The 72089-nt window shown below is 42.4% G+C and overlaps 2 protein-coding genes across 4 annotated transcripts; one reads left to right on the top strand and one right to left on the bottom strand.

Annotated features, from left to right (window-relative positions):
- Nucleotides 1-16094: 16094 nt before the first annotated feature.
- NAPG (NSF attachment protein gamma) lies at nt 16095-45951 on the bottom strand. Its single transcript, XM_089671016.1, has 12 exons — nt 45801-45951; nt 40630-40697; nt 38655-38739; nt 36469-36486; nt 33066-33096; nt 31176-31285; nt 29541-29607; nt 27946-28016; nt 25985-26063; nt 24488-24567; nt 19932-20061; nt 16095-16873 (listed from the first exon to the last, which is right to left on the bottom strand). Exons 1-12 carry the CDS (start codon nt 45923-45925, stop codon nt 16724-16726), a joined length of 1014 nt encoding a protein of 337 aa, XP_089527142.1. The 5' UTR covers nt 45926-45951; the 3' UTR covers nt 16095-16723.
- An 88-nt stretch (nt 45952-46039) lies between these two features.
- LOC149467890 (uncharacterized) lies at nt 46040-66554 on the top strand. 3 transcript variants are annotated; one of them, XM_089671015.1, is made up of 5 exons: nt 46040-46364; nt 65079-65400; nt 65502-65667; nt 65760-65883; nt 66007-66554. In XM_089671015.1, exons 2-5 carry the CDS (start codon nt 65214-65216, stop codon nt 66502-66504), a joined length of 975 nt encoding a protein of 324 aa, XP_089527141.1. In that variant the 5' UTR covers nt 46040-46364; nt 65079-65213; the 3' UTR covers nt 66505-66554. The 3 variants fall into 3 exon arrangements, with proteins under 3 accessions (XP_089527141.1, XP_089527139.1, XP_089527140.1); XM_089671013.1 differs by having other exon boundaries at nt 46040-46369; nt 65160-65400; XM_089671014.1 differs by having other exon boundaries at nt 46040-46369.
- Nucleotides 66555-72089: the final 5535 nt, after the last annotated feature.

The following is a 72089-nucleotide window of genomic DNA, read 5'->3' as shown; positions in this document are numbered from 1 at the left end:
TCTTCGATTTCTTTTCCTGTATTTTTCTCATTAGATATTTTCCTGGTCTATTCCCCCACTGTTTCCTTTGAAACCCTATGAAAAATCCTCCTCGTTTCTTGTTCCTTAAGATCTTTTAACTCTTCTCTTTTTAGAAATATCTTCTCTTGTAAATCTATATCCATTTTCTTTTTAAGTAACTGTTCTAAATGCAGGGACCACGTGTTCACAGTGTCCCGGGATGATGTCACCGCGATAGCCAGGAGACGGAGGGGAAGACCAGCGTACTGCAGCAAGCAGGGGAGATGTGGCCGGTTACCAGGATGACATGTTTCGCGCACATGCGTTTTTTCAAGCCCTGGAAAACGAGAGGTAATCGGCCATTTTCTGGAACCACACCTCCCCTGCTTGTGGCAGTATGCTGGGCTTCCCCTCCGTCTCCTGACTATCGCGGTGACATCATCCCAGGACACCGTGAACATGTGGTCCCTGCATCTGACAGGTTCAACTCCATTCATCACCACTGTACATCATCCCCGAGCAGACGGGCCGTCCACCTGACCCAGGTACTTCCTCCAAGCCACAGGCTTAAGTGTTTTATGTTCCATTGCTTATTCCAATAAAGGTACTTCCCCTAGTGGGGTTTTTATATAACTACCACCACAGCGCTGTTTTTTCTATGGAACTATGTATTATTGCATTGTTTTATTGATTTTTTTTATGTTCTTGTCATTTTCATTTCAAACCACAAGATAGTGCTAGAGTCTATTGAGTATCTAGTCTATTGATTGGGGCTCTTGTTATATAAATAAAGTTTGGGTATTGATATACTTCTGCTTCATCTCGTTGGTTTATTTTTAGAGATATTTTTATTCTTTTTTTCTCTTTCTTGGCCAAGGTAATCCTTTCTGCTCCACTAATGCCTGTCTGGTCGCATTGCCTCCAGTCCAGAGACGCCTTGCAGTGTGTGACGATTCCAGTATTTGGAGCGCAGGTGGAGGTGCTCTTACTGTTCCTGCACTGTAAATAGCATGGTGACTAGCACTGATCATGTCCCTGACGAAGTCTTCTGACGACGAAACGGAGCTATGATGTGACGTCATTGCACACAAAGATTGCAGCCATCCTATTGGTTGGAAACTTTTTCATTACTGATGATATGCCTGTTATGCTATAAATTATGTGAGTGTATGGAGCTTGGTGATGCCTATTGATCATTTGAGCACTGCTTGACCGCTTATATGCTAGGTGGTCTATAGATTAGGGTAAGAGTCTCTATGTGCTATTGTGAAGGACCTCTTTCTTTTCTTTTTCTTGGCACTATCCTGTGGCATTTTTCACACACCCGAGCTGCCTTCTAATGTATAGCTTTACTGAATACTTTGTAGGGACTAATGTGAAGGATTGATTTCATATATATTTCATATTTGGAAGAAAGTGCTACATTTCTATTTTATTCTGTTCGAATTTTGAAAGACAGCTATATTCTTTCTATTTAATTCAATTCTATTTGAAATTCAAATTTTGGAAGATGACTATATTCTTTTAATTTTATTCTATTCTATATTCAAATTTTGGAAGGCGGCTATATTCTTTCTATTTTATTGTATTCTATTCGAATTTTGAATTTCAGAACACGGCTATATTCTTTCTATTTTATTGTATTCTATTTGAAATTTGAATTTTGGAAGACAACAATATTCTTTCTATTTTATTGTATTCTATTCGACATTTGAATTTCAGAAGACAACTATATTCTTTCTTTGTTATTGTATTCTATTCGAAATTTGAATTTCGGAAGATGGCTATATTTTTTTTCTTTTCTATTTATTTCTATTCGGAATTCAAGTATTGGAAGCTGGCTATATTCTATTTTATTCTATTTTAAATTCAAAAGATGGCTGTATTATTTCTGTTTTTTTTCTTTCTATTCTTTTCTTTTCTATTCTATTCTTTTCTATTTTGTTCTATTCTATTCTGTTTTATTCTAGTCTATTCTTTTATTTTCTGTTCTATTATCTTCTATTATATTCCATTCTATAAAGCAGCCTAAGTAGGAATCATCTTATTTCACTTCTATACCTCACTGTATTTATTGCAATTAGTTTCCATTTCAAATTCAAACTAATTTTTGATATTCGTTTCTCTAAAATTTATTTTGGATTCGTTAAAATGTGTTACTTTTGTGATTCGGACATTTGGATACATCCGAATCCGAATAATGAAAATGTTGTCAGGAAGATGCTCGCCATAGTGCACAGAGGCGCAGGCGCAGATGTGCGAGGGCCGCTCTGCTGCACATAGTCGTGTGCATTTGCATGTGCGCACACACGCAACAGCCCGTTGGTAATGGCGCCAATCAGACTATTTAAACCCAGCAGAATTATTAGCCTGTGCTGTCTGATCTGCAGCTCCCCCTCCTGTATTCCTGTTCCTGTGAGTGATTACCTGTGATTGACCCCAGCTTGTTTCTTGGACTCTGCGTCTGCCTTCTGACTCTGCCTGATCTGCTCCCACCAACACTGACCCTGGCTTGTGACCTGACTATTCTTCTGTTTACCGTTCATGTCTGATCCGCTTATCTGTTACCGACCCGGCTTGTCTGACCCTGCATACAGTCTGCTACCAGCCTGCTTCATTGCCTGCCTGCCTGCTCTGCTGCCAGCCTGCTCTGCCGCCAGCTGGTCCAGCAATCCCACCTCCAAGCGAAGTGCCAGCAATTCCTGCACAGACTACAGGACTGAACAGGCACGTGCTCTTGTGGTCCCTTGAACCGGAGCTGTACGAGAGGCCTTCCTCCTGCTGTCAGGCTCACAAGTAAGGTACGTGACAGTTGTCCAAATTTTGATTTGTAATGAAACGAATTGCACATGTCCATTTACAAATAATATTGATATGAGGCCTTGAGAAGAATAAAGAAAAGGGCAAATTAGCAGTCCAAAAAAAAGGGCCAGGAACTTTGCACTACCTTAAATGGGAGGGGTTGCAGCTTAAAGAACTTGGCCAAATAAAAAATAGCTTCTATGTGTCCTTGAGTAGAAAGAGGATGGAAAGGGCACATTAGAAAGGTCCAACAAAAATGGATGCTATGTGCACTTGGAGGAAAGAGAAAGGAAAGTCCACATTAGCAGCCCTGTAAAAAACAAGTGGCTGCTATGCACCCTTGAGGAGGAGAACTTTTACTGCCAAACCTGTCTCATTGAGGGGCAGCTACCACTGAGCTCTTAGCTGCGGACCACAATGTGGCTGTTTACAGATGTGTTAAAAAGGCCCACACTGCAGAGCGCTTTCTGTTATCTACCAATAGTGTTCTGACACCAACTAACTTCTAAGAAACATAACTTAAGTCTACATTTAGTATATTTTGAAAATAACTTGGGAGATGGGGATGGGAGGGTATTCAGAAAGTGTGGGCTTGTGGTTTTCAAGTGTTTTTTGAACTATACTTTGACATTTTATTAATCTTTTAAGACAATACAGTATGATAATGTATGGTATGGGCTGCTGTGTCCTCATGTCACACAAGGAAAATGCATCACCAGGGAAATTGCATTGTCTTTCTGACTCTGCGGTTCCCACACCTGTGATTGCACTTTTGGACGAGATGCAATGCGGCTGCGGTAACAGGTGCGATTCCTGCACTCGCAACCAACCCGCGGGGCTAATGTGAACCAGGGGTCAAAGCTGAGCCAGTGTTAATATTGTGAATAATTAACCAATGGCTTCTATGCAAGACTTGTCATAAATGACACTCATAGACCTGCCACCAGTTTGATGTTAGAGTGCTATGATAAAAAAAAAGTGGTCTCAACACGTCCATGTCTCAACCATAATCCACTTTATTGGAGTTTGAAAAAATAATGAAACCGTACCCATGAAACTTAAAATACATAAAGGCTCATTTGTTTCCCCGGGGACATCTTGGCGTGTGACAGCAGCATGGTGGTCACAAGAGAAGCAATGGTACTATATGGGTGGCCAAACCAGGAAGGACAATTGCTGTACCACCATAGAATGTTGGCTCCAGGATCTGGGTGTTGGGGAGAGAGAAAGCTCAGATGCACTGGCCGGAAGCAATGTTACCATGTTAAGTGACATGCCCCCAGACCTACAGAGGATCGCCAGGAACAAGTAGCGATGTTTATGGCCAAGACAACATGTTTTCCATTCCATTAAGAAAAAAAGAAGATTGGAATCCTTTTGAGAACTTATTAGACACACGAGGAGATGGGAAGCATGGGATCACTAAAATATATAAAATTCTCACAGGATTAAACACGGTTATAAGGCCATTATTTATAGAGAAATGGGAAGGGATTTAGAAGTAATAATTGATGAGGGAAAACAAAAGAAAATTTATAGTTTAATTCAGGGGAGTGTAAATATGAAGGAAGTGGAAATGAATTATAAGTGTTTAGTAAAATGGTATATTACACCGAATGTAGCACACAGAATAAGTGGAGACAACTCACCTTTATGTTGGCGATGTGGAGAGAGAGGTACAATGATACACTTATGGTGGAAGTGTCATAAAATTAAAAATACTGGGAGGATAAAGTGAGTATAATTCAGGAAATAACAGAGGTAAATATTCCTAAGGACCCTGAGACTTGCCTTCTTTTGGGTACCGAGTTCTCGGTTAAAAAATATAAAAAACTGGATTATTGTATTATGTGAATGTAGCGAAGGGACTGATACCAAAGTTTTGGAGGAAACAACAGGCACCAAAAATAAAGGATTGGGTAGAAAGAGTGGAGAAGATATATAGAGTTGAGGAACTTTGCCATATGGAGGAAGATAAAATTGAGGTCTTTCGTACAAGATGGGAAAAGTGGGTACAATTTAAAAAGTCAGATGCATACCCAGATTATGTGAAATAGGGAAAGGAAGTGAAAGGGGATAAATAGAGTACAGTATAATATCAGTATTAATCAAGGAACAGGATTTTTAGAATGAAGTTAAAAGTGCATAATCAAAGGGTAGTAGGGAGGGGGGAAATAGGAAAGGGGTGGGGTAAAAAGTCACCAAGATTAAGGACATTTGTGGGAAATGGTATGATAGATAGGTGGAATGTAATTTGTCTGTTTTATTGGCTTTTGTATATTTAAAATGGTGTAGTGAAAAATTAATAAAACATTTAAATAATAATAAAAAAAAAAGACAACATGTTTTTAGGTGTGGCCTCTTTTTCAAGTCCCCATGAAAAAATGGCCAGAGCACCCGTCCATGGCCAACCTTATAGTACCATTGCTTCTCATGTCACCACTATGCTGCTGTCGCACACTATCTATGTATTTTAATTATCATGGATATGGTTTCATTGTTTTTCCAAACTCCAATAAAGTGAATTATGGTTGAGGCATGAACATGTTGAAATCACTTTATCAGAGCACTCTAACTTCACATTGGTGGCAGATCTGTGATGCTCGTTCAGCTTTAAAAGGTAAAAAAGTACTCATTGGACACAGTTTACAATTTGTCCCTAAGAAATCAATACATTTTGGTGATTGGGTCAAAAGTGAAAAAAGTTCATAAGCTATACTGTAACTAGCATTAACACATCAATTTTTAATTTTACTAGTTTACTAATAATTTTACATCATTTTTTTAACAGTCAAAGCTGTCAAGAAAAAGTTGCAGTTACATGGTTTGAACAAACCATATTATACTGGTAGGGGCACATACCCCCAATGGTTAGCTTTTACTCAAATGGCTTAAACCTTTTTTAAGATTACTTTCAGTATGTCCCTTGTCAATAAATTTGCTGTGGCTGATGGCTCCCAGTCCTGCTTCACCATCTCCCAATCTGAGTGCTGTTGTAGAGAGATGCCAAACTCATGTACTTACACTAGTTGCATTTAAAGTGTTACTAAACACACAACAGTAAAATCAGTCTGTATATGCAGTAATGCTTGCTTGTTATACTCACTGTGGAACCTAATGGGTTAATCATCTGCATTGTGTAAAAATGCTGTTTGATCCTGTCTTCTATGATCCTCCTCTTCTTCCAGTGCTCCCCCTTTTATCTCCTGATCAGACATATGGTGTGGAGTCACTTTGCACATGCTCACGTTGGTGTGTATTGCTAGAGAGGTTTTTTTTTTTCCTGGAAGAGTGCATGTGATCAGCACAGGACCAATCAGCACTGCCCACACAGAGATCAGGGGTCCTGAATCCTCCTAAAGAAAGCTCCTCCTACAAGCTTTAATATGTGTTCTGCTGGACACTGATAGAAGTCACAAGACTGCTCTAACTGCTGATGTGAAAAAGTAATTAGCAGTTTATATTTACTACAATAATTGCATTTCCATGTTCTGTATACTGTTGGAGACCAGATATAGTGAATGCAGGGTCCTGGGTTTAGTAACACTTTAAGAATAAAATACATTGAATTAGTTATTAATGAACACGGATCTGCATTAATGTGTGTATTGTATGTGTGCATGGAGATCATCTTTAAAGACTGAATAATCTTTTGACGCAGTCAGTGATTGAAAGCCCGCTAGTTCAAACTAGTTAAATGGAAGTAACTTTAAAGATGAAATTACTCACACCTTTTCCTAAACTCAGTATTATTAGCCTATTACTGATATGGAAGAGGAGCCCGCTCAGGACCCTTGATTACATATAAAAGGAACAAAAATCCTAGAATAATTTATCTGGAACATTTAAATCAATGAAAGTGGAGTGTTTAAAACAACTTTAGATTGTAAGCTCCATGAGCAGGGCCCTCCTATTCCTTCTGTACTTAAATGTATTGTAATTGTACTGTCTCCCTTAATATTGTAAAGTGCTGCGCAAACTATATAAATCTTGTATAATAATAATAATAATAATTGGTGTGTAAACTTCTCATTGCTGTTAATAGTCTATTAATATTAGGCAACATGTATAGGTGATCATTTGTTTTATCCTATTCATTTCTAAAATGGATCAATGCTAATTTCTCCTAATCTACCTACTCAAGTTGAGGGGACCAGCTAGCTTCTTAAGCCTAGTACATAGGATCAGAAAATCGTACAAAAAATACCACTTTTAAAGCAATTGTATAATAATCTGATTGTTAGTACACAGCTTTTATCTGAAATTATTCAAAGGGACAAGCACGAAATTTTTTTGCGCACCAGATCATTCGATTTTTGTTTAATCAATACAGTTGTCGTCTGAAAGTACAATAAAAATACATTACATGACTTTAGAATTTTTATTCTGTTGTACAAGAATTGTAATACCTTTAGTAACAAGACTAGCATGCAAAAAAAAAAAAGGAAGTTTATTCGTCTGATATTCTGATTGTGTGTATGGGGCCTTAAAGACAGTAAGATGGATATAACTACAAGTTGCTTATCACTAGATCCAGCTGATTGCAGAATAATGAGACAATCACATCTATTGGCACCTATCAACCTGGCAGATATTCTCCAGCCAACTGATTTTCCTGACCCATTGCTATTGTTCTCCCAACCTAGGCTGACTGTCATTGCTAGGCTACAGTCTATAAACATGGATACTTGACTGATATCAGCACGTCTCTTTCTATAGCAATCACTCAATGGTCACTTCTTCCAGCTGCCTTCTCAAATATATAGGTACTGATTTCCTAAGGGTATTATTTACTGTAAGGTGGGAAAAAGTGAATGATAAGAAAAGCAGGGCCTGTAGGGACCAATCTGGTTTCACTTCCTATTCTCAGAAAAAGTAATTTAATCGGTCACTTATTAATTTTTCACTTTTTCCAGGTTTCTAATCACACTGATTATTTTAGCTCTTCATATTGCGTAGCTACTAGTGAGTGTTTTTAATTTTTTCCATCTATTAGTCCAAACAGAAGAAATAGTATCCATTATGAACATTCAACATTAAAATGTTTAACAGTACAGTATTTATTCTGGGGTTACCAGAACATATGCTATGAGACAAAGATTGAAAAGTAGCTCCCTCTACTGTCCTCTTATAGAATTGGACATTTTTGTAAACGCCAACACAGTGCATTTGGATACTTGTCAAAATATTGTACAATTCTCAAAAAAATTACAGGAACACTTTTTAATCAGCATATAGCATCAAGCCAACTAAACTCCTGGGATATTAATCTGGTCAGTTAAGTAGCAGAGGGTGTTGTTAATCAGTTTCAGCTGCTTTGCTATTAATTAAATTAACAACAGCTGCCCTATATGGGCAAAAATGATACAATCCTCAAAAGAGGAATGGTGTTATAGGTGGAGGCAACTGACATTGTTTTCCCTACTCATCTTTTCTTAATAGTTTTCACTAGTTTTTCATTTGGCTAGGGTCAGTGTAACTACTGGCAGCATGAGGCGATACCTGGACCCTACAGAGGTTGCACAGGCAGTCCAACTCCTCCAGGATGACACATTAATACATGCCGTTGCCAGAAGGTTTGCTGTGTCTTCCAGCACAGTCTCAAGAGCATGGAGAAGATTCCAGGAGACAGGCAGTTACACTAGGAGAGCTGGACAGGGCCATAGAAGGTCCTTAACCCATCAGCAGGACCAGTATCTGCTCCATTTTGCAAGGAGGAACAGGATGAGCACCGCCAGAGCCCTACAAAATGACCTCCAGCAGCCCACTGGTGTGAATGTCTCTGACCAATCAGAAACAGACTTCATGAGGGTGGCCTTAGGGCCCGACGTCCTCTAGTGGGCCCTGTGCTCACTGCCCAGGCATCATAGAGCTCAATTAGCATCTGCCATCGAACACTAGAATTGGCAGGTCCACCACTGGCACCCTGTACTTTTCACATATGAGAGCAGGTTCACCCTGAGCACATGTGACAGACATGAAAGGGTCTGGAGAAGCCGTGGAGAACGTTATGCTGCCTTTAACATCATTCAGCATGACCGTTTTGGTGGTGGGTCAGTGATGGTCTGGAGAGACATATCAATGGAGGGACGCACAGACCTCTACAGGCTAGACAATGGCACCCTGACTGCCATTAGTTATGGGGATGAAATCCTTGGAGCCATTGTCAGACCCTACACTGGTGCAGTGGGTCCTGGCCTCATGTGGTGAGAGTATGCAGGCAATTCCTGGAGGATGAAGGAATTGATACCATTGAATGGCCCCCACGCTCGCCTGACCTAAATCCAATATAACACCTCTGGGATATCATGCTTCGGTCCATCCGACGCCACCAGGTTGCACCTCAGACTGTCCAGGAGCTCAGTGATGCCCTGATCCAGATCTGGGAGGAAATACCCCAGGACACCATCCCTTGTCTCATTAGGAGCATGCTCCGACATTGTCAGGCATGCATACAAGCACATGGGGGCCATACAAACTACTGAGTAACAATTTTCAGTTGCTGCAATGAAATTTCTGCAAAATGGACTAGCCTGCAGCATAATTTTTTCACTTTGATTTTCAGGGTGTCTTTGAATTCAGTCCTCTGTAGGTTGATAATTTTCATTTCCATCAAATGATAGGGCATCCTTATGTTCCTAACACATTCCCCAGTCCATATCATTATACAGTAGATATCCAGCATGATATTTTTCCTCATTGAGATTTGATATGTTTTCAAAATGTCCCTTCAATTTTTTTTGAGCAGTGTATGATATATAAATGTATTCTGTTGCAGCGTAACAATTCTTACATGTGGTGGCTGCATTTGTTTTCTTTTTTAGGCCTTCTTCACACCATGTGCAGAGACGTGAGTTTTTCTGCATGCGTTCTGCAAGGACACAAAGAAAATAAGTTGTTCTCTATGTGCGCGTTCACACCACAGCACATGGAGAACAATTGTTCTTTGTGCCCTTGCAGAACGCATGCAGATTTCTTCTGTGCAGTAATCTGCAACGTGTATAAACCTCACTGCAACACACATGAAAGCTGATTTCAACTCATGTCTTTGCAAGTTAAATCTGTGCGTTTTTGTGCACATATGGTGTGAATGAGGTCTTAGGCTTTTTCTTCTCTATTTTCACCTGGTGTTCTGGCTAGTAAAGGCTCATTCACACCATGGTGCAGACAAGTCAGTTTTTCTGCACACATTCTGAAAGGGCACAATGAAATCAATTGTTCTCTATATGCCCTGTTCACAACACAACACTGGCATCACGTGCAGTTTTTTTGCCCTTTAATATGCAACGTGTATAAAAGTAATTGAAGTGCGCATGAAAACTGATGTCTCTGCAAGTGAAATCTGTGCGTCAGTTACCATCAGCTTTTCTGCATGTATGGTGTGAACGAGACCTAAGTGTGTAGCACCCGCTAGGTGGTGCTAGTTTAAGGTAATAATTATATAAATAGTGAAGCGCTAATAATAAATAATTGACCAATCACCATATATTCTTACATAAATAATAACACACAGTGCTCTGATCTCCAATACAAGAAAAAATTATAAATATTAAAAAAATGAATAATAAAGCACTAATCAGTAATAAGTGACAAATCAATATATAATAATACTATACACACAGTGCTCTGATCCCAATATGGATCCAATAAAGTGCAAAACTGGTGAAACACATAGGAATCCCCTGTGGTCACACTAAGTGAATACAAATCCCCCCTTTGTCCTTATACCAAGAACTAAATGTGATAGATCAATCGTGGTCCCTTATAGCAAAAAGGGAAAACACATATACATTGCATGTGTCACATGCCACGTGACTTCATCAGGGTATACCAGGTATACCCTGATGAAGTCACGTGGCACTTGACTCAACGCATTGGTACGCAACTTCCGGTGACGTGGTGATGCATTTCCAGGCGTGGAGGCCATATTGGTACACCCAACCCATGCAGTACACCCATAGTATGAGGTGGAAAGGTGCATTTTGAAGGGATTTAAACGTGAGTGTACTATTTTGGCTTTATTTCTACATCAAGTGCATAAAACAATATTGCCCTATGGAGGATATTCTTTTTATATCTCATTAATATGATCCTGAGTGGAAAGAGTGGAGAGAGTGGAGAATGAGCTGTATTGCAGTACTGTTTCCTGAAAGGAGCTGTGAGGAGTAAGTGATACTGTTGAAGGGAGTACATATGACATCTGTTCTTGTGCTGAGAAAGTATCCCTAAGGATCGGTGGGGTGATCCTAAAAAGCGAGTTGGCCCTTGAGGTCACCGTTTGGATGTGAGCGGGCATTTCTGCTGTTTGTGGATTTGACACAAGAGTGATAACCACTTGTTCACTTCATTACCTGCATGATTTTGGTTTTGTGTTTCTTGAAAATCACAAATGTATGTTAATTGGACATTATGATGTTTATTTAAGTATTGTTAATCACAAAGACTTTTTTGAGATTAGTTTATTATTTAAGTAAGGCACCAAACACAATGTATATGTGTTTTCCCTTTTTGCTATAAGGGACCATGATTGATCTATCACATTTAGTCCTTGGTATAAGGACAAAGGGGGGGATTTGTATTCACTTAGTGTGGCCGTAGGGGATTCCTGTGTGTTTCACCAGTTTTGTACTTTATTGGATCCATATTGGGATCAGAGCACTGTGTGTATAGTATTATTATATATTGATTTGTCACCTATTACTGATTAGTGCTTCATTATTATTCATTTTCTATTTTTTTCTTATATTGTATTGGAGTTCAGAGCACTGTGTGTTATTATTTATGTAAGATTATATGGTGATTGGGCAATTATTATTAGCACTTCACTATTTATATAATTATTGGTTTATCACCTATTGGGTAAGGTTGAGTGATAGCAGCTTTAATTAGGTTCACCAATATAAGCGCAGGAGGATTTTTTTCTTTTTTGCTAGTGTAAAGTAAATTTATTTTCGGCTCATGGTAGTGAGTGAGCCTGAATGTCTGTGGATTCAGTGAGGTCTGGCTGGATGACTTAGCAGGTTGGGACTCTATCACCTCCACTTGGTTCTGGAGGTCCATGGAAGCTTCCAGAAGCCAGTAGGTGGAAGGGTGGAGATCTCAATCTGCTTATTCATTGGAGTCTGACCAATCCCAGGCTGAGAGGTCCTAGTAGTGTGGTAGACTGGCTCATAAATAGGAGAGAGCAATGCTAGCAGGGAGTTGGGTGGAACATGGATTGCTGAGAGGCGTTTCTGTGTAGCCTAGGAGGAAGCCCCAGTGGAGGGGGGTTATACTTCCAGACTAGAAGCTGAAAGAGGGAGCACCACTGCCCTGCCATCCACTGGGGAAGGACAGCCTGCAAAGCTTGGAGAGGAACCAGCCCAGTTAAAGGCCTGAAAACAGTTCTATCCACAGCTGCAGGACAAGAAGAGTGTTAGTACCTCTACACCCCCAGGGCCTAAAAGGGAGAGGTCTGCTGCATGCAAATTCTGGCAAGTATTCAGGGGACAATTCAGAGCATACCCATTCTCTTCTCCTGGGATCAGATAATGGAGCCAGGTAGGCTGGTATTCTGTGCACCAAGACCTCCTACACATTGTCACGATGCCAGAAATCCACTCAGGGGAATCCAAGCACCTAGAAGGGGATTACTTAACTAAGGACTGTAATGGTTTTGGGTGGAATGCAGTCAAGTGTCTGTCGTTTTTTTTTATGAAGTGTGCTAGAGCAGGAAACGTCCCCATTCGGCTATTTCTTCAATCTAATTGGACATTCCCTTTACACCATCCAAGTTCTAAACTCCTTAATAAAATCACAAAACCAAGCTCAAGGACTGTTTATAGTCTCCAGTGTGCAAAGTGTGGAAGAAAATGCGTGTTGCCTGGCTGTGCCCAATCAGATCAAGCGGCCCTTACGAGGATAGTGCTACAAGTGAAATTTAACATATCTTCCTTTAACATACCAAACTGTCCTGCAAAAGTGCCAATTAGAAGGTTGAGACGAACCATTTAACACTGCTTACAATTCAATGACCAGCTTTAATTAATTTGTGTTAAACCTTTATCCAAAAAGGAAAAAAAAAACTGTTGCTGTAACTGCTTAAAAAGTGTTAGCTGGAATTTGGTTTTAATTTGTTAGTCAAGTCCATTGAACACTACCCTTTCCACAGATTTACAGTGTAGCTGTCCAGGGGTGACTCCAGTGATCATCCATCCAGAGTTAAGACACCATATAAGAGGAAGTGTATTACTGGCTGGATTACTGGGTGAAAATAAAAGGAAGAAAATACAAAAGCTAAAAAAAAGAAAATGAATGCAGCCACCACAGAATTGGTAAGCTGCAATATATTACATTTTTATTTGTAATACCTCTTAAAAAATGATTAAAAACCACATTTCTATACACAAGTAGTGTGCAGGGCCACAACTAAATATACACCTTCACTGTACCCCATCCATGCTGTACAAAGTCCCGGCCTAGTTCCTCTGGTAGACTAGACTTTAAATACCACAAAAGAGAAACCCGATGTGGGCTCAACCCCCCTCCCCCTAACTTCAAAATTATTTTAGAAGTAAATTAATCCATGCATTTCAAAAATAATTTTGTGGTTCAGGGGGGAGGCTGAACCCACATTCATTTTCTCTTTTGTGATATTTAAGGTCTGCTTTTGTGGAGTGATCCCTCACTTGGCTTATGTTACCAGTTGCAGACCTGGTGGACATATATTTATATGGTAGAGTCCTGAGCTTTTAAAGCACCCCAAAACAAAATAAAACAAAAAAAACTGGAAGATTACATACAAAACAAAAATACTAAGGAAAGGAATGAAGGAGTTAAAAAAAAGTTAGTGTTAACTAAACATTTAACTACAAATGTTAGGATTGATAAAAACTAATAAGGGTTAACTGCAAATTTAATTTTATTGAGCATTTTTTCCCTTTTTTTTTTTAAAACACTAGAATTATGTTTCGGTGCAAAGAATTTTTTTTATTGTCAGAGCTCTGCAACAGGGTTCTCTCGGCAGTTAATCCTGAGGCAGAGCAGGTGGCTGTCATGGACAGGAGTTTGAAGATCACACAGGCCTTGCCCTCACTGTATACTCTGTAGGACTGAGCTGTCAGTTTGACAGCTTGACTCTTCAAAAGACTGCCCTGCCCTGTCTCACAGGCCCCAAAGGTCCTGCAGGACACCTGTTGGATATCCCTGTTACATATACTAGTATACTAATTGATATACAGTATGTAGCCAAATGTCTTTCATTTCTCATTTGTGAAGCTAAATCTACCTAGCATATCAGTATAAAGAATACTTTCAGAAAATGTAATATGCAAAATCCACCACTGACAACATTTAAAAGCTGACAGACCTTTTAGTTCTTCATAAGAAGCATTGGCTGGAGTTGAGCTTTGACTATTTAAAATAAAATAGTTGGCTGGAATTAGGCTTTCACATTTCAGGACTTTTTTTTATATATATCCAAAGGCAGCCACAGCACTATGTTTTAGATAAATGCCCAGGTGCTCACACACAAAAGAAATCCATATAAATCCAAAACTGGTTTAGGAGGCAGTCACAGGTCTCGCAGAGGAAGAAGATCAAAAACAGCAGTGTTTTTATTGTCAACGTTTCGAGGAAGTCTTGAGGAAGATGGGCTGAGCTTCATCTAAACGTTGACAATAAAAACACTGCTGTTTTTTGATCTTGTTCCTCTGCAAGACCCATGAGTTTTGGAGATATACAGTTATGTTCACAATAATAGCAGTCAGACATCACTAACCTGATCAATCACTGTCTTTGGTAGAAATTAGATTTCTACATGGCAAATAATTTACTAGCAGGTGTAGTTGAGTAATAGAAATCCAACAGACCCAACAGTCATGACATGCATGCTGCTGATTCTGTGTAATTGAATCACTAATTGAAAGGGGCATGTTCAAAATTATAGCAGTGTGGAGTTCTATTAGTGAGGTCATTCATTCTTTGAAAAACAGGTGGCAATTATTGCCCTTATTTAAGGAAGGAAGGCAGCAAATGTTATACATGCTGGTTACAGTGCATTTCTCTCTGAAATTCTGAGGAAAATGGGTCGTTCCAGACATTGTTCAGAAGAACAGCGTACCTTGATTAAAAAGTTCATTGGAGAGGGGAAAACATATAAAGAAGTGCAGAAAATGATAGGCTGCTCAGCTAAAACGATCGCAAATGCTTTAAAATGGCAACCAAAACCTGAAAGACATGGAAGAAAGAGAAAAACTACCATTCGAATGGATTGCTGAATAGCCAAAATGGCAATGACTCAGCCAACAATCAGCTCCAGGAAGATCAAAGAAGGTCTAAAGTTACCTGTGAGTACTGTTACAATTAGAAGACGCCTATGTGAAGCCAAGCTATCTGCAAGAAGCCCCCGCAAAGTCCCACTGTTGAAAAAAAGACATATGTTGAAGAGGTTACAATTTGCCAAAGAGCACATTGACTGGCCTAAAGAGAAATGGCGCAACATTTTGTGGGCTGATGAAAGTAAGATTGTTCTTTTTGGGTCTAGTGGCCGGAGACAGTTTGTCAGACGACCCCCAAACACTGAATTCAAGCCACAGTACACTGTGAAGACAGTGAAGCATGGTTGCGCAAGCATCATGATATGGGGATGTGTCTCATACTATGGTGTTGGGCCTATTTATCGCATACCAGGGATCATGGATCAGTTTGAATACATCAGAATACTTGAAGACGTCATGCTGCCTTATGCTGAAGAGGAAATGCCCTTGAAATGGGTGTTCCAACAAGACAATGACCCCAAACACACCTGTAAACGTGCAACATCTTGGTTCCAGACCAACAACATTGACGTTACGAAGTGGCCAGCGCAATCCCCAGATCTTAATTCAATAGAAAACTTGTGGGGTGACATCAAAAATGCAGTTTCTGAGGCAAAACCAAGAAATAGAGAAGAACCGTGGAATGTAGTCCAATCATCCTGGGCTGGAATACCTGTTCACAGGTGCCAGAAGTTGGTTGACTCCATGCAACACAGATGTACAGCAGTTCTCAGAAACAGTGCTTATACAACTAAATATTAACTAAGTGATTCAAAGGAAAGCAAAATCTTCAAACGTTTTGTAATTTATATAGTGAATGTTTGAGTTTGTAAAGAAGAATACACACACTGCTATTTTTTTGAACAGTCTAATATTCACTTTTCTTTAATTTTTTTAGAGGAACAACACAAATTTTATTTATTTTTCTTCATGTTTTGATTTGGAATAGAATGTGTAGTGTTCCCAATGCATTTGTGTGTATGGAAATAAAAGCTATTAGAAGGATTTTGAGCTTTATTCACTTTTTTCAACACACTGCTATTATTTTGAACACAACTGTATAATATATATATATTTAGCTCTGATGGATGGTATAAATTACCAAGTCCACTAATGTTAACATAGAGCCATAATAGTAAAACACAGCAAATATACACACACTTGATAGATTTACAGTATATATTAAGTCATATTCATACATTTATATCAAAAGCAGCTCTGATCACATATTGTGCCATCATTAAATATTTAATAGCCATGTCATAATTATTTCCAGTAATTTACAGAAAACACATTTGTACAAACATCATTCACTGATAGAGAAACTAATAAATGAAAAAGGACAAAATAAGATAAGATAACATGCCACAGTTAAATTTCGTATTCTAGATATAATTGCTAGATGTGCTACACTGGGGCATAATATTGATCCATAGACCTTTTGATAAATATTAGCATCAATGGAGCTCTTATCAGAGAGAATGTGGTAGAAGTGGAAATGAGTTTTTGTTTTGTGCCAGACAAAGCAATTTATGAACATCCACAGAGAGGTACGTCCTCTTTATTCTGAGCAGACTGGGTTCCACAGACATACATGTGCAGTCACAAGCAGACAGAATACACTATTAGCACAGTCCTCCTTCATATTCATCATCTTCCTCTTCAGGTTGCGAACCTCCATGTGCGGGAGCAGAGGCTGCATCCTGTGGGGTCGCCGGAGATTTCTTCTTGGTTCCACCTCCTGGTACGCCCAAGCTCAACGCCAGTTTAGCATACTATGACCAAACAAAATCAAATAAACGAATTTGATGCTTAAAAGTGATATTAAAGGGCAATGTTTAAAAACAAAACAAACAAAAAAAACAACACACAACAAAACATGTCATACTTACCTGTTCTTTGCAGTGGTTCTGCACAGAGCAGCCCCAATCCTCCCCTTCTTGGGTCCCCCGCTGGCACTCCTGGCCCCTCCTTCCTGCCAAATGGTCCAACATCACGCAGCTTGCTATGGGGGCACCCAAACAGCTCCCAAGCCACTGTTCTGCGTGTCCATTAACACACGCACGGAGCCATGGCTTGGCCCACCCCTCCCTCTCTCCTCATTGGCTCTCAGGCTGTGATTGACTGCAGTGGGAGAAAATAGCTCCCGTTGTCTCAGCCAATGAGGAGGGCGAGTCCCCAGAGAGCAGAGGATCTCATGCACTATGCTGGATCATGATGGAGCTCAGGTAAGTATTAGGGGAGGCTGGAGGGGCTGCTTCACACAGACGTTTTTTTTTACGTTCAAGCATAGAATGCATGAAAGCAAAAAAAAAACTTGAGCCTTTACAACCACTTTAATATTAAATATACTACACATGCGGCATGAATATAAACAAATTATGCTATATAAGGTTTCATCATATTAGTATAGCAGAGTCATTTTTTTATAACTAGACAGTAATAGCACCTCCCATCACCTATATACTGCCCAGTGGTAAGGGCATTAAATTCCATATAAGAAACTTCTTTGGAAAGTGCACCATAAATTAATATCATTGTGCCACATCTGGATAAAAGGAACATGTTTCTCTTTATAATACAGAGACTATAGAACTAGAGGTTTCAGGCCATATCATATTTTGATAACGGACTTGACTTAAAGCAAAACTTTCTCACATTTTTGTGTCCACTAACTTAGAGAGACTTTTTCCAAGCACTGCCAGTGCTTCAGCCTTTCTTGCCTAGGGCAGGATGACATCCCCCTTACCTGAAGACTCCTGGGATGCCCACACCATAAATCTCAGAAGGCTTTGGGGCTGTGTAGAATCTAACTGCACATACACAGTGTAGCATCATTAATGGTGGAGAAGGATCTGGGGGTTCTGGTAGATCACAAGCTTAATAATGGCATTCAATGCCAAGCTGCGGTTTCTAAAGCGAGCAAAATACTCTCTTGTATTAAAAGGAGAGAGAGGGAGAATTTTACCCCTGTACAAATCATTAACACCTCATCTGGAATATGTAGTTCAGTTTTGGGCACCAATTCACAAAAAGAACATTGGGGAACTGGAGAAAGTACAGAGAAGGGCAACCAAACTGATAAGAGGCATGGAGGAGTTCAGCTATGAGGAAAGATTAGAGGAACTGAATTTATTATCTCTTGAGAAGAGGAGATTAAGGGGGGGTATGATCAACATGTATAAATACATCAGTGGTTCATATAGTGAACTCGGTGTAGAGTTATTCACCCTGAGGTCATCACAGAGGACAAGGGGGCACTCCTTACGTCTGGGGGAAAACAAATTTAATCTCCAAATATGGAAAGGTTTCTTCACAGTGAGAGCTGTGAAAATGTGGAATAGACTCCCTCAAGAGTTGGTTCTGGCCAGCTCACTAGATTGCTTTAAAAAAGGCCTGGATTCTTTCTTGGATACACAGAATATAACTGGATACTAACATTTATAGGTATAGTTGATCTAGGGAATATTCAATTGCCTCTTGGGGGATCAGGAAGGAATTTGTTTCCCTGCAGGAGCAAATTGGATCATGCTTTGCTGGGTTTTTTTTGCCTTCCTCTGGATCAACTGTGGGTATAGGATTATAACTTTTTTTTTTTAAATGGTTGAACTGGACCGACTTTTGTCTTTTTTCAGCCAGACTAACTATGTAACTATTAAGAGGCTGTGTGCTAAGACCCAGAAAACATGTCACAAAAAGAAGGCAGCGCCGATAGTGCAACAACTTTCAGAGGATGACAGCGGTACAAGAAAGGATTCCCTCACTTTGCAGAGATCTCTTCTGATTTCCTGTGGTCTCAAGACAGGAAGTAAAAAATTTCCCCAGTGAAACACACACACACACACAAAAAAAAAATAAAACACAACTTCAAGAGGTTTACTTACTTTCTTCTGAAGAGTAAAAAAGGGACCTACAGGTGTGTATATTCCAAGATGTAAACTGTGACCACCCACCCACACCCCCCAACTTCCAAATTAGGCTTCAAGGATAAGTTCGCCTTTATTGAAAAATAAATGCACATAATTCTGCAGAATAAAAAAGGCATGTATTATTTTTTTCTGCAGGAGCCTGGAAAGCATTGCTCCCTCAATCAGCAGATCAGGGGTGCGATGTAAGGCTTCTGCAGACAAGCCCAGCCGCTTTCACCCCAAACCTCCATACAAGCTGACTACCTGAAAGCTACAGGGCTTCATTCGGAACTACAATCTGTCTGTTGCAGTGGCAGACAGGACTTTAGAGTTTCTCATTCATAGGAAACTGTAAATGACGAACATGGCTGTGTGGGCAGAACCCTGCACAGCCACGTTCTTTTCAAAAAGTGACAGCAGGTGCAGGGAATAGAACCCTTGACCGCTGTCATGGGGGAAGGGGGAGCAGGGGGAGAGGCGGCAGGAACTGAAACATGTTACATGCTTTACCCTAAATAAATGTTCCAAAAGTGAACTTGCTTTTACACTATTGCATTGCGGCAATGTATGTTATGTGTGGTGAACTGGGGTGCCATTTATTGGCTGCTACACCAATGCGCTATAACAGGGTGATAGGTCACATGCTCCTACATATCTGCAAGTAGCAGGTATTGTAGACAGCTGTGGAGGATGGAGGAGCAGCAGGGACACATAGGTAAGCTTAGTATAAGGAATTCTTGGGGGTTGAAGACCTTTGCAGAGAAACTTTCACTTTGCCCTGCATGGAGCATATCTTGTTATACGACCCTTTATTAGTGCATTAAAGGAAACAATATACAACAGCTCAAAGAGGATAATAAGTCAAACAGCATTTTACAATTACGTACAGTATTGTTTATTTGACCCACTTAATGATTGAACTTACATCATTATCCATGTATTTGAAGAGAGGAGAGTTGCAAACATCAGACACTTGATCTTGATCTTGCTGATCATAACCTTCTAATAGTTGTTCAAGTGCAGTGCAGTCCTCACTTCCACTGAACCCTGGAATACTAAACCAAGACATTGGATGTCAGTAATGATTACTAGAGATGTCACGATTTCAAGCCTGTATAAAAAAATCATTTGCCTCTGGAACCCCAGGTGTTGACCAAAAGGAGCCCAACCTCCAATGCTATTTTGGCAACAAAGCTGCCAACATTTTGAGCTTACTTTGTCATTCCCTCGAGACGTGCACTCATGCCATATACCCAGCGTTGTATATGCAGCAATATCTCTCAGAGTTCTTAATGTAAAGATAGCTTGGCTCCCATTATAAATCATGGGGCAGCTTACATTTTATCCGACAGGGAGGAAGTATTAGAGAGACTTGGTGTTTGTTTGCATGGTACATATCCCAGCTGCAGGAATCTGGATTCCTGTTGCTGGGTTTGACAGCGGTGAGTGGCTAACATCAGCCTCCAAGCCCATACACTGTAATGAAAGGCTGTTGGTGCCCACAGCTATTCGTGGCTGTTCGGAAAGCCAGAAATCACCGCAGCTATCCCCATTATAGCTATTTAATAGAACAGTGCACACCTATTTTACAGCACAGGGTGAGAGGTCTATGAAGGTACAGTGCACTGTTAACAGTAGATTACAATAAGGGTCAGTGGTGTATGAGAGTGTATTATAGTTGGTGCTCTCGCCACTGTCAAGACTCCTCACTGGCCAACTTGCTCTCCCCCCCCCCCCCCCCGCTGCCTCCTCCACTCCTCACCATGTCACCCAGTTGGAGCTTCCCAAAAAAAAAAAAAAAGGGCACAGAAACATACAAACACTGGTCAGCAGCAAAGAAGCTGGTAACAACACAGGAGAGGAACCCCTTCATGTTCCCACCATTTGGAGGCACATGTTTTTTTATTTTTAACAATACCCTGTTAGTACTCTATGGTCCTGCAATTCGCAGAACAGCAAGGCTCAGTTTGGCTCTATATCCTAGTTACTGTAGTGATGTGGGGAATGTCAAAGCTGCCAGGCACCCTGTTGATCCAATGGGGCCCTGGGCCTGGTACAGCAGGACTGTCTGTATCAACACCTGTGAGGATAGCAATATGGAAACATACAAAACATTTCCAGGGACAAGTATATGCATGTATATAGCAAAACATACTAAGTTACAATAGAATATCAAACTACAGCGGGAGAAAAACTGTTTTAACTAGATTAGCCCATTTGTATATTTGTAAGAGTAGAACAGGGATGCTGGATTGAAAGCTCATCTGGGTAATATAAATAATACAATGTGTTCTATAAACTGTTAAGTAATATGCCAGTCTTGTATATATAAAAACACACATGTGAAGAATGACACTGGCATTTTTACAAAAAATAGGGAGTAGTGATAAACAGCAAATTTTATTCCATGCAAGGGAAAAAAAAAAAAAAAAGCTTTAAAAGCAATCTTATTTTTAAAAAGAATTCACTTCATACAAACATCACACTTCTTAACTCTGCAAAAATGCAAGATTGGGCCACATTTACAGCTAATCCAAAACCCTACCCAAAAAAAATGGCACATTTCAACAATCCAGTCTGAAGACTGGAAAACTTTATAAGGCGGTATTACCGACAGGAGACTACACAAGCATTTAGAATCAAGTCTAGACATAGTTGCTGTGGGGTTGAGGGCATTCCTGGGAGATGGTCAGATAAAACACCGATCAGTTGGTAACTATACCAACCTAAATGGTGGAAAAATGGTGTGCAACACAGCATGAGAAAGGTGTGTATAAAATCACTGGAATGGTTGCATCGTGGTTACAGTATTTTGAAAAAATGTTTGTTCTGCATTGCTTTTCGTTTCAAAACTTAAGTGATTGAGGTGTCCAGACATATTTTGCTGACTTAACAAAAAAAAAACAAAAACAAAAACAAAGAAAAAAAAAAAAAAAGTAACAAAATAGAAGTCTGTCCATTACTAGTGGTACACTCCAATGGTTTGGTAAATTGGTTTTATGGCAGACAAGGTCACACAATTGAGTTATTATTGATTTATAAAATAAACAAAACAAAATAATTCAATGAAAAAGCTCTCTGACTGAGTATGTGTTGCATTTCACAATACTTTTAGGACAGAAGCACAAACCTTAGAACAACTTGCAAAATGCTTACACTGCAAAGCCTGCTCCATCAGCTCGCATACAAATAATAGGAAAGTTTTAAACCACTTCTAATTAATCAGATTAATGAAGTGAAGAAAGCTAAATACAATAAATGTCTACACAGCAATGTCTGCATTATACCAAACAGTAGATACATAAAATTTAAAAGTATTGCGCAACAACAAAAAAGTCAGTGTCAAAATTTCTGACAGCCCTACAGAAAACAAGCCCCAGTCTAGCATACAGTGGTAAAAGCACATACGCACATCTGAAAATCTGAGAAATATGTCCAAAGCTCGTTTGGCTATACTTCTTCTTTGGGTCACATAAGTGCACTTAGTTCTGCAGTCCTGTGACCCAGATTCAGTCTACAACATCACAGAGGCTGTCCACGCAGATGCCTAACCGGCAGCTGGCTCAGCATTTCAGCGTGCTGCTGAGTCTGAGCAAACCGCCAGCACCCCCTCCACAGCCCAGCGCTCTAGTGAGCACTGGAGGGATAGAGCAAAGAGCCACTCTCAGCTCACTGAAGACTGAAAACTGAGCGATCATCAGTCATTTGATTGATCAGTTCTCCGTCTTACTATTGGAGGGGGATAGCTGCAGCATGGGATTGATGCTGCAGCCACATAAGTGAGTATGTGTTCTTTCCTAATCCCGCACTTCTCTTTTAAATAAAAGAAAACGATTCAAAGAAATAGACATCAATACTTTCATGTAGACAGGTCTAGGGTTAGGCACTAACATGCATAACAGAGGACTAGCAGTTATTCCATGAGCATGATTCCTTGATCTAGCACTGTATGAACCAATAGCAAAATCAGTACATATTGGTAAAAGACCTCAAAGAGCAAGAGTTTAAAATGTTAGCTGTGTAAATGTATACTTAAAGCTGAAAAATTCATGGTGGAAAGACATTGTGAATGAGCAATATAAATGGTAAATACTGGACATCAGTCTGGAAAGTGTCTCTGTTGTCAAAAGGGTGACATGGTAAAACTTAATTTATGAAAGTTTTAAAGAATGCATAATGTATTACAAAAGGAGAAGGGCATTAGAAGGCAGCATGTGTGTATACACATTTGATCCTATGTTCTCTGATCCTCCCCTTCTTCCAGTGACCCCCTCCCCTCCTGATAAGACATATTGTGTGCAGTCACTCTGCACTTGCACAGTGTGATGTGTATTGCTAGAGAGGTTTTATTTTTTTCTTGGGAGAGTGCATGTGATCAGCACAAGGCCAATCAGTACTGTCCAGACGGAGGTCAGGGGTTCTGCATCCTCCTACAGCAAAATGAAAACTCCTCCTACAAGCTTTAACATGTGCTCTGCTGGACACTGACAGAAGTCACAAGACTGCTCTAACTGCTGATGAGAAAAGGTATTTAGCAGTTTGTATTTACTAAAATAATTGCACTGCCATGTTGTGTGTACTGTGGGAGACCAGATATAGTGAATGCAGGGTCCTGGGTTTAGTAACACTTTAATATCACTTTTCTTTGTAACACTTCATTTATACAAATATATACAATAACAACTTTAAAGGAACACTGTGGGGTTGATTTACTAAAACTGAAAAGTGCAAAATCTGAGGCAGTTCTGCATAGAAACCAATCAGTTTTCAGGCTTTATTGTCAAAGATTTATTGTTCAAGCTGAAGTTAGAAGCCGACTGGCTACCATGCACAGCTGCACTAGCTTTTGCACACTCTAGTTTTAGTAAATCAATCCCTATGAATTTTGAGGTTTTTTTAGTGTATACATTTTAAAATAAATGTAAAGGCTTCTTTCACCACAGAAGCAAATGAACAGCATTTACAGCACAAAAAGAGCCCAAGGGCTCATTCACATGAACAAAATGCTGCGTTTAGATACAAACAGCATATTGCTTTGTGCACATCAAAATGCAGCAATATAGTTATCAACAAGTCCATATACATGGCTGCATCTACATGTGAAAATGTGTGTTGTGTTTAGCCAAAACTAAAAAGCAGGACATTGCTGTTTCCCAGGACGCGCAAATGTGCAGAATTTACACATGCATGCACATAAATACATACACGCATTAGCCAACAGAAGAATTATACGTGTCTAAATGCTTTATGCATCTAAACGTGAGTACTTTAGGTGAATATTTTATGTATGATCTTCTGCTAGCTCTCTCAGCAAGAACCTGCATTCCGTGAAGAAAATACACATATGCCCATGAGAACAAAGCCTAAGGCTTCACCTACTGCCTTCAAAAACAGGAAACAATTATTAATAGGTTCTATTTCTTAATTACTTCAACAAAAAGGAGAATTCTGAATATAAGCAACATCTGTATTAACACCCACCTGTAACTTTCTCTGACACATTTCTCAGCGGCCACGTAATCATTCCTATGTAGATGTACTAGCACTTGGGCAATGGTTTTCTGAACAAAACAGCATAAAATCAGTTAGAAATTAAAGCTCGTTTTGTTTACAGCCTAGCCACATCACATAAAAAAAAACAAAAACTAAATAAGACTATTTTGAAAGGGAAGGAAAACATCTAGACAAAATATAGAACCCACAACACTTAAAGGTCTATGTATAAAACAATCATTGTACGGATGCCTCAACTATTCGGACGGGTACCATGACTGTTTACCATATTATTAGTAATATGACAATCTCATATGATCTTCCGCTCCATCTAGTAACCATAAAACTGTATTGTTTTGTGATCTGAAAAGAAAAAAACGTGGAGTGCTGCTCTGAAGAAGGAAGAAGAGATACATTCGCTTTGGTCTCTAGCAGAAGGGGTATTGTCGCCCAAACAAACTCATCCAAAAGTGTCAAGCATGTAGGTGGAAAGGACACTGCTCTCCCAAATGGCCCAAGTAAGATAAGGACAAGAAGTAGCCTCAGCCATCGTTCCTCTGCAAACCACACCCACTGACGCGTTTCGTCCTACCTACTGGGGAATGAAACGCATATGGAGATGTGGTTTGTAGAGGAGTGATGGCTGAGACCGCTTCGTATCCTTATCCTGCATAGGCCGGTTGGGAGTGTGTACTTTTCACCTACATGCTTGACACAATTTTTTTATTGAGGTATTTCAAGAAAATACCAGATTATGATTACTAGATGGAAGTGAAGATCATAGAGATAAGCATATTAAAAACCATATCGCAAATATTCATGGTGCCCATGCGAATGGTTAAGATACCTGCACAGTGAATATTTCCTAGTACTTTTCTTACTCCAATACATTGAGGTCAATATTTCATACTCTCATTACACTGATAAACAATACATATCTAAATCTACGACAGTCCTCACAGTATTGTAAGTAGGATAACCATCCTTGGGCTGTAAACGTCTAGACCTTTTTTCAGTTGTTTTAGTAATGATAAGGATAATAGTAAGACTTTATTGTAATTCTACAAAAACATACAATGAAATTTCCATTTGCTGAGTGGAGCAATGAACAATTGTCACAAATACCATTTGCACATTAGCACATATGTGTGTTTGCAGCATGCATGTAGAAAACATTGACAAACTAGTCACATTTTTTTGTCATCCTAATTGCAGGCCCAATACTTCTGTACAGTCACTGGGAAAAAAAATAAAAGCCTCACAAAAGGTAAATCTGGTATGCAGAGACCACCAAATGGCCAAATGCTACCTTCAAATTTCATTTAGTAATGATGGGTTATTGTGTAGGACAGAACTGCTCGAGTATGCAATCCCAGTTAAACCCTTGCTGTATTGCAGTATATCCCAGAACATTTAGGACTATACTATCAATGCGAGATGATTTCCTAGGAAAAAAAGAGTTGCATACGTTACACTACTTCATACCTTGTAACATGTTGGATAATTTTCTATTTCCTTGTACATATTTTTTTCCTTCTGAATAGATGTCACAGCTTCATCAAGCCTACAAAAAAAAATTAAATGTCAATTCATACTTTACAGCAACTCCAAGCAAAGTGAAATGCCATCTTGCAGAGGGCTGCAACAGTTAAATGCTCATTTATATCTAGGGGATGGGATAAACCGTTCACTTACCAGACCCTCCACTTCCCTAGGCTTCGGCAGTGAACTGTTCCTCAGCGTCCTCATGTCTAATGCAGGACTATGGTCCTTGCATCAGTCTTGATATGTCAGAGGGAGTCCAACCACCGGAATGCTAGGGAGAAGAGGCTGCGGGGACCAGTTTTGCAGTGCAGAGAAGCTTGAAGGAGCAGAGGATCGAGTAAGCAAACCTGCTTTTCCCAATTTATGGTGCCATCACCTGTCACCTCTCCACCATGGCCAATCAGTGGCAGCCTTATACTCATTGATAAAAATATAAAGCTTCTCCTGAATGGCTTCTTCACTCACAGCCTGAAATAGATAGGAACTTACCCATACTGGCGGCTGCTTACTGTATGTAGCCAACGCTACTACAATTCATTACAGCAGCTGCAACTTTCTGCCCCAAAAAGAACGATTTAAAGTTAATTTAAATTCTATGTTGAGTAACAAATACATTAAAGAAGAACTTCAGTTGTTTATTTCTTTATTTTAGGTAGTATTTGTAGCTACAGTATTTGTTGCTGCTGACTTTTAAAAATCAAGTACTTACCAGTGCCTGGAGTTTCAGTGCGGTCTTCCTGCAGCCTGTTCTTTTCACCACTGCAGGACCCTGGCGCCGCCACCACCTTGGTTATGGGAACCAGCTGTGGCTTTTTAAAGAACCACAGACAGCACCACACTGCACATGCGTGAGCTTGCGTGGCACCCTGTGAAAGGTCCTACAGCCTCCTGGGACATGTGTCATATTCGGGAACTGAGAGGCAGGGCAAGAGGTGAAACCTCACCTAAGCGGGGATTGTGGAAGTGGAAGCAAGTACTTACTCCCTCCCCCAAAACAAAAAAACCCATGAAACTCAGTTACAGGCTGCCAGTTCATATTTAATAATTTAGATCAGTACAGAACAGGGAACTGATTTAAATTATTAGGATGGTTTGTTGCTATGACAAATGAGAATCCCAGAATGCAGAATAAAAAATTTACAGCAGGCACAGTTCAGGATGAGATTTACTGAGCATTCATTCAATTTGTATTGTACACAGCACAAAGACAAAACCAATACTGATAGGATTATCTTCTTGGAGAAGTAAATAATCCCTTTATAAACCAGTTTTTGTTAAATTACATCCATTGGTGCTGACAGGAATACATTTGATTGGCGTTATATCTTAAAAAAAATAATAAACATGACAAGAATCTCTGTTCAGTCAAGTCAAATGTGAGGACAATAACAAGTTATCTTTAAAGTGAACCTGATCTGTCCTAAAACCTAGAAAATATTATTTTATAAAGCAGACCGCCATTTAACCACTTGTTGACCACGCTATAGCCGAACGTCTAGTTTTGTGAGGGCGTCATATGACGTCCTCCTAGAACAGCGCCCCCAGCAATGTGCACCCACTGTTCTCTGGGGGGAAAAAAAAAGGACGCAGATTTCATTTGGGTTCAGCGTTGCATGACCGCGCAGTTGTCAGTTAAAATAATGCAGCGCCGTACCGCAAAAAAAAACTGGGCTGGTCAGAGAGAGACTGGTTACATGCTACTTAGTTAGTCTGGTTGAAAAGAGTTCAACCAATGATCGATGAGGATAGTAGGAATTACTGCTATTACCCCTTTAGAAATCAATGCCCACACTCCCATCATTGACTGCTGGGGTCCAAGGGCTGCATGTGGCTCTCAGGCCATACACTGGATACCACAAGTCTACATTAACCTCACAAATATCCATGACTCAGTGCGTTACCGTCGAGCTCTCACTAGAAGTCTTGAGGCTTTCCCTAGAAGTTCCACAGCTTGACGTAAACGTTCTTCATTCTAAAATCAAAAAATGAGCAATAAATTTACACAACTCAGACATTGTAAAACTCTGCGGTCATACCTAAAGTGGACCGGTTACTGTCTATTACATAAAACCCTGAACGTAGTACATACTGTATTTCCCCTGTTTGTTTTTATTTCTAATTATTAGTCTAAGGATCTGTTTTGATCTGAGAAGAAAAAAAGTTATTTTAAAGTGAATCCCAGCTGTATCCCCCTACATTAGTTTGTGCAACCACTAATAAGGCCACAATAAAGAGGTCACCCTGTCAAAACTATACGGGCCCTTTCACACCGATCAGTTTTCCTTCCGTTTTTGCCTTACTAAAAGTGAAATAAAAGGCATGACCATTAAATCCTATGGAACTCTTTGCACCAGTCAATCGTGGGTTAGCTGCATTTTTAAAAGTCCTGCATACTGCATTTTGGTGCAGTAAAAAAAACAGCACCAAAAATACACTTCCCCCATTAAAATAAATGGAAAATGCATACAAAAGTGGCAAAAATGCATAAAACAAAAAGCATCAAAATGCACTCCCATTTTTGGTGTCACATGTCCTTTTTTCACATGTGCAAAATGCACTGGAAATACGTCAAAAACACGAGTTTCAGTCGTGTTTTTGCAACGAAGCAGCGTGAAAGCAGGCTTCTCCGAGGAATCCATCATTTGGTTTTGTCATGACCTTGGCTGTTGCATGAAGCTAAAAATTCTAGTCAAGATATCTTGTCAAAAGACAGCCCAAGAGATATAAAAAGCCATTGTGCCAGCAACCAACAATTGAAAAATACAAATGTAGTTATAGAGCATATGTAAATGACACATTTCAGCAAGTAGAGAGCAAATACAACCCCTTTCACATCCCAGAGTGCAATGCTGCATGTCTGAGTGACACATTGGCAGCCTGTGCACTGGTACATAGGGGGTAGGGGCATCCCTATACCTACACACTGCAGACCCTATCTATACAAATTAAAGGTATGACCTGGTAATTCGTTTAGACTATTTCATCTGAGATACGACATGCTGGGGAAGACTAGCAACACACAGGTTCTTTTGTCTAAAGTGGAACATCACTCTGTCAATCAACATGGACTATTTTTATTTCTTATGCTGCTAGAATTAGTAAAAAGATATGCTTCCTATCATATTTACTTGTTTTGAACTTTTTTTTTTTTTTTTTTTTAATTTCTTCAGTTAATTTCCATGCATAGGCAAATGATGTCATATATCCCAACAGTCTTCAGAAGAGCAGGGAGGGTCCTCAGCTCAGCCTATACCCGAGCTAAGGGCAGATGGATTCCAGGAAGTACCTACTACATTAATCATTTGCCCTTACTCAAGATGGCCACTGCCAGGAATGCTAAAGGGGTGTTTTTCAAAATGATTTCTCAGCAAAATAAAGCATGAAGACATGGATGGATGAGGGAGTTTTCTTGGAATAATAAAAATGAATTAAATAGCACTTTGTTTTTCCTTCTTTGTATGTCTAACAAAACATGAGGCAGTAAAAAGAAACACACCTCAAAGACGGATGCAGATTGCTGGTACAAATTAACAGCCTTTTCCAAATTGACGTTCTCTATTAGCCTAAGATACAAAAGAAGAATGGTCATATATCTTTATATAACAGATCAAAAGCAAATCTAAAGCCAAAACATTTTTTACATTTTAGAGTCTTTTTATATATTTTTTCTCAATAAATGTTTTTTTGTGCACAAAGAGTTTGGTACACCAAATATAAAGACACAAGGTTACAGTGTGCAGTCTCACAGTGGAGTATGGCAGTAAAATAGGAAGATCAGCTATCATAATGCCCTAAAGCCCAGCTCTAGGATATCTGCAAACCCCCTCCCTGCCACCTTTACCTATCCACTGACCTGAACCAAAAGAAAAAACTATTCAAATACTTATTGTACTTACCTGAAGCCACGGTCTTGCGACAATCCTTCCCGCTTCTTCTGTTTACTTCCTGAGGTCCTTCTTCAGGTGTCCACATCACTGCCTTCATGATGTGGCCACCTCTTATTGGTAAACGGCAACACTTCCAGCAGCCAGGCCTTTCTCAAAGACTCCAGAATAAAACCACTGAGGCGGTGAGGGGATCAGTGCCCAGGAAGATAAGATGTGTGGAAAATGCCTGGTCCACAGGGCAGGAAGTTATCTGGGCTCATAAAGGAAACTGTGACTTTGATCCATTACACTGCAAGATGATTTAGGAAAAGGTGTCTTGGATCAAGACTGAGGAGTAAGGTAATTCATGCACAATGAACTACTTAAATTCCATTTTTGCCTGGAGTTGGGCTTTAAACATTTTGGAGTAAACTTGACAAATTGGATGCTGAAGTCGGGGAGGATACAATAGGGTCAAGTTGCTGTCTTTGTCTCTCTGGAGACATTTCCATTTATTCCTGTCCAAGGGACACAACAGGAAAAGGAAATCTCTACAAAGTGAGGGGATTCAACTTCTAAGCTGGCCACAGATGGATCCACATTCAGCTGGTTCAGCAAGGACTAGGTAAATTTTGATCCATATGTGGCCGTTCCTGTTCGAGAGGAGATGATCTGATGATCGACTCTTCTCAAACGGGGCAATTGGTAAATTTCCATCTGATCGGCACTGCAGCACTGATCACTATATTCTAAGAGTGGAGTTCCACTGTTAGAATACAATAGCACAGCAGGGAGGATTCCCCCATCCCCCTTGCTTGTGTGGATGGGGCAATCCATTTATATTTTTTTCAATCAGACTGCTGGTTGATTGAAAAAAATGGAGTCTTCTATGAACAGCTTAAGAAAGCTGTCAGCAAAACAGGAGTTCCATTGAAAGATTTTCCTTCACCTTCATCTCAAGTGACAACTAAAATTTGAAATGTGTCCTCACTTACAGTGTTGGTGACAATGTTCCTGAGGACAATTATAGAATGTGAATCTCCCCAATGGGAACACAACAGCAATAAGAAAACAGTTGGGCTTCAGATATATTTTATGCAAGTTGATTTTTTAGATCTGTTAGCTTTTGCTAAGCTGGGGCACAAACTTGCAAGAAATAATATCGGTTTTACTTAAATTCTGCTGTGAGCAACCTAAGAATGATGTGAATGTTTTTATCTTTATATATACTGAAGAGAACTTATCAGTGAAACATATTCACTTACTTGCCAGCTCGCTCTAGCGCCATTGCAGCTGTATCAGGGGTTCCATTCTCCAGAAACATTATGCTAGCTTTCTCTATCAAATGGACGGCTTCTGGAAGCTTCTGCATCTCCTACAAAGTGACATTGCAAAAATAAATACTTTTTATCACCCAGCATTTAGTGAAAAACCTGGAGAGAAATTGTATCCCTCCCCCCATTTCCTCAGCTATGAGTTCTAACACATGCATGTAACTACATACATTTGTTAAAAGTCACTGCTTTATAAAGCTAAGCTAACAAAAAAAGCAAAAATGTAGATTTGGAGAAGCTGTAAATGGTTAATATTTTGAAATTATGTTAAAACATGGTAGCATTATTCAAATAGGCAAACTGACTTGCTCTAAAGCCAAAGTTTTTCCTATGCAATGCCTTCAATGGTATTATCACAGGTTCTATGAGCAAAGCTACAAATGTTCATTTTGCTATTTTGTTCATTTCCTTCTACACCCAAAATATTTTTTTTTTATTCTGGGTGGACCTACCCTTTAAACTGCTAAAAACAATGCCACTCAGTTTTGCATCCAGATCTCAAGAATAAAAGTATGGAGTAAGAAGCAATAGTGGCTTATCTTAAAAAAAAACAAAAACAATAAAAAAAAAAACACAACTAAATTACATACCACAAGAAAAGTGTTAAAAAATGCATGTGAAACTATGAAGGCTTAAGTAGCCAATCACTAGACCTGAACAGTGTCAGGTGGAGCATGGGGGAGGGGTGTGGGCAGTGATGTCATTCACCCAAGTGAGCTTTAACGCCACCTAAGCACATTCAGGATGGACTCCTGCAGTGGGGAAGGAGTGTGGTTTGCCAAGTATACATTGTTAGAATGTGGGCTATCAGGAGACATTACATAACTCATAGAACACCCATAAATTGGGCTTCAGCCTGGGGTGGAGCTAACAGCCAACACAGACAGGCATAAAGACATGGTTTTAGTGCAAAATCACAGGACAGGTCAGAACAGAACCAAGTGCTACATGTGCTTGGTGCCAGGGGATTAAAAAAAAAAATCATCGCCAACTCCCCAACCTTACAAGCAATTTTAAACTTCACATCCAAAACAAAGTTTTTAACAATCATCAAAACTTAATTCACAGTCCTGTGATCGTCCTGCCCACTGGACTAAGCTGTGAAATTGACCCCCCCTATCTATCTTATTTATTCATTTTTTTGCCTTTTTTTTTTGCCTTTTTTTCCCACGAAAATGGAGTTGCCTTTTAAATCTGTTTTTATGAGAAATTCTAGCCTTCCATTCTAAAAAAAAAAAAAATGTAAAGCCTAAACTACAGCCAAAGTTTTCTTACTGGTTTTGGATAAGAGATACATTTTCTGTCAGGTTTTTATTTCCATCATTAGGGAGATTTTCCCTCATTTCCTGTGCTTCTGACATCAAGAAAAGGAATGGAAAGCACAGGCAGAGTGTCAATAAAAACCTGACAGAGGCTCTCTTTCCAATCTACCTAAATCCATAAAATATATTTCAACTGATGTTGAACTTTAAAAGTAGAATTTCAGGCTAAACCTAGTTTTAAAAATGCTCCTTCTTCTCGTCTAACACCTATGCTAACTAACCTGTTTAAGAAAGCGCTCATCAACAGCTGGTAACACTTGGACTGGTGACATCAGCCTTAGGCTCCTATGGCCCATCTGATGTCAGTGTACCCTGGATCATGTGACCAGACTGGAATGGCCAGAGAAGATAGGCAAGTATATGCATCTTTCTTACACGGAGTAGTCAGCATAGGTGTTCGGAGAGGGGGGAAGGAGAATTTAATTAGTCAGGTTTAGCCTGGAATTCTACTTTAATGAAAATATATTTGTCCAGCGCAAGTTAATAAAAGATTTCCTACCTTTAACATCATCCCTGCTTGTTCATAGGCCCTGTTAACAGCAAGCAAACATGTTAAAAATAAAGGTACAATCTCAGTACTCAACATATCGAAGTGCGCTATTCATACCATTATATCCATGCAGCAAACACTACTGAAACAGATGTGTATGTATAAACTGAAAAAAAAACAAAAAAACAACTGATGTATAAAGCACAGCCTGAGGGAGAATTCATAATCTCACAGCTGCAAATCTGGTATCAGCTTACTTTGGTCTTTTTTTGAAAACACAGGTTTTGATATTATCTAAAAAAAACTTGCAACAACAGATAGATATACAGAGACTACTAAAGCTGACTTCTGCTTCTGAAAATTCTTGATCCCAACTTGTTAAGCTGATCCCATGGTTTCATAAACTCATTATCCACTAAGGGCTCATGTACACTGCAGCTGATAAACTCACGTTTAAGAGCTGTTCAGCGTTTTTTCAGCAGCCCCTGAACTCTCCCTAATGTTTTCCTATGTGTCCATGTACACTATGTCGTTTACAGGCAGTTGAGTTTACAGTAGTTTTTTTGAACGCAGAAAACTTGCGTTCAGCAGTAGATTTTATCAGTGTTTCAAATGCCAAACGCTTGTAAATGCGGCTAACCGCGTTTATAAGCGTTTGGAAATTTTTTTTAAATCTTCCATTTCCAGATGCTGTCCAGAACCTTTTTTCATCATGAAAAATGCATGAAAATCATTTTCAAGGTACCCAAATGGACAAAACACTTAACACAGGATGTTCCTATGAAGCTTTTCACACATTGTAATGGCCAATTCACACCTCAGACCTCTCCCACCCTTGGAAACAAAAGATATGTTAATGACCATTCACACATCAAATTCCTCATGAAGACCTCCCACCAGGTGGCCTTAATGGCTCACTCCACAGACAAGTTTCCCACCCTTGGAAACAAAAGAAATGTTAATGAACAACTCACACCTAAGCTAATCTCAACACCTACTGTTCTCTCTGCTTCTACTCTCTGTATTTCTCTGAAACAGTCTGAAATAGTTAATAATTTACCACTTTCCAGTGCATTCTGGGCATTTTGGAGGTTCTCCTGTGCTTATCTTTAAAACACGCTTCTAAACGCAAACACGCATAAACGCAGCTAAAGGCGGTATGCAATCGCGTGAAAACTGATGTTTTTTAACCTGTGTTTACCTGCTGTCAATTTCCAGCATTCAAACGTGAGCTTATCAACTGCAGTGTACAAGAGCCCTATTGAGTCACAGACCTGATTTAGAATTTCTGACTTTACTGGTTGCATGTTCTCTCCAAATCAGTGACCTATAAAGCACTGAAGCCAGAGAACTAGCATTTTCAAGAAGGCAGTCAGCAATGGCAATGCCAATACTTCTTTCAGTAGAGGTTTCCTTTAACACTGGATACAATATTTCATTTTACATTAAAGCAAGGCTGCATGGGGTCACTAAAACACTACCAGACTGTACTGGTAACAAACAGCACTGATTTTGCTTATACCATATACTGCTGGATGTTGCTGTACAGTGGTGTCAATAAGGACTGATATCATGGTAGGAAATGATGCATGCTAATTTAGCCAAAAACGCATAACACATCACACGTGTGAACCAGGGCTAAACATCCATAGTAATGTGATGTGCTCAGAGTCTTAAAAAAAAATTAAGTTTGAATGCAGTCATTTATGCATATAAGTGTGTATATGGAAGTACATAAAATCGTATGTGTGTAATTGCCACAGGATAAAGAAGAATTTTACGAATGCATGCTAATATACGCGCCTGAACATACACTATGTTGTCAAAATTATTGAGACACCCCTGCAAATCATTGGATTCAGGTGTTCCAATCACCTCCATGGCCACAGGTGTATAAAATCAAGCACTTAGGCATGCAGACTGCTTCTACAAACATTTGTGAAAGAATGGGTAGCTCTCAGGAGCTCAGTGAATTCAAGAGTGGTACCGTGATAGATTGGCACCTGTGCAATAAGTCCATCTGTGAAATTTCCTTGCTACTAAATATTCCACGGTCAACTATCAGTGGTATTATAACAAAGTGGAAGCAGCTGGGAAGAGTAACTCAACCAGGAAATAGTAGGCCACAAAAACTGACAGCACACAGTGAACAGAAATCGCCAACTGTCTGGAGAGTCAATAGCTAAAGACCTCCAAACTTCACGTGGCCTTCAGATTAACACAACAGTGCATAAAAGCTTCATGGAATGGGTTTCCATGGCCGAGCAGCTGCATCCAAGCCTTACATCATCAAGTGCAATGCAAAGCGTCAGATGCAGTGGTGTAAAGCATGCCGCCACTGGACTCTAGAGCAGTGGTGACGTGTTCTCTGGAGTGACGAATCATGGTTCTCGGTCTGTCAATCTGATGGACATGTCTGGGTTTGGTGGTTGCCAGTACAATGGTACTTGCCTGACTGCATTGTGCCAAGTGTAAAGTTTGGTGGAGGGGGGACTATGGTGTGGGGGAACTGTTAAGGTGTCAGCATACCAAAACATTTTGGACAATTTCATGCTCCAACTTTGTGAGAACAGTTTTTCCTATTCCAACATGACTGCGCACCAGTGCACAAAGCAAGGTCCATAAAGACATGGATGAGCGAGTATGGGGTGGAGGAACTTGACTGGCCTGCACAGAGTCCTGACTTCAACCCGATAGAACACCTTTGGGATGAATTAGAGCGGAGACTGTGAGCCAGGCCTTCTCGTCTGACATCAGTGCTTGACCTCACAAATGCGCTTTAAGAATGGGCAAACATTCTCATAGACACACTCCTAAACCTTGTGGACAGCCTTCCTAGAAGAGTTAAAACTGTTATAGCTGCAAAGGGTGGGCCAACTCAATATTGAACCCTACGGACTAAGACTGGGATGCCAATAAAGTTCATGTGCGTGAAAGGCAGGTGTCCCAATACTTTTGGCAATATAGTGTATGTATAGACCTGGTCTTTATGGAACCTAAATTGCGATTTTCACTCAAGATCTTTCTGTCAGCGTTTGTTAGCAACATCTTGCCCATAAACATCAGTAGATTATTATGTCTGTGTGCAAGAGGCCAAATAGAGACAGCGAAGTAATACAAACCTGGCAGAGGTCCTAACGCCTTACCACTCAAAAAACAGTACAATTCTAAAAACCTATTAAAAACAAGTCCCTAATGAAAGACAACAGCTTTATACAAAACTGGAGAAATACCTGTTGTCTGTAACAACCTATCCATTTCTATGCAACACATTTAACAAAAATCCATCAACATTTTAACAAAATGTTGGCAATATGGTTGATTCTGGGCTCCATCTCTTTCAGTCAATGTACTGCTGGTATTGTAAGGGGAATATACATCTATAACTCACATTGATACACATTATACTCACTTGGCAGCATGGAAGAGTCTGGATGGAATAATTGATTAAGGCTTTCATAGGCAAATCATAAAATCAAACTATTTTCCTTTACTTAAATCACTGTGGCTTCACCACAAGAAGACTGCACACTTCATTTCTGATAAATAAATCTTAATTAAAAAAAATCAAACTTGTTAACCCTAGTGCAGGACAGACAATGTAAAACTAAGGAATTAACTTATAATTTAAAGTATGTTAGGCCAAAAAAAAAAAAAAGCCAGGAAAGGCTGGGGGGGGGGATTTATAAAGCAGGAATGTGACTTTCACCAAACACTCTCTGGTGGAGAATCACTCCCTGTCATTTAAAACACATGGGCCTGGAGGATTCACCAGCAGAGATTTGCTGCTTTATAAACGGGACCTTTAGACTCTGATGGGGTTTTATTGCCGTCTGTTTTCCCCTGTGCAAATTCACCCTCACAAGTAGTCCTGGTGATCACTTTCACTGGGACAGGAAGTGAAGAGAAATCTCCCTGAGGGAACACAAACAAGCTAAAAAAAAAAATTATATATTATTAATAATAAAATCTTACAGGGGTCTTAACCATTATGCAAACATAAAAAATAAAGAAATAAAACAAAACAAAAAAAAAAAAAAACACATTTTGACTTTGCATACATTTAAGCATTATCAATCATCGATGGATGGCAACGCCACGGTCTGCATGTAACTGCTCATCTGAGCGACTACATGTGATTAGGAGTTCTGACTGTCCCTGAACACAGTCAGATTGTGTCCAGGACCGACGGTTTTGACCACACATGAACTAGATGTAGTTAATCATCCAGTTTGTATGTGGCCATAGTACAGGGCGCTGAAGTGTCCAGGTTCGGAGTTTAGCCTTGTCTGAATGCTGCAGTCTAGCTATCCTCATTTGCCCATCTGAATAAGTCATTTACCACAATTAGAGAATGGTTTTTGTAGTGGATACGTTTCACAAAAGTTTTGGACACTCCACTAAAGACTGGAGACAAACTGTCAAGATATGGGTAGGAGGTCTAGCACTGTAGTGGTGATAAGACAAGGGGGAGTGGGACCGCTGCTCTCACACAACGGCGGTCATTCTATGCAGCCTACAGTCTCATCCTTTGGATTCCAGGCTGCCGCTGTGGAGCACTGAAATGCCTTCAATAAATAGGGCATATCCATTTTTGTATTCTATTTAGTTTTTGCATGTTCACTGTAAAATTCTGGGTTTCTTTTATGCCAGGGAAGCCCAGGTATTGCACAAAGCATACATAGACAGTGATGTCTGTGCACAGCCATACATGGGTTTACACCAGTACTCCTGTAAACCCATGTCTAGTGTATGGATGTATTCCTGTATGTACACAACTCTTGGTATACATCCACGTACACCCACCACTCTCTGCAGTGCCTGTGCTTCCCTGGTACTGAAAGAAATCTCCTATCCTCCCGCATGCAAGTGTTCATAAAGCAGAACTTCACCCAAAAAGGGAAGTTGAGCTTTATGTCCTCCTCCCCACATCCTCTACCACTCTACTACATTTGGCACATCATTTTTTTTTGGAGGGGGGGGGGGGGGAGGGGAAGCAGGTACCTAGTTTTGATAGGTACCCACTCCCACTTCTGCTCAGATTCACTTGGATCCTAGGGGATCCAAGTGGAAGTTCGGCAACCCCCCCCCCCCCTTCCCTGCAGCCTTCTGGGACACATTCACAAAGTGAGAAGCCAGCTGGAGCTTCATGGAGTCACAGCCAGCTTCCCACATGCACATGTCGGTACCATGGACACGAAGACCAGCGAAGAACTGGCCCGGGTGAGGACAGCACTTGGATCCCTAGACAGGCAAATGTCCTTTGATTAAAAGTCAGCAGCTACAGCATTTGTAGCTGCTGACTTTTAATTTTTTCCTTCTAGGGTGAAGATTCTCTTTAACTGTAAAATGCATGGAGATTTTTTTCTTTTTAAAATCAGATTTGTTTTAAATATGCTACTAGATGTGGCATATTTACTGCCTTTTACAAACAGAGGTCCCAAAGAGTACTGTCACTAAAGTGTGGATTGTGGTATCTTCTGATGACCAATAATACACTTATTGCACAATCTGTAATAGTATTTAGGATAACCGAGGTTAAGAACAAAAAGGACAAATATTTTAGACCGCTATTGATAGGTCAGACATGAAGGATACGCTTTATTATTTTCATAAGCTTCAGCCTCCTTCAAAAATGCATCTTTAGCTTGATCATACTGCTTTGCATTCTTAAAAGCAACAGCTGTAAAATAAAAATATATTGGAACTTTAGTCAGAAAATAAATATATTTCATACCAATTAGAACAAACACAGACAGAGATAGATCTATAAGAATACTTAATGGCACCCCCACACATTCGAAAACATTACGCATTTTGGGGTGCGCAAAATCACATGGTGCTGCAGCACCATGTGGTTCTGTGCGACTGGGACTTTAAAAAAAGGGTCGGGACATTTTCCCCATGTTTCCCACACTTACAGTGGCCCATTCCAATGAAGTGTTGAAGTGCTGACCTAGACTAAAGTAACTGCACAAAACAACTCCACATTAACACTTGCGCTTTTTGAACACCCCATTCTAAAAACATATATGTTCAGTAGGTGAAAAACTTTTAGCCCAGGTAAGATGCTTCTGACGTGGTTTGTTGTTCAGGAGCGGCTTGACAAGAGGAATACAACATTTGAAGCCCATGTCCAGGATCCGTCTGTGTGTGGTGGCTCTTGATGCACTGACTCCAGCCTCAGTCCACTCCTTGTGAAAGTCCCCAACACTTTTGAATGGCCTTTTCCTGACAATCCTTTCCAGGCTGCGGTCATCCCTGCTGCTTGTGCACCTTTTTCTTTCACACTTTTCCCTTCCACATAACTTTCTATTAATGTGCTTTGATACAGCACTTTGGGAACATCCAACTTCTTTTGCAATTACCTTTTAGGGCTTTCCCTCCTTATGGAGGGTGTCAATGATGGTTTTCTGCCCAACTGTCAGGTCAGCAGTCCTTCCCATGATTGCGATTCCTACTGAACCAGACTGAGAGACCATTTAAAGGCTCAGGAACCCTTTTGAGGTGTTATGGCTTAATTAGCTGATTAAAATGGGACACTTTGAGCCGAGAATATTGCACCTTTTCACAATATTCTAATTTTCTGAGATTGTGGATTTGAAGTTTTCATGAGCTGTAAGCCATAATCATCACAATTATTACAAATCACGGCTTGAACTATCTTGCTTTGCATGTAATGAGTCTATCTCATATATTAGTTTCACCTTTTAGGTTGCATTACTGAAATAAATGAACTTTTGCATGATATTCTAATTTTTCGAGTTTCATCTGTATATATATTGAAGTGACTGTAAAATAACAAACATGTTAAACTTACCTGCTCTGTGTATTGGTTTTGCACAGAGCAGCCCCGATCATCCTCTTCTCCGGCCCCACCCGCTGGCACTCCTGGCTCCTACTCCCTTCTGAGCGCCCCCACAGAAAGTCGCTTTTTATGGGTACACTCGTGTGGGGTCACTCCTGAGCTGCACTCTTTGTGTCTATTGAGACATACTATGCAGCGCAGCTCAGCTCTAACCCCCCCCCCCCACACTCCCTCTTCTATAAATTTGATTGACGGCAGGAGCCAATTGCTCCCACTGCTATCAATCTGTCCAGTGAGGAGGGAGAGAGATGAGAGAGTCGCTACACTTATGAACAGCGCTAGATCGAGAATGGGCTCAGGTAAATATAAGAGGAAGGTGGGGGGGTGAGGAGGAGGGGAGGGGGGAATCTGAAACACAGAACGTTTTTTACTTTAATGCATTAAAGTAAAAGAAAAAAAAACATTTAGGACCAGTTCACACAACATGCGTTTGAGTTGCTTTTTTTCTAGATACAAAACGCACAAAAAGTTATATGGCTGTCATAGTTCACATCAGGGCTTGCAGTTCCAGTGCATTCCAGTTGCAGAAAAAAAAAGTAGAACATGCTGCATTTTTTCTGCACAGAACTGTATTGGAACGTCATAAAATGCATCAAAAACGCACCGGAACGCATGGCATGTACCTATCAAGCCATCAATCACCTGGTGTCATAACAGATCACTTGCTGCACCATACCAACTGCAGTCAGTTTATTTAGTACATACCTGCCTTGGAATATTCAGAGGCTGCACTGTCATAGTCTGGCTTCCATTTTAGAAAACTGGTTTTTAAGCTAGGAATAAAAATCTGAATCAATCACTGTAAATCAACTGTAATGTACAATAGAACAGGCAAATGTCAGAGAAAGAACACAAAAGAGATGACAATAACATAACAAGAAAGACAACACAAACCTGGAACTCTGATTTATAAATATGGGTGGTAGAGTATGTGACATTCACTGTATATGAGAACACATTACCCTGAAAGTCACTTGCAGTGAATGTCACATTTCTTTCAGTCTCTGTGACACCAAGAATTGGGAAGTAGGACAGTGAAAGCAATAAAAATACTGTCCAATTTTCTATCATTACTCTAATTAAAAGGTGTATCAATAAGTGATTGAGGGATGGACATAACAGCTCTATGTATCTCTATGGGAATGAGGGATGAACAAAACAGCAGTATGTATGGCTATATTAGTGAAGGATGAACATGCCAGCACTAATATATCTATGGGAGTGAGGGATGGACATGACAGCAAAATAGATAGATCTTTATCTATGCAAGTGATCAGTGGACATGACACCACTATGTATCTCTATAGCAGTAGGGGGTGGACATGTCAGCACTATACAGTGCTCAGCATAAATGAGTACACCCCTTTTGAAAAGTAAGATTTTAATCAATATATCAATGAACACAAGAACAATTTCCAAAATTTTGACAGAAACAATTGAGCACTGTCTGTGATACTTTTTTAAATTTGCACTAACATACAAGTTCAGGACAAGCTTTCAGGGTATGTCCAAATAAAAAAAAAAGTATCAAGGACAGTACTCAACTGTTTGTGTCGCAAATGCACTAATAAGGCCACAATCACCTCGAGCAAAATTTTGAAAAGAACGTTTCCCTCATGACATGAAAGTAAGGTTAACAATATAACTTAGATTACAAAATCTTCAGTTTTACTCCTCAAATTAGTTGATGCAAAAATGAATACACCCCACAACATAAACTACTACATCTAGTATTTTGTATGACCTCCATGATTTGTAAGTACAGCACCAAGTCTTCTAGTCTTCCATTGTCTTCTGTGGACGTCCATGCCTTTTTATGTTCCTGAGCTCAGCAGTGCGTTATTATTTCCTCAGAATGTACCAAATTATTGATTTGGCCACTACTAATGTTTCTGCTCTCTGATGGATTTGTTTCATTTTTGAAGCCTTACAATAGCCTGTTTCACTTGCATGGACAGCTCCTTTGAATGCATGATGTAGGTTATCAGCAATAGATTCCAAATGCAAATACCACACTTAGAATCAACTCCAGACCTTTTACCTGCTTAACTGATGAAGAAATAACGAAGGAGTAGCCCACACCTGGCCATGAAACGGCTTTTGATTCAATTATGGTACTTTTGGTCCCTTGAAAAAGGGGGGATGCCTACTCTTAAGAGCTGTAATTCCTAAACCCTTCCTCCAATTTGGATGTACATACCCTCAAATTAAACCTGGGAGTGTGCACTTTCAGCCCATATCCATTATATATAAAACATCAAAACAGCGCAAATATATAATACAAATTAATAAATAAAAAATATATGATGAATATACACTCCAGTGAAAAAATATAATAAAAAAAATATATATAAAAAATAATAAGTCCCACTCCAATTCAATAAACTGAAAAATAAAAATAAATTTATAAAAGTCCTTTTCCAAAGAACCTTTGACCCAAGCTGACACTGTAATAGTGCTCGAATAACACACCGCACTCACCAGATATTGGTGAAAAAAACGCCTTTTTAGGGTTTTTTTGTGATCCTAGACGCAGTCAATAAACCTCCAATCACCGGATATTTTGGATTTCTCCTACGTCAACGCGTTCACCCCTCCTCCAGGGCGGTTTCACAGAAGAGGGGCGAAACGCATTGACGCATTTCTGGCTTCGCCGTCCAATGAACCACGTCACTTCCTGTAAGTGAAACGCACGGCGGCGTGCGGCGTTCCCAGGAGCCATCTTGCTTGTGGGTGATTCTTGCGCTGTCATCTGTTGCTGACCGTGAGATCTCAGAAATACCCTGGTGATGTGGCGTTTTGGCTCCATTTGAAATACAATAAATGCTGATTACACTTTTTAAGAATGTGAGTGGTTTGGTACTTGGAAATTGATTTTGCCTGAGTATTGCAGTATTACACTATATGTTTTTTCTCTGCATCCTTCATAACTTTTCTTGGCGAGTGGTGTCTGTTGATCCTGGAGGTTGGAGGCTAGTTATGTTCCTCTCTGGAGTAGGGAAGATCCAAAATATCCAGTGATTGGAGGCTTATTGACTGAGTCTAGGATCCCAAAAAAACCCTAAAAAGGCATTTTTTTCACCAATATCTGGTGAGTGCGGTGTGTTATTTGAGCACTATTACGGTGTCAGCACGGGTCAAAGGCTCTTTGGAAAAGGACTTTTATGAATTTATTTTTATTTTTCACTTTATTGAATTGGAGTGTGACTAACTATTATTTTTTATATTTGTTTTATTTTTTCACTGGCGTGTATATTCATCATATATTTATTAATTTGTATTATATATTTGCGCTGTTTTGATGTTTTATATATTTTTTTGGTGTTTATACTAAATGAGAAGCAGCATTTAACAATTAACTCACGGTCTTGGCGCTGGCGATTTTTTGTATATAACATATCTATTATATAACTAAAGCTTGAATATGTTTTGGTAAATACCTGAAAAAAAAAAATAAAAGTGTGCCTGTGTCCAAATATATATGGACCTAACTGTACTTGGCCACTGAATCACTTTCACCCTGTTCTTCTTCAGAAATGCAACAGTGGCCTTAGATGTGTGTTCTGGATCATTGTCATGTTGGAAAAACTCAATCTATCGGAAACTGAGCTCATATTTCCTCCCCCACGTGCCTCTTCCCCTTATTTCTGGGTGAGGATCAATAGCACCACTATAAACCCATCCCTGCATGCAAAGCATCCTTTCAGGCAACATCCAATCCCTGTCCAAATCATGCCGCCTCAACCTGTATTTCCAGAATACGCCCCTTTTTAACCAATGATACCACAAAGCTCCTAATTTACTCCCTGGTCATCTCTCACCTCGACTACTGCAACTCCCTCATTGGCTTACCTTTACATAGGCTATCCCCCCTCCAGTCCATCATGAATACTGCTGCCAGGCTCATCCACCTTACCAACCGTTCAGTGTCTGCTACCCCTCTCTGCCAATCCCTCCACTGGCTTCCACTCGCCCAATGAATAAAATTCAAAATACTAACAACTTACAAAGCCATCCACAACTCTACCCCCAGCTACATCATCAACCTGGTCTCAAAATATCAACCGAACCGCTCTCTTCGATCCTCCCAAGACCTTCTGCTCTCTAATTCCCGTGTCACCTCCTATCCTGCTCCTAACTAGTAAACTGCCTTTTATGTCCTCCATCAGCTCATCCACCACACAGCTATTACCTTCTATATCACTCAACCCTTCCTCCTAGACTGTAAGCTCTAACAAGCAGCCCTCTGTTTCCTCTTGTACCAAATTGTGTTGTAACTGTAATGTCTACCTTCATTTTGTAAAGCGCTGAGCAAACTGTTGGCACTATATAAATCCTGTATAATAATTTTTATACTACAGTACTCTGATAAGTAAAGCTTTGCTGATCATCTTGTAGCCTTCACCTTTCTTGTGTAAAGAGATTATTTTCTTTCTCAGGCCTGGCGACATTTCTCTTCCATGTGGTGCCATTGCTGACAGCATGAAATGTGAAGGGATTTCATTGTTAAGTAACGCCCTTTTATAATCAACTGTCTGCTGGACACCTGTTTAACGAATAATTAGACTCACTTGTAGTTGAATTCTTGTTAATTAGGATTTTGTCTAAAATTTAGCTCCATAGACTTTCATTGGGGTGTAATTATGTTTGCAGCATGGTCTTGAATGAATTTGTTAGGAAAAATACTTTGTGTGTGCAAATTAACAAATCCTGTTTGCAATCAATGGCTCGCATTTGTGGGAGTATTCTGTAGTATAGTGTTCCCTAGAAAATGTGGATTCTGAAAGGAAAGTAAAGGTTTTCTGACAAATCTGTTGGGGTGTACTCATTTATGCTGAGTGCTGTGTGTGTGTGTATATATATATATATATATATATATATATATATATATATATATATATGGGATGGACATGACAGCACTATGGATGTGGGGGATGGACATGACAGCATTATGTATCTCTATGGGTGAGGGGGATGGGCATGACTGCACTATGGATGTGGGGGATGGACATGACAGCATTATGTATCTCTATGGGTGAGGGGGATGGACATGACAGCACTATGGATGTGAGGGATGGACATGACAGCACTATGTATCTCTATGGGTGAGGGGGATGGACACGACTGCACTATATCTCTATGGGAGTGGGGGATGGACGTGACAGCGCTATGTACCTCTATGGGAGTGGGGGATGGACGTGACAGCGCTATGTACCTCTATGGGAGTGGGGGATGGACGTGACAGCGCTATGTACCTCTATGGGAGTGGGGGATGGACGTGACAGCGCTATGTACCTCTATGGGAGTGGGGGATGGGCGTGACAGCGCTATGTACCTCTAGGGGAGTGGTGGATGGGCGTGACAGCGCTATGCACCTGTAGGGGAGTGGGGGATGGGCGTGACAGCGCTATGTACCTGTAGGGGAGTGGTGAATGGGCGTGACAGCGCTATGCACCTGTAGGGGAGTGGTGGATGGGCGTGACAGCGCTATGTACCTCTATGGGAGTGGGGGATGGGCGTGACAGCGCTATGTACCTCTAGGGGAGTGGGGGATGGGCGTGACAGCGCTATGTACCTCTAGGGGAGTGGGGGATGGACGTGACAGCGCTATGTACCTCTATGGGAGTGGGGGATGGACGTGACAGCTCTATGTACCTCTAGGGGAGTGGGGGATGGACGTGACAGCTCTATGTACGTCTAGGGGAGTGGGAGATGGACGTGACAGCTCTATGTACCTCTAGGGGAGTGGGGGATGGACATGACAGCGCTATATACCTCTAGAGGAGTGGAGGATGGCAACACTATGTATCTTTAATGGTATGATCCCATGTGGGAATAGCTCCTATGACATCAGTCATCCATTCTCTCTGCATTACCATTTCTCTGCCTTAGCCAGATGCTCCAGAGCTTCATTGATCTTCTGAGCCGCCATGACAGCCCCGGGAATAATATCAAACGTCAGAGAGGAGGCGGGGCCCGGTCTGGGATGGTCATCCTTCATGGAAAGTAACTCCCGCTGAATGGTGAGGAGGGGATAACTCTTCGTATAGAAGTGTAAGTGACGTTATGTCCCTGGATACGTCCGCAGCCATGTTTGTGGAGACCCTGTATAGATATACTGCAGCCGGCTTCAACAATATGTCTGCAGTATTCTGCCTAGGAGAACACGGATCCGGAGAATAGTCCTCCATTATAGCTCAGGAATGACACTGAAGAATATATGTACAGAATGGGAATAGGAAATCACACACGAATGTGTACCAGGAGCTCCCATCCAATCGGTGGACGTGTGGAGACTTGTATACCATCATGTTGGCAATGGAGGGAGTGAATGAGGACTACATTTCCCAGGATTCCTGGCTCCCCGGACTCTACTTCCTTCATGGTCTGTGAGGAGTTTGCCCGTGCACGGTGCCGCTTGTTATTCCAAACATTCCATGGTACGGTAAGTATAGCAGAAGTGGCCCAGCTGCCTTCAGTAATGACATTTTCTGCAAAGTCCATGTCTGTCCTCGCCACTCCAATGCTTTGTGTTCACCTACATAGAGTAGAAGGTGCTGTTATGGAGGACTTGTGTGTTGGGCGATGGGGCTCATTCACACTGTGCAGTGACCAGTGTCCTGTACTGCCAGGGCACATAGAGATCAATGGGGCTCACACAGCAATGCCTTGTCAGTGTTTGTACACTCCAAGGGCAAGTTTGGTCTTTTCAGGAAATCGGCGCAAACTTTAAATCTCAGGAGTATAGCCGTCCATCCCCTGTAATACACATCCCCGGAGTGAGGATCCATCACAATGCTTGCCATGGCATCTATGTGACCATGATGACCAATGAGGAGCGCAGCTGAGGCTTCTTTCAATACTTGTATGTTTTTTTGAGACTTCTTCATCTGGCGTCATCAAGGTGTCCCAGAACCTCCCACCGGTGCCAGTGGGAGCAACTGGCGGGCCCCATCGTCGGTGCCAGTGGGAGCAACTGGCGGGCCCCATCGTCGGTGCCAGTGGGAGCAACTGGCGGGCCCCATCGTCGGTGCCAGTGGGAGCAACTGGCGGGCCCCATCGTCGGTGCCAGTGGGAGCAACTGGCGGGCCCCATCGTCGGTGCCAGTGGGAGCAACTGGCGGGCCCCATCGTCGGTGCCAGTGGGAGCAACTGGCGGGCCCCATCGTCGGTGCCAGTGGGAGCAACTGGCGGGCCCCATCGTCGGTGCCAGTGGGAGCAACTGGCGGGCCCCATCGTCGGTGCCAGTGGGAGTAAATGGAAGCCCTATCGTTGTTGTCGTCAGTGGGAGTAGTTGAGCCCCATCGTTTGTCATCTGTAGGAGCAATTTATCCACATCGGTGGTGTCATCCGTGGGAGCAATTGGGCCCCAATGTTGGTATCAGGTGATGAAATGGTGCCCAAGGGTCAGATAGAAGCTAGCAGAGGGCTACAATTTGGAGACCACTGCTCTAGACCATGGGCACTCTCCCATGGAGGTCTCGTCTGGTCCCATTCACCAAGACTGAGCGGTCACAAAGGTGGTGGTGTCGGCCTGCTCCAATCACCGCTGAGCACCTTTCAGGTCCTCCCTAACCCCCCCCTCCCTAACCTTCTCCTCCTTCGAGGCTCACTGCATCCGGCTCTTCTCACCCACCCCCCTAAGGATCGCAGTGATCTACAGGCCCCCCGGATCCATAGCCCGCTTCCTGGATGACTTCGCCGCCTGGCTTCCCTTCTTCCTCTCCTCTGAGCTACCGACCATCATCCTCGGGGACTTCAACATCCTCATCAATGACAACACCCCAGCTACCTCCCAACTCCTCCACCTAACCTCCTCCTTCACACTCACACAATACACTCAATCCTCCACCCACATCTATGGGAACACCCTGGACCTCGTCTTCTCCCACCTCTGTACCCTCAACCACTTCACTAACACCCCCTTCCCTCTCTCCGACCACCACCTCCTCACGTTCTCCACCTCCCCTTCCCCTAACTCCCCCCCCCCCAGTGCGCCAAACCATCACCAGCCGCAACCTGCACCCGGCCCCCCTCCACTCGGCTGCCGACCGCTTACACGACAGCATCCTTCCACTGTCATGTCCTGACCTAGCCACCTCCACGTACAACAACTCACTATCAGCTACCCTAGACTCTCTGGCACCCCTAACCACACGCAACATCAAACCCAGACCGCTCCAACCATGGCAGAACGACCACACTAAATGCCTCAAACGTCGCAGTCGTGCGCTGGAGAGACTATGGCGCAAAACCAGGTCCCCTCATGCATTCTCCCTCTACAAATCTGCCTTCCTCACCTACACCTCCTCCCTCCACGCCGCCAAGCAGGCCTACTTTGTTAACCTGATTAACACCCTCTCCACCTGCCCTCGCCGACTCTTCTCCACCTTCAACTCCCTGCTCTCTCCCCCCCCTCCTCCACTCAGTACCTCACTTACCGCCCACGAGATTGCCACTCATCTCCACAACAAGATTGACGCAATCCGCAAGGACATAGTCAACTTGCAATCTGCCTCCCCATCTAGCCTCCCCCCTTCCATCACCCCCTCATCTCTCCCCTCCTCTGACCTCGCAACGGCACTGCCCCCCACCACACCCAAGGCCCTGCCTACCGTAACCCCCCCATCACTGCACTCCCTCAGCCCTACTACCACTGAGGAAGTCGGCAGAGTCTTCTCAGAAGCCCGCCTCACTACCTGCCCCCTGGACCCTATCCCCTCTCAACTCCTCCGGTCACCCCCCTCTTCCCTCATCCGCTCCCTTACCCACATCTTTAATCTCTCCCTCTCTACTGGCGTCTTCCCCTCCCCCCTAAAACATGCGCACATCACCCCCATACTCAAAAAGCCCTCCCTGGACCCCACTGACCTCAACAACCTCAGACCAATTTCCCTGCTGCCACTCACTTCCAAGCTCCTTGAGCGCTTGGTCTTCGATCGCCTAAGCGCCCACCTGACTGACAGCAACCTCCTTGACCCACTACAGTCCGGCTTCCGTCCCCTTCACTCCACCGAAACTGCCCTCCTCAAAATCACCAACGATCTACTAACCGCCAAAGCCAAAGGCGACTACTCTGTCCTCCTCCTCCTAGACCTCTCCGCGGCCTTTGACACAGTCGACCACCCCCTCCTCCTTAATAAACTACTCTCCCTTGGCATCAGAGACACCGCTCTCTCCTGGTTCTCGTCCTATCTATCCCAACGCTCCTTCAGTGTTTCCTACAACGGTGCCACCTCCTCCTCACTCCCCCTCTCTGTTGGGGTCCCCCAGGGCTCTGTCCTTGGACCCCTTCTCTTCTCCATCTACACCTCCTCCCTTGGCAAACTCATACACTCCCACGGCTTCAATTACCACCTCTATGCTGATGATACTCAAATCTACCTATCCACCCCTCACCTCACCCCCACATTCTCCGCACGCATCACTCACCTCCTAAACGACATCTCTGACTGGATGTCGCTCCATTTCCTCAAACTCAACCTCTCCAAAACCGAGCTTCTCATCTTCCCCCCAGCCCGCGCCCCCCCCCATCCTTTCCATCACTACCAACAACACCACCATCAATCCCGCCCAGCAAGCCAAGGTCCTTGGCGTCATTCTGGACTCAAACCTTTCCTTTCAACCTCATATCAAATCTCTCACAAACACATGCAGGCTCCACCTCCGGAACATCTCCAAGATACGCTCCTTCCTTACCCCAGACACCACTAAACTACTAGTACACTCCCTGATTATCTCACGCCTGGACTACTGCAACTCCCTCCTCACCGGCCTACCCCAGTGCAGGCTCTCCCCGCTTCAGACCATCCTGAACTCAGCGGCCAGACTCCTCCACCTCACCAGCCGCTCCACCTCTGCCACCCCCCTCTGCCTCTCCCTCCACTGGCTCCCCATTGCCCAACGCATTAAATTCAAATTGCTCACCCTGACCTATAAGGCCATTCACAACACTGCCCCTAACTACCTCACCGACCTGATTCCCAGGTACCACCCTACCCGTACCCTTTGCTCTTCACAGGACCTCCTTCTATCTCGCTCCCTGGTCTCCTCCTCCCACGCACGACTGCAAGACTTCTCCAGGTCCTCCCCCATCCTCTGGAACTCACTACCCCAATCCATCAGACTGTCACCTTCCCTCCTCACCTTCAGGCGCTCCCTGAAAACCCACCTCTTCAGGGAAGCCTACCCCACCCTCACCTAACAGCCGCTGCCCTTCCCTCCTCCTACCACTCCATCCCCCACAGCTGTTTCCTCCTGTGCCTCTACCCCCTCCCTCCTAGATTGTAAGCTCGAAAGAGTAGGGCCCTCTTACCCCTTGTGTACTGTTTGATGTTACTGTTCTGTTTCATGTATTGTCCCCCATCTATTGTACAGCGCTGAGCAAACCCTTTGGCGCTATATAAACTCGATAAATAAATAAATGGGTGTCAAACTCAGTTTCATTGAGGACCACATCAGCATTATTCCCTTAAAGGGCCAGTTGTATTTGTAAGACTAGGTGTCCATAGCACCCCCACCACCATCATACATCAAGAGTCCCCCACCCTCCCTTACATCACAGTGCACCCACTTACTTTGTGCTGCCGCTGGGATGCAAAAAGTGCCGGGTCTGGTGAAGAGCTGGAGCCAGCTGCTGGATTCTGCTGAGTGCTGAGACCATGAAAGGCGGATACAAAGAGGTGCAGCTGCTGTGCAGGCAGAGAGGTGCAGGATCTGTAGGAGTTCTGTCCTCTCTACTGCTGAGACAAGGTGGGGGCAGAGACGAGGGGGGTGCTGCAGCTGCACAGAGAGGCACAGCATCTGTAGGAGGAGTTCTGTACTCACTGCTGCCGACTGCTGAAAAAGGGGGAAGAAACAAGCCTTTCTGAGTCTGGATGGAGAAGCGCAGCATCGACGGAGGAGTTCTGCCCTGCTCTCTGCTGCTGACTGTTGAGACAAGGTGCCACAGCTGTAGGAGAGGTGCGAGAGCCACCTAAAATGGCCTGGTGGGCCAGACTCGGCCTGTGGGCCTTGTGTTTTGACACATGCTCTAAACCAGGGCTTACAGCCCTGGAGGGGAGGAGCCTGAACATGGCGGCTGCAGGGAGCGTGGGGCAATAGCTCCCTGCAAAGCTTCTCTACCAGACCTCCCAAGTGACCCCCTGGAGCAGGGATCTGGGATCCGACTCACCGGAGTCTGACAGGCTGCGGAGCGGAGACGAGAGAGCCGGAGATGGGACCAGGACGGAGGTGGCAGTGACGCGCTGGTCCACCCGGCGCTTCACAAGTGAGAGATCCAGGAGGCTGAGAGGCGAGGTGACGTGGTGAGAGCACGTGACCAGCCCCGGAGGATCTCTGGGAGAAGGAGAAAACCGGCCGGCGTCCCGATGTAAGAGGGAGCCGCCGGCTTACATGTGCTTAAACCCCCCCAGTCAGCTGATCGATCCTGGGTCTGGGTGACCCAGGAGATCTAAGAGACCCACCCTGCTTCCCTGGGACGATCTCCAACAAAAATAGGAGGAGAAAAGTGGAAACCCAGTGGAATCCCCCCTAGGACTGAGCCGCTGCGAAAGCCCTACATCTAAAAGCTCGGAGCCACCGTTTGAGAAGAGGAAGGGTGAGTGAGAGCTGCTGGGGGCTTATTGTGTGGGGGACCCCCGAGAGACATAGGAGACCAAGGGGTGAAGGAGAGGAGGGGAGGATTCCCAGGGTTAAAAAATGAGAAGATGAGAAGAGCTCCAGGTGTCCTAGGAGAGTAAAAATCATAAGGAAAATCTGCAGGCTTGTCTGGTTCACAAATTAAAGGACTGGTATAACACCATTTTGAGAATAAGAGAAGAAATCAGATATTTTGAGGACATGAAGAATAAAGGCCCTAAGGGAGCAGGGCGCAAAGGGTCTCAAACAGGTACGATAAAGAAATTTACATCACACGGAAATATTACTCCAGAAAGGGCCCAAGGCGCAAGCGCAAAAGGGGAAATGGACATTAGCTTGGGAAATAGTCCTAGATTATCAATGGGTATGAATAGTAGCTGTAGCCACTTAACAACAGATGCCTTGGAAAAAAAAGAATCAGACGGTGAACTACAAGTACCAAATAAAAAGGAGATGATAGAAATGTTCCAAAATCTAGAAAAAACGATAAAACATGAAATGACAGCTATGCGGAATGATTTGGGACATCTGTTATCGAGAGTGGAAGAATCAGAGGAGAAAGTTAAAAACCAGGCCCAAACCATAGATAATCTAGAGAAAAAAATAACCTATTTGGAGAATACCCAGAAAAAATTGCTCTATAGGATGGAAGTTCAAGAAAATAAAGAAAGAAGGCGTAACCTCAGAGTACGAGGAATTCCAGAGCATGTAAAAGGGGAATTACTATTTGATCTAGTTGTAAAAATTCTAAACTCCATAAGAGGCAGACCTGAAACAGACGGGATTAAACTGGATGGAGTGTTCAGAATAGGAAAGTTCAATCAAGCTGCTGAGAAAGAAAGACCAAGAGATACAGTGGTCCAGTTCCAAAAATTTGGGGTCAAAGATGAGATATGGAGGAAGATTAAAGGAAGATCATTAATTAAGTATGGAGACTTAAATATCCAAATTTTTGCGGACTTAACATCGGAGACCCTATGGAAAAGGAGATCCCTGAGACCCTTGTTGGAACAAATGAGAAAACAGAATGTGCAGTATAGATGGGGTATTCCAGCTTGTTTAATTGGCTGGAAAAATGGTGTTACAGCATATCTGAGATACCCGGAGGAACTGAGAGATTTTTGTGACAGACTGAAACTGCAAAGAATGGTGATAACGGGGTGGGAAGAAGAGGAAGAAAAAAAAGATACAGAAGATACCAGAAAAGAGGACTGGCAGCGGGTCGGGGGGAGGGGTGGTCTGGGGGTGGGGAGAGAGGGGATGGAGAATAAAGTAAAAACGTTGTTTTTTTTTTTTGTTTTTGTTTTTCTCTCCTCTTTCTCTCTCGACCCCCCCCCCCCCCCCCCAGGCCCCACCTTTGTTAAAATAGTAGTCCCTCTGGAGCTTAGGTTGAGGGGGGAAGTGAAGATTTTAGTATCTCCCTGAGTCCTGTGGATAGAGAGAGGGGTCCTGGGGAGGTCGGAGGAGAGGCTAGCTGACCATGGGAGGAGCTTACGCCCAAAGTACCAAATCAATGGTGGGAATAGAGCCACAAATGATTTATAGGCAGTATCTAAGCCTAAAAATGGGTAGGGGGGAAAAAAAAGAATGAGGGACGGGAGGGGGGGTGGGATGGGAGTTGGGTTGGAGGGAGGGAGGGGAGGGGTTATTGGGTTAAAACTCTGCATGATAGTAGGGATAAAGAGGAAGAGGCAATTTGGAGGAGAGATAGAGTGAAATAAGAAGGATGGAAGAAATACAGTTTATAACGTGAATGGGCTGAGTTGTCCAGGGAAAAGATTTAAGTTGTTTAAGGAGTTACATCACAGGGCAACGTCAGTGGTATTCTTACAGGAGACACACTTTGAGTTAGAGGCAAATGTGAAATTGAAATCTAAATATTATCCAACATGGTACTACGCAGATTCTCAATAGGATAGGGCAATAGGATTGGCAAAGAATATGAGATTCGAGTTGGAGGATAGAATGACCGATCATGAGGGAAGATTTTTATTTTTGAAAGGTAAACTTCAGGGGATTGAGTGTACATTAGCCAATATATATTGCCCCAATAAGAAACCGGAGATGTATATGAAGAGTCTGCTGAAAAAATTGATAGAATTCAAAAAAGGGCGATTGATAGTAGCGGGAGATTTAAATTTCTGTATGGATCCACAAAAAGACGCTACTTCTTCTGTCCAAAGAGAGGGGGGTAGGTCTCTGAGAGCTTTGAAAAAAGTGATTCATGAGTATCAACTAGTGGACACTTGGAGAATTATGCATATGAAAGACAGAGACTATACCTTCTTCTCTAATGCACATGAGACATACTCGAGATTAGATTATATTCTAATAGATCATCAACTCATTGAACTTTTGGTTAAAATAGAAATAGAGACAAGAACGTTCTCTGACCATGCCCCTATCGTAATGAAAATGGGATGGGGAAGAAGGTGGACTGGAGGTCTAGGGTGGAGGTTAAATGAGGCCCTTCTTCTGGATGAGGATATAGCTCAGAAGATCGAGAAAGAGATTAAGGTATATTTTAAGGAGAACGAAACAGAGGAAGTATCGATAGCTACAGTTTGGGAGAGTCATAAGGTATTTATAAGAGGAATCCTGATTGCGGCAGGAGCTAGGAAGAAAAAAGAAAGAAGAGAGAGGGTCAGTGGGCTTTTAAAAGAAATACTGGACCTGGAGCAGATCCACAAGAAGAAAATAACAAAAGATACAAGACAGAAGTTAATGGATAAAAAAGAGGAGCTAGAGATGTTGATGGATGAGGAGAAGAGAAGAGTTTATAATAAAGTCTTAAGTGAGAGATATAGATGGGGAGATAGACCAGGAAAATATTTAATGAGAGCTTTGAATAAAAAGAAAAATAGAAACTATATAGAAAAGATAAAAAGTCCCAAGGGGGAGTTGGTCCATTCAACTAAAGGGATTATTAAAGTGTTCACGGATTATTATAGAAAGTTATATAATATCAGTCCCCAAGGCTCTCCAAAAGAAACCCGAGAGGGAATTAATGAAAAAAGGATGATGTATTTAAAAAATGCGGGACTACCAAAACTAAGTGAAGCTCAGTTGAACTCCTTGGACGTGGCAATTTCCCAGGAAGAAATTTAAAGCAGCATTAAAAAGTACAGGGGGAGGAAAAAGCCCAGGCCCGGATGGTTACACAGTTAAGTATTATAAGAAATTCAGTGAATTACTGTTACCCAAGTTGAAGATGTATATGAATGCTTTGGGAGGTGGGATGGAGGTGAGGAGAGAATCTTTACAGGCACATGTAGTACTTATTCACAAGGAGGGAAAAGATCCCTCTCAGTGCTCCAGTTATAGACCAATTTCATTGTTGAACACGGATAACAAACTGTATGCAAAGGTCTTAGCAAACAGGTTGAAAGGTCTAATGTCTGATTGGATCCATGGAGACCAGGTGGGCTTTGTACCAGGGAGAGAGGGTAGAGATAACGGCTTAAGAACCCTGATGCTCATTCAGAAAAGTAGAAAAGGGAAAGCCCCGGTGGTGCTCTTGTCAATTGATGCAGAGAAGGCATTTGATAGAGTGGACTGGGGATTCATGTGGACAGCTTAAAAGTGCTGGGGATAGGAGATAGAATGCGTGAGTGGATAAGTAAATTATATAGGGAGCCTACCGCAATTATTACGGTAAATGGGGAAAGATCAGACCCCATTGGGATGTCTAATGGAACAAGACAGGGCTGCCCACTGTCCCCTTTACTATATGTTTTGTCACTCGAACCTCTGTTGTCAATAATTAGGAATAGTGGAGCGGTAAAGGGAATTCAGATAGAAACTATAGAACATAAAGTAGCGGCCTTTGCGGACGATTTATTGTTCTATGTGGGGAATTCCCAAATAACACTCCCAAATATAATGAAGATCCTGAAGGAGTATGGTGAATTATCAAATCTAAAAATTAACCCAACAAAAACAGAGATTTTGAATATTAATATACCAAAGAACGAAAAAGAAAAGATACAAAAAGAATTCCCCTTTATATGGAGAGAAAAAGATATAAAATACCTAGGAATAAAACTCTCTGTCTCATCTAAGCATTTATATAGATTAAACTATATTTCTTTGATAAACGAGATTAGGGAAGAATGAAAAACATTAGAAGGAGGAAACTCATCCTGGATAGGACGTATAAACCTAGTCAAAATGGTAATTATACCTAAAATATTGTATAGATTCCAAATGGTACCAATTAAAATTCCAGAGGCCTTCTTTAAGATAATAAAAAAAATGTTAACAAGATATATATGGAAGAATAAAAAGCCAAGAATATCATATGAAATATTAAGTAGGACTAAAGAGAAGGGAGGATTGGGTCTGCCAGATGTCAAGAGATCTTATAAAGCAGTGGTCTTAGCAAGAATATACGACTGGACATTTAACCATAAGGGGAAAAGTTGGGTAAAGATTGAAAATGAGCTTAGTGGGATTAGATTTAGTAAGATGATATGGGTTCCAGCACAGTTTAGAGGAATTAACTAGTTGCCGACCGCAGATAGCCGAATGACGGCTTCACTGCAGCCGGCCAGTTCTGTCTTGCACTGCTGAACATACAGTTGTGTCCAAAATTATTCAACCCCCAATGCTGTAAAGGGGTTTAGGGACTATAGTGTACATTTGGAATTGTATTCAGAATCAAATCCTACAAGGACGTTGTAACTACCCAAATGCAACTAAAATGACATCAATTGTTTATGTAATACAGTAGTAAATGGTTCTTATGTGGTTTCTTCATTGCCACAATTATTCAACCCCTTAAAGACTACCACTCTGAAGAACAGAGGTTCATACAGGTGCTTTCCATCAGGTATTGAAAACACCTGTGGATGTCACCGAGCAGCAATCAAGCATAATAAGCACCAATTAGGCAGCTTTAAAATGACTGTGATACTCAGCTCCTTCTAGACATTTACTGGTGTGGTTACAAACATGGTGAAGGCAAGAGAATGGTCCAGGAAGACAAGAGAAGAGGTGATTTCTCTTCACAGGAAGGGCAATGGCTATAAGAAGATTGCAAAGATGTTAAACATACCAAGAGACACCTTAGGAAGCATCATTCGCAAATTCAAGGCAAAGGGCACTGTTGAAACGCTACCTGGTCGTGGCAGAAAGAAGATGCTGACTTCGACTGCTGTGCGCTACCTGAAGCGTAGAGTGGAGAGAAGTCCCCGTGTGACTGCTGAGGAACTGAGAAAAGATTTGTCAGATGTGGGTACAGAAGTTTCAGCCCAGACAATAAGACGCACACTGCGTAATGAAGGCCTCCGTGCCAGAACTCCCAGGCGTACCCCCTTGCTGTCTCCAAAGAATAAGAAGAGTCGACTGCAGTATGCCAAAAGCCATGTGGACAAACCACAAAAGTTGTGGGATAGTGTTCTGTGGACTGATGAAACAAAATTAGAACTGTTTGGGCCCATGGATCAACGCTATGTTTGGAGGAGGAAGAACAAGGCCTATGATGAAAAGAACACCTTGCCTACTGTGAAGCATGGTGGAGGGTCAATCATGCTTTGGGGCTGTTTTGCTTCTGCAGGTACAGGGAAGCTTCAGCGTGTGCAAGGTACCATGAATTCTCTTCAGTACCAGGAGATATTGGATGGAAACGTGATGCAGTCCGTCACACACCTGAGGCTTGGGAGACGTTGGACCTTTCAACAGGACAATGATCCCAAGCATACCTCCAAGTCCACTAGAGCATGGTTGCAGAGGAAAGGCTGGAACATTTTGGAGTGGCCATCGCAGTCACCAGACTTAAATCCGATTGAGAACCTCTGGTGGGACTTAAAGAAAGCAGTTGCAGTGCGCAAGCCTAAGAATGTGACTGAACTGGAGGCCTTTGCCCATGAAGAATGGGCGAAGATACCCGTAGATCGCTGCAAGACACTTGTGTCAAGCTATGCTTCACGTTTAAAAGCTGTTATAACTGTAAAAGGATGCTGTACTAAGTACTAAGATTGAATGTCACTTGGGGGTTGAATAAAACTGATAATGCTGTGAGCACAGAAAAGACATTTGTGGTTATTTCATTATAACTGTTATGTTATATTTGTCTGACCTACAAGTGCCTCTTTAATGTAAATGTAAGCAAGATGACTGAATGATCAAAAGCAATGTCAAACTGGCCAAAACACTCAATTTCAGTGGGGGTTGAATAATTTTGGACACAACTGTAAGTATTTGAACACCTAAGAAACAGCAAGAATTCTGGCTCTCAAAGACCTGTTACTGTGCCTTTAAAAAGTCCACCTCTACTCCACTCATTAATCTAACTTAGTAGCACCTGTCTGAGCTCATTAAAGACACCTGGCCACCCCACAGTCAGTCAGACGCCAACTACTACCATGGGCAAGACCAAAGAGCTGTCAAAAGACACCAGAGACAAAATTGTGGACCTCCACTAGGCTGGAAAGGGCTACGGGGCAATTGCCAAGCAGCTTGGTGAAAATAGATCAACTGTTGGAGCAATTGTTAGAAAACGGAAGAGGCTAAAGACGACTGACAGTCTCTCTCGGACTGGGGTTCCATGCAAGATCTCACCTTGTGGGGTATCACTGATAAGAAAGGTGAGGAATCAGTCCAGAACTACAAGGGATGAGCTGATCAATGACATGAAGAGAGCTGGGACCACAGTTTCAAAGGTCACTGTCGGTAGAACACTACGCCGTCATGGTTTCAAATCGTGCATTGCACGGAAGGTTCCCCTGCTCAAGTCATCACATGTCCAGGCCCGTCTGAAGTTTACCAATGACCATATGGATGATCCAGAGGAGGCATGGGAGAAAGTCATGTGGTCAGATGAGACCAAAGTACAACTTTTTGGTCTAAACTTCACTCGTCGTGTTTGGAGGAAAAAGAAGGATGAGTTGCATCCCAAGAACACCATCCCTACTGGGGGTGGTAACATCATGCTTTGGGGGTGATTTTCTGCGAAGGGGACAGAACGACTGCACTGTATTAAAGGAGAAGATGAATGGGGCCATTTATTGTGAGATTTTGAGCAACAACCTCCTTCCCTCAGTCAGAGCATTGAAGATGGGTTGTGGCTGGGTCTTCCAACATGACAACGACCCGAAGCACACAGCCAGGATAACCAAGGAGTGGCTCCATAAGAAGCATATCAAGGTTCTGGAGTGGCCTAGCCAGTCTTCAGACCTAAATCCAATAGAACATCTTTGGAGGGAGCTGAAACTCTGTGTTGCTCAGCGACAGCCCCGAAACCTGACAGGTCTAGAGGAGATCTGTGTGGAGGAGTGGGCCAAAATCCCTGTTGCAGTGTGTGCAAACCTGGTCAAGAACTACAGGAAACGTTTGACCTCTGTAATTGCAAACAAAGGCTTCTGTACCAAAAAATATTAACAATGATTTTCTCAGGTGTTCAAATACTTATGTTCAGCAGTGCAAGACAAATAAATTCTTTAAAAATCATACAAGGTGATTTCCTGAATTTTTTTTTTAAAGTCTGTCTCTCAGAGTGGGAATGCACCTACAATGTGAAATTCAGACCTCTAGTTGCCGACCGCAGATAGCCGAATGACGGCTTCACTGCGGCCGGCCAGTTCTGGGTGGACGTCATATGACGTCCCCCCAGAACGCGCTCTCCTGCGCGCACCCGGCGATCTCCGTGATCGCTGTGTCCTTTTACCACGTGATCAGTGGTGTCCAATGACACGCTGATCACAGGGAAATGCAAGTGCCGGTTCTCGGCTGCACTTTCCTCACGCTGTCAGATCGTGAGGAAAGTACTGCCGAGAACCGGCAGTTGTCACAGCGGGGATCGGCACCGATCATCAGGACACTGATGATCAGTGCCCTGATGATCGGTGCCCAGCAGTGCCACCCGCAAGTTCCGCCCACCTGTGCCCAGCAGTGCACCCACCTGTGCCCAGCAGTGCACCCACCTGTGCCACTCTGCAGTTTCACACACCTGTGCCCCGAAGTGCCACCCACCTGTGCCCACCCACCAGTGCTGCCCACCAGTGCCACCCACCAGTGCAGCCCAGCAGTGCTGCCAGTCAGTGCCCAGGGGTTGTGCCAGTCAGTGCCGTCTATCAGTGCCCAGCAGTGATGCCAGTCAGTGCCGTCTATCAGTACCCATCATCAGTGTCACCTATCAGTGCCGCCTATCAGTGCTGCATATTAGTGCCGCCTATCCGTGACACCTCATTAGTGCTGTCTATCAGTGCCGCCTATCCGTGCCACCTCATTAGTGCTGCCTATCAGTGCCCTTTAGTGCTGCCTATCAGTGCCCATCGGTGCCCATCAGTGCTGCCTCAACGCACATCAGTGAAGGAGAAAAAATACCTGTTTGAAAAATTTTATAATAGAAACAAAGAAAAAAATTTTTTTTTCCAAATTTTTTGCAATTTTTTATTTATAGCGCAAAAAGTAAAGCGCCCAGTGGCAATTAAATACCACCAAAAGAAAGCTCTATTTTGTGAGAAAAAAATGATCAAAATTTCATATGGGTACAATGTTGCATGACCGCGCAATTGTCAATCAAAGTGCGGCAGCGCTGAAAGCTGAAAATTGGCCTGGTAAGGAAGGGGGTATAAGTGCCTGGTAGGCAAGTGGTTAAAGAAAGCACAAGTATTTATACATTAAATGTTTTAAGGGTATGGGACAACTTACACAAACATATGAAATGGGAATTTAATTCTATACTATTGCCTCTTACAAATACTGAGTACTTCCCTCCAGGAAAGGATAAGATATCAGGGAGATGGTTTAGAAAGGAAGATACTCAACTGAGAGATGTTTTGGTGGAGGGGGAATTGAGACCATTTAAAGAATTAACAGAGAAGAAGGGAGATATCTTTATTAGAATAGATGAATGGAAATACCATCAATTGAAATGTTTTATAGGAAATCTCCCGAAACCCCTGAGATTAAAACAGGAGTGGAATTTGTTTGAAAGGCTGTTAGAAACACGGGGGGATGGGAAGCACGGTATTGCGAAAATTTATAGAATACTCACAGAATTAGACACAGACACAAAGTTAACTTTTATAACAAAATGGGAAAGGGATACGGAAGTAGTGTTTGATGAGGATAAACAGAGAAAGATATTTAGACTGATACACGAGAACGTTGGTATGAGAGAAGTTGAGATTAATTATAAGTGTGTGACACGATGGCACATTACACCGAGTGTTGAGCACAAGATGATTGGGGAAAATTCAAAAATGTGTTGGAGAGGATGTGGAGAGATAGGCACGGTGTTTCACATTTGGTGGGAATGTCCGAAAATCCAAGCTTTCTGGAAGACAATAGTCAAATTGATTGAAGAAATAACTGGAAACGACATAGGGTTAGACCCAACGATGTGCCTCCTACATAATGTTGAGACATCAGTAAATAAATATAAAGAGTCAGGCATATGGTACTACTTAAATGCGGCAAAAGGTTTGATTCCCAAGTTTTGGCAGAAAACTGAGGTACCGAAGGAGGAAAACTGGATTAATAGAGTAAACCAGATTGGTAGAATGGAAAAAACGTACCATATGCAGGAAGATAGAATGGGAGTATATCATAAGAGATGGGAAAAGTGGGAAAAAGCAGCATTGAAAGAGAAATCTAGAAAACTATAATCTAGGATGTTATTTAAAGTGAATAAGCCTCGAGAGACTAGAATGGGTTAGAGCTTGCAGAGGGGGAGGAGGGGGGAGGGGGGGCGGGTATGGGAGGAGGTGGGTCGGGAAAGAAAAGAGTTTTTAGAAGGGGAAATGTAGAAATGTTATAAATGATTATATGTGCATTGTTTCCCTGCATGGATATTTGTAATAATATGAAAAATTAATAAATATTTAAATGTAAAAAAAATAAATAAATAAACCAGGGCTTAAAATTTCAAGTCTAGACCTACTAGCCAGGCAAAAACCTTACTCTCCACCAGTTACCCCACCCCAGGCCCGTCCCCCAGCCTTGCCCCCAACCACGCCCCCTTAAAGCTTATGAAATTACATTTTTCTTTAGAACAGCGGTTCTCAACCTGGGGGTCGCGACCCCTTTGGGGGTCGAACGACTCTTTCACAGGGGTCGCCTAAGACCATCGGAAAACACATATTTCCGATGGTGTTAGGAACCGAGACACCGCTGCTCTATCCGTCTCCAGGTGTGGGCGGGATGACATGCCGCCCCTGTCATCTGGACACACCCTCGGGATCAATCCTCGCCAGTGATTGGCCGCCAGAACTGTAGCTCAGGAGAGGCACACAGGCGGCCAATCACCGGCGAGGAGGTGGAGCTTGGAGAGGAGGAGCCGAGCGGCACCGCGAAGATCGAGCGGGTGAAGAGGAGGAGAGCGGCCGGAGAAGGAAGACAGCTGACAGGTAAGTGTCTGTACCATGGGAGAGGGAGGGAGCGAGCGAGCCCAGGCTGGAGCAGGGGTCAGCAAGGTAAGTATCCTTGGTGTCAGTGGGAGGAATAGTGCCCCATCATTGGATTCACTAATACCTATGATGGGGCACTATTCCTCCCACTGACACCAACGACGAGGCACGATTCCTCCCCCCACTGACACCAACGACGGGGCACGTTTCCTCCCCCCACTGACACCAACGACGGGGCACGTTTCCTCCCCCCACTGACACCAACGACGGGGCACGTTTCCTCCCCCCACTGACACCAACGACGGGGCACGTTTCCTCCCCCCACTGACACCAACGACGGGGCACGTTTCCTCCCCCCACTGACACCAACGACGGGGCACGTTTCCTCCCCCCACTGACACCAACGACGGGGCACGTTTCCTCCCCCCACTGACACCAACGACGGGGCACGTTTCCTCCCCCCACTGACACCAACGACGGGGCACGTTTCCTCCCCCCACTGACACCAACGACGGGGCACGTTTCCTCCCCCCACTGACACCAACGACGGGGCACGATTCCTCCCCCCACTGACACCAACGACGGGGCACGATTCCTCCCCCCACTGACACCAACGACGGGGCACGATTCCTCCCACTGCAAAATTACAGTTATGAAGTAGCAACGAAAATAATTTTATGGTTGGGGGTCACCATAACATGAGGAACTGTATTAAGGGGTCGCGGCATTAGAAAGGTTGAGAACCACTGCGTTAGAATAAAGAGTCCAAAATAAATGAACAGCAATTTTAACATAGCTTTATTATGTCCATTTAAACATAACAGCAATTACTTAATAGAGTCTAGAGGGCAAGTGGTAAACATAAAATGAAAATGAGTGTCCCTATCAGAGTCCCCCTTTACAGCAGGTGTCCCCATCAGAGTAACCTTGCCTTTCTACTTTTGTACTCACAGATCTTCTTGTGAATGCAGCTTCTCCTTCTTTCCCTCCTTCGGTCATGTGGTAAGTCACATGACAAGGGGAGAGAGGAAGGACACTCTGCCTTCACTCCTTAGTGCCGGCTGTCTATTGCCCCCTGCAGGCAGGAGGGAGGAGAAAGCCTAGTCCTCCCTCCAGCAAGTGTCTGGAGCTGCTCCCTGTGACAGGAGTGAAACTGCGATCACTCCGGTCACTGAGGAGCTGCACCAGCAGTTCATCCCCCCTCAACACAGTGCTCTGGGCAGGTTGGTGCTGCTGGTACACCCGCCCCCCACCCTCCGATGCGGTGCCTGGGACACATTTGCCCTCATGTTATTTTCACTAGCCAAATGCGAGCAGGTGCGTGGAAATTTCAAGCCCTGCTTTAAACCTTGAGCACTTGCCATTGTGAGTAAGGGTGAGCTCAGGTATGTTGGGATCCTAGTCCAAACTGAGCTGACCTATCCCTCCAGTAAGCTGTCATTGCATACCCCCAATTCTAGGCATTCCTCACCCTGCAGCTGCATGTATGCAGTACGTGTCGCTGTGGGGTGGGGAATGCTTTGGCCGTTTATGATTGGCAGTGCACAGTGATGGCTTTCTAGCAGAATAGGTCAGGTGGGTTTTGAGTAGGATTTGAACACATCTGAGTTCATACTGGGAATGACAAATAGTCATTGCGGGAGTTGTGATTTGCATTGTACCCACCAGCCGCACGAAACATCCAGGGGGTGGCCAGGATATTTGGAGTTTGTTCTTCCTTTCATTTTTTGTGAAAATGTGAACTTGCCCATTAACACAATGCAAAGATATTCAGGGCTGATTTGCACCACGTGCAGTGGCCTGCATTTTTCTGCACCAGATGAATGCAGGTGCCTCATTCACACCACAATATTGCAGTGTTGGCACTTTGCAATAGACACGTGGGTTTTGGGTTGCAGTTTGGCACTCGGTCTCTAAAAGGTTCATCATCACTGGTCTAGTGTGTAAATAGACCAGTTATTGCACTATGTGTGAATGAGCCCTGAAAAAAGGGTGAGTGTTAGCCTTCCAGGGACCTGTTACTTCACAACCAGTGACATGAAAACACATGCCTACATGTATAGAAATGCAGTGTAATGCAACACAGGGTACATAGAAAACTGAATAGTAACATGTACAAAGAATTGCAACACACAGATGCAGAGAAGAGCTATTGTACATACAAAAAACAAAACAATTCTGCTCATTACACCCAGCACTAGGTGAAGAGATGTGTTACTGGGCAGGACCCATATTTCATAGTAATGAAAGTGAGTGCCAGAGAATTACAGGGTCCTTTTACACCATTGCTCATAAAAACTCAAGTGCAACACATCATAAATGCATGTGCATTTAACACGCTTTTTATCAACAACCTCTAATACTTTTATAATGCTGTGTGTGTGGCCAAATTCTTACACTCAGTTCACACTATGAATCGTGCCGGAAATCACCGCACATTCCTGTTCGATTCACATGTGATATCAGTGCGGCGTGATTTGAGCCCATTCATTTTGAATAGGCTCGAATCACACTGCATCACACTAAAAGTAGTGCATGTACTACTTTTGGAAGCGCACTGCAAGTGGATCGCATGGTAAACACACTGGGCTTGATTTGCTAAAACTGGACAGTGCAAAATCTGGTGCAGCTGTGCATGGTAGTCAATCGACTTCTAATTTCAGCTTGTTAAACTAAACTTTGAAAGTAACTGGAAGCTGATTGGTTTCTATGCAGAGCTACTCCAGATTTTGCACTCTCCAGTTTTAGTAAATCATCCCCACTACGTTTGTGACCTGTATTTGGTATGTCATTGATTTAACATTGACACCCACTACAGAGCACAACTGCAGTGCATTTTAAACACCATGGGAGAAACGCACACAGAACATTTCCCAGCACTGCATTCTAATGTCAACTTAGCCTTTACTGTCCTTCTATATTATGCATGTATGCACATATTCTGTTCAGGCTACTGTGTTAGAGCTATTGCACACAGGCAAAAAAGAAAAAAAAAGATCCACAATTTGAATTATTCAGAATTTTGTTTACCAAATATGAACACATGTTGCATTGTTTCTGTGGGCCAGTGCACACAGCTGCTTAAAGATCTGTAAAAAACACAAACAAAAATGTAAAAAAAATAGAAATGCATTATTTTATGAGTATATTTGTATATACACAGGTAAACGAAACTACACATGTAAACTTAAGCACTGTCCTGCAAAGAAAAAAAAAGTATTCATATTTTACGATCTGAAAATAGTGTACCACATGCACAGTGCAAGACAACATTGGCAGCACAGCCATAACTGCAAGGATGCCGCGCACCAAAGATGTCAGCCAGAGTGCACTCATTGCAGCAGTGGAGCAACATGCAGAGCTGTGGGACCTTGAGCATCCACAATATGCTGATCGTGTGTACAAGCTGAGGGCATGGGATGAGGTTTACAAAACCCTGACCCCGAGCTGGAACCGACTGAATCCACAAGACAAGAAGCTGAGAGGTAAGAGCTATTTGCCTTTACATTGCTATGTATTGTACATAGCAGTGTACAGACAAATGGTATTTTGTGCATTGTGTCCTGAATATCTGGGTAAATTGCAGGCGATGAGTTCCGCACACGTTGGAAGTCACTCCGTGACCGTCTACGTCGAGATATAACCGATGAACAGCTGGCCAGAAGTGGTGTCCCAGCAAGGGGACCTCGTCGCAGACCTCACCCATATGCCACAGAGCTTGCATTTCTCAGAAGGCCAATGGAGTCCAGGGTGTAAGTAGAAATCGGCAGCACATTTTGATGATCTTATTAAAATTGTAAGGGCATTCATTTATTGCTCTTTACTTCTAATTTTCATTTCTTAGTACAACCAGTAACTTGGCTGAGGAGGAGGAAGAGGAGGAAGGCGAGGATAGTGATGAGGGACCCTCACATTCTGCTACAGCGTCTGAGGAGATGGCAGCACGATTATCTCCATTAAGTACACAGGTACATATAATTTGTTTTTTGTTTTGCTCTCTATCAATACATGTATGTACATATATCCATGTCATGTATTTGTCTCTTTAATCTAGCCATATATCTACAAATTTTCTTGCTATATTTCTTAAGGGTACTGTGGCAGAGGAAGAGACACCAGTCTGGCAGACTCGACAGACGCGGCATGCACGACGGCAGCAGGCTACATCGTCAATTGATGACCACATACTCCAAACATTAAATGACATTCGTAGACGGCACCAGAAGGTGCAACCACCTGAGGACGCTTTTCTTAATCATTCCAACCGGCATGTAGCTTTCTGCCGTAGTATACTGCCCATGCTTGAAGATCTCCCTTTTCAACGGTCTATGCAGGCCACAGATGACATTTACTGTTATCTGGCAGCCTGTAGATCCGCATATCGGGAAAATCTTCCTGTTCCGCGGATGACTGTATCCACCCCAGCCACCACCTCTGCCTCCTACACTGCCAGCCATCCCTCCACCAGCATGCAACCCACCCCATACTGCTCCTCTCCAGATTCCTATTATACCACTTCCTACACCCCATCCTCATCCAGTACCCCAGTGACATATGCACAGTCTGCCATAAACCACTCTCAGGTATAACAAAAGTCCAAGGACCTAATCTTGCAATAATCATTTCTTAAAGCCTATAATCCTGTTTTGTCTTGTATTTATTCTTCCTGAAAGTTCATGAATTGCTGTTACCTGAGAACTGTGTTTTCCTGGTGTAACAATTAAGAATAGAAATGGGTGAACAGGCAGCATTTTAATGTGGAAGAGATGCTCTTTGTCTCTTCCGCATTAAGGTTACTTACCTGCCTGTCTGCCCCTGTACAGTGAGCTGCTCACACACCTCTTATTGTACAAATTGTCAATGCTGAAGCTGACTGAACTCCCACGCATGAGCAGGAGTGATGCCATCTCAGCCTAGCTGATGTAAGTGGCTAGCGATCAAGACCTGGAAGTCTGAAGATGTTGGTGGGGAGCTCCAAGATGCTGCATCTCTGGACTGAAGGTTAGTATAGTTCCGCTTTTACATTTACACCCAGAAGAAGCATTTCTCTAGTGATACAAAGTGTTTTTGTATCCCCTAACTACTGTTTCTTAATGCTGTGCTGTAACAGCTAACACACAATGGTGATGCAAACACAAAAGTGGTTTCAAAATACCCAAGAACTGTTTGTTCTTGGTGTAACAGTTAACACATAAGCGAACAAACCATAGTGAAGTGTGTCTACCATTATGCTACATTCACACTGGCGATTGGCACACACTGCAAATTCCAGTGGCAAGAATCTGAATTCCTGTGGCTGGAATGACAAGTGTGTGCGAAGATTTGCAGCCTCTCAGCCCATAGTTTCCGCAGCTAGCTTTGACTGTTTGCATAGCCATCGTTTACCTGGGTCTGGACGCAGACAGACTATGACAAGAGAGGACTATCAATCATCTATCAATTGACTTCTGTACAGCCAGCCTGTCAGATTTTCTCATACAGCACTGCCAGCTATAGCTGGCAGCGCTGATCAGTGGATTCTGATGGCGGGGAAGTCTCCCCACAGTCAGAATACAATATTAAGCCTAAAGGAGTCTCCCCATCCACATTGAGTTTGTGAATGGGGGAATAGTCTCTTCCCCCCCCCCCGTTCAAATTGCATGAGGTTTCCCCAATGCTCCTGTGTGAACTTAGGTTTGTCATGGCCAATCAAAAGCATCTAGCTCATGACATTGTTGACCAATCAAAAGAAAGCCTTCTAGCCTGTATTGTCATCCCTGTACTGAGAGAAGAGAAAGCAGCAGGGAGTTCAAATCCCCAGCTTTTCCTTCTGTGACAGCATGGGTCTGACGCAGGGAGGTTTTCCGCACTGCTCCTGTGTGAACTATGAGAAGCCTGGGTTCACACAGGAGCAGTGGGGAAATCGCATGCGATTTGGACAGGAATTGCATGTTATTTGCAGTGCAATTTGCATCCGTACATTTTGTATTGATGCAAATTGCACTGCAAAGTATCAGTTTCAGGTAACGAATACTCGTGAAAATACTTGGTAACGGCATTGGTGCATCCTTAATATATATACAGTGTATATAGAAAAGAATCACCCGCCTTTAAAATAATCACATTTTGTTGCTTTGCATCCTGAAAAGAAAACAGATTTTTGTTTTATCTAGCTGTATTTACTCTGCAACTTACAACATCCAAGTGAAAGATGTAACACCAACATGTCAGAAATTAAAAAAAAAAAAATCAAAAACCGAGTTTGGAAAAAAGAATCGCCCCCTCCTAAAAAATTACTCAAACTCAAAGAGGTGTAGCTAATGACCTTATCAATGGCATACTTTCAGCTGTGATCATTTTGATTAGCTCAGCATGAAAATAGCTTTCCTGGAGCATTTTAGTCCCTGGTAGTGCAGCTGAAGCAAGCCATCAACTATGGGTGGCAGGACACTGTCATAGATCTCCAAGCTAAAGTTGTGGACAGGCACAAGTCAGGAGATAGATAAAAAAATGTGAGTTTTATGCCACCTAGAGGCGAATGGACACTGGCCGACCAATCAGAGAGGAAGTCCTCCCTTATATAATCCCTCCTACACTGGAAGTACTTCCGCTTTTTTGCCAGTGTCTGTAAGGTGGATGGTCACTGGACATGTGCTCTGTGAGCATGCTTGGAGGTTTGGAACGGTTCTGCTGAGAAGGACTTCAATCGGATCAATTCAAAAATCTGTTAGACAAAATGGATGGTACCCAAGCCTCGCTGGATAGGAGAAGAATCCTCGGGGTTTTTCCTGTAATGCAGCCTTTCGGCACTGGACCCTGCAAAATTGGAACCCTGTGCAGTTTTAAATCTCACCAAGGTGCTTTCCAGTAGGGTGCTTTACAGGTCTGAGTCAGTGGCGCCACATTATGGGGACAGAGTCTGTGAACGTCTACATGATGGGGCCCGCCGTGATAGGTTAAGGTTGAACTTCTGTTGTAATGCTGAGTCCCACGGCTGGACTGGTAATGCGGTATTTTAATAGTAAAAACATTATTTAATGTTTCAGTTGTCAGTGGAGTTCCCTGCAGACAGCTGAATGTAAAAAGAAATGACTGCAATTCAAAATGTTAATAAAGAAAACAGCGTGGGGTCTTCCCCTCATCCACACCAAGCCCTTTGGGTCTGGTATGGATTTTGAGATGAAAACCCACGTCAACATTTTTTTCTATGAAGAGTCTGTTCCAGGACATCTTCATCCATTGAACCTCGGTATCTTCATAATTGACCCGGTCACCAACTGAAAAAGTTGCAGATCTGGAGACAGCTGGTTCATTGGGAATTGTCCCTAAAGCGTTACAGACCACTCTGGAGATAGTCATTGGCTAAGGGTGAATGATAGTACATGTGGGGCACTTTGTTGAACACAGTGGAGCACACTTGAGATGATTGATGAACCAAGATATTAATTAAGCTGAGCACAAGCACCTTTGCTAATTTGGGACTTTTTTAGTTGTGCTGTATATATGTACATGATTATATTTATGCTCGATCCACCTGGTTTTTAGCTTCTTTGATTACTGTCACTTCAGCAGGAAGAGTGTAGGAGCTGGTGGCTCTTTCATGTAAGGAGCTGTTGTTGGTCTCGCTAAATGAGAAGGTGATGTTGAATCCTCATCCATCTTGCGTAGAGCAGTTTTTAGTTTTCACTTAAATCAGGACCGCGTCTTGCCTTTTTCTTATTTTCCTAGCCCACAGTTGACAGGGGAAAGATTGCTGTATACTCTGAATGCACGTTGGATGGTCAGAATTTACTTGAGTTTGGCAGTGCAAGTCAGGATTCCAGAAAGGGCAGGCGGCTTCCAGGTCAACTATTTCTTTTTGGATCCACCAGTTAATCATTCAAGCCTATGGTTTAAAGGATAAGGTTCCACCCTTTTGGGTGAAAGCACACTTTACCAGGAGTGCGGGGGCATCTTGGGCGATCCGCAATCAGGCGTCGGTTGCTCAGATTTGCAAGGGCACTAGATGGGCTTCGGTTCACACATTCATAAGGTTCTACCAGGTGGATGTTAGAGCCGCAGAGGATTCTGCCTTTGGCCGCAGCATCTTTCGGACAGTAGGTCTGGAGTGATTGTTGGCGGTGGTTGTCATGGTGCCACCCTCCCCTCAAAATTTCTTATTGCTGTAGAACATCCCACATAGTCATGAATAGCCTGCTTTGTGTCCTGTGATGTACGATAAAGAAAATTGGATTTTTTTCCATATATTTACCTGTAAAATCCATTTCTTTGAGTACAGCATGAGACACAGAGGTCCTTCCCTCTTTCTGGATTTTCATTACTTGCTACAAAAAGTGAAGTACTTCCTGTGTAGGAGGATGTTATATAGGGCAGGACTTCCTCTCTGATTGGTCAGGCAGTGTCCATTTGTCTATAGGTGGCATATAACCCACATAGTCATGAAAAGCTTGCTCTGTTTCCTGTGATGTACTCCAACAAATGGGTTTTACAGGTAAGTATGTAGACAAAATCCAATTATCAATGCCTAGAAGCACAGTGAAGTCTATTATTAAGAAGTGGAAGGTATTTGGTACAACACAGACCCTCCCTGGATCAGGACGTCGCTCCAAACTGGATAAAAGAGCCCAGAGAATACTGGTCAGAGAGGCTACCAAGAGGCCTACAGCAACTCTGAAGCAATTGCAGGAATTTGCAACAAAGAGTGGTCATTGTGTGCATGTGACAACACTATCACAAATTATCTACAAATGTGGCTTGTATGGGAGGGTTGCAAGAAAAAAGCCACTCCTGAAAGGTCACATGCAGCTTCTGAGGTTACATGGAAAAAAAATGGTATGGACAGATGAGACTAAAATGTAATTATTTGGCCTCAACCCTAATGGATGTGTCTAGTGGAAATTTAATACAGCTCACTATCCAAATAACACCATTCCTAAAGTAAAACATAGAGGTGGTAATTTCTTCTTATGGGGGGGTCGGGGGGTCTCTGGGGAACTAGAGCACTTGTCAGGATAGAAGAAAAATGGATGGGGCAAAAAACATCACATTCTTGAGGAAAATCTGCTACCCACTGCCAGAAAGTGGTCATTGGGAAGCAGGTTTACCTTCCACACAGCAAAAATGACCACACAGTGGTTGAAGGAGAAAGGTGAATGTCTTTTCATGGCCTAGTCAGAGCCCAAACTTAAATCCAATCCCACTGAAAATCTGTGGAATGATTTGAAGACTGCAGTCCACAAATGGTCACCATCAAATTTAACCTCTTCCCTTCCGGCCCATTGCCGATAAACTGTCGGGTGGGAGCGCTGCCGATGTGGGGGGCCGTTTCTAAACGCCCCCCCCACATCCATTGCCTGTGCACACTCCTGGGAGCGTGCAGCACTGCGTTCCATGACCACTGTGTCAGACACAGCGGAACACAGATCGCTGTACGGGAGCTCTGTGTGAGGTCCCGATTCATGTGATCTCTAATTGGCCAATCAGTAATCGCATAAACAGTAGTAAATTTGCAAAATTGTATAAGAAAAACACTTTTTTTTTTCAAAATGTTTTGTCTTTTTCATTTATTTAGCAAAAAAAAATAAAAATCCCAGTGGTGAATAAAAACCACCAAAATAAAGTTTTATCTGTCTCAAAAAAAATGCAAAAAATTTATTATGGGTACAGTGTTGCATGACCGCGCAATTGTCATTCAAAGTGTGATAGTGCTGAAAGCTGAAAATTGGCCTGGACTGAAAGTGTCCGGACTTGAAGTGGTTAACTGAACTTATTGTGTGTGTTCTGTAAAGACGAGTGGGCAAATATTGCAAAGTCTAGATGTGTAAAGTTAGTAGAGACATATCCCAACAGATTAAAGGCTGTAATTAAAGCAGAAGGTGGTTCAGCAAAATACTGACACAAGGGGGTGATCCTTTTCCAACTCGGTGATTCTTTTTTTAAAATATTTATTTTTTCTGATATATTGATGTTAGATCTTTCACTTGGATGTTATAAGTTGCACTGAGTAAATAGAGCTGGATAAAACAAAAACTGTGTCTGTCTTCATTTCACGCTGCAAAGCAACAAATTGTGAATTTTTAAAGGGGGGGGGATTCTTTTCTATACCCAATGTATATAAAAATATTTCCAGTTATATGAAGGGGTTGGCAGCCTAAGGCAATGCAACTGTTGATGAACTGCAGATTGCAGGAGGTGT

Source organism: Staurois parvus, unplaced genomic scaffold (assembly GCF_062004578.1).
Source record: "Staurois parvus isolate SC_StPar_1 unplaced genomic scaffold, SC_StPar_1.0 ptg000097l, whole genome shotgun sequence".
NCBI lineage: Eukaryota > Metazoa > Chordata > Amphibia > Anura > Ranidae > Staurois > Staurois parvus.
This window is presented reverse-complemented; position numbering and strand designations above follow the sequence as displayed.

Excerpts from the sequence above, each read along its gene's own strand:
- NAPG (XM_089671016.1), bottom strand. The coding sequence starts at position 45,925 with ATGAAGGATGACCATCCCAGACCGGGCCCCGCCTCCTCTCTGACGTTT. Across the intron at positions 40,698-45,800 it reads CTGGCTAAGGCAGAGAAATG|CTTAAAAACCAGTTTTCTAA; the intron begins GTAATGCAGAGA and ends TTTTATTCCTAG. Across the intron at positions 16,874-19,931 it reads TCAAATACATGGATAATGAT|TATGCTAAACTGGCGTTGAG; the intron begins GTAAGTTCAATC and ends GTTTGGTCATAG.
- LOC149467890 (XM_089671013.1), top strand. The coding sequence starts at position 46,256 with ATGAGGACTACATTTCCCAGGATTCCTGGCTCCCCGGACTCTACTTCC. Across the intron at positions 65,401-65,501 it reads ACAAGACAAGAAGCTGAGAG|GCGATGAGTTCCGCACACGT; the intron begins GTAAGAGCTATT and ends GGTAAATTGCAG. Across the intron at positions 65,668-65,759 it reads AGGCCAATGGAGTCCAGGGT|TACAACCAGTAACTTGGCTG; the intron begins GTAAGTAGAAAT and ends TTCATTTCTTAG.